At 37.8% G+C, this 72,089-nt stretch overlaps 1 protein-coding gene and 1 long non-coding RNA gene across 2 annotated transcripts; both read left to right on the top strand.

Annotated features, from left to right (window-relative positions):
* The first annotated feature begins 22,154 nt into the window (after positions 1 to 22,154).
* LOC135462712 (uncharacterized) lies at positions 22,155 to 44,713 on the top strand. The gene is made up of 3 exons (XR_010443482.1): positions 22,155 to 22,255; positions 23,177 to 23,275; positions 44,621 to 44,713. It is a non-coding gene; the product is annotated as an uncharacterized LOC135462712 (long non-coding RNA).
* Positions 44,714 to 45,426: 713 nt separating this feature from the next.
* LOC135462601 (ankyrin-3-like) lies at positions 45,427 to 62,641 on the top strand. The gene is made up of 11 exons (XM_064739825.1): positions 45,427 to 45,516; positions 48,713 to 48,811; positions 51,176 to 51,274; positions 52,254 to 52,352; positions 59,316 to 59,414; positions 59,721 to 59,819; positions 59,944 to 60,040; positions 60,409 to 60,759; positions 61,138 to 61,209; positions 61,691 to 61,784; positions 62,256 to 62,641. Exons 1-11 carry the CDS (start codon positions 45,427 to 45,429, stop codon positions 62,446 to 62,448), a joined length of 1,392 nt encoding a protein of 463 aa, XP_064595895.1. The 3' UTR covers positions 62,449 to 62,641.
* Positions 62,642 to 72,089: the final 9,448 nt, after the last annotated feature.

Here is a 72,089-nt window from a genome sequence, read left to right as displayed (position 1 = left end):
GAAGACCTACTTGCTAGAGAATAATGGGATTATATTTGTGTGTGTTACAATTTTACCATTTGATTAGACAAACACATTTAATCTGATGATGCTAATCTTATAACCAGGCTACAATCAGAACGAATCACCTGGTAAATGTACTAGCATTAATTCAAAGACAAGCAGGAAGTAAAAGGTGGAGGGGTGGGGGGGTAAGTGTGATCAAATTGTGCTTTAGTCTGTAATGTTAGACTTTCTACGCATTGGTTTAACGACGCGATTTTATACATGTAGTTTCACGGCTTGCGCCTTGCCGTCGTGGTAACATCTATTACGTCGTGCACATCTTATGCGAAAAAAAACATTTCCGATCTGACGACGGAACACAAATAACACTCAAACGAGATCCGCATCGCCTTTATTTTCACACTAAATATTTCATCTACGCAAAATTTGTGTTTGTTTAATCTCTAAACAGCATTTAAAAAATGCTAACCAGTTCTTTTTGAACAAAATAGAATGTAAGCCTATCTTGTCCTTTTTAAGACTTAACGGCGTGACATCATTCGGTCAAACTCTGCGGAGTTGAGTACTCAGAAGTGCTGTGAATTATCGGCTTCGGGACAGCTTGCTTAAATCATGCTGCTATCTACGTGTATCGTATGTACGTGCTATCTATGGACTTTGTAAGGCAACGATTATGCCCACTACTGGAAAAGAGATTATGTAGTGTTCCAAGAGCTTCATATGACGGTGATTTATCCAACATCTTGGGTAATATATAAATGTAGATATTACAGTCCACGTTGTAATATTAGCTAATTTAGATTTTTCATGTTTTGAAACAATGCAGATGTAAGTATGGAGGTATACATAGATATATAACTCCATGGTGTTAGCAATCTGAGTAATATCGCAGTAAGGTGTGTTGCTGTTTGAAACATGCAGTAACCCATTGTACCCCAGAAAGTGTCGTCACAGAGTAGATCCCCCCTATTTTCACAGACCAGCCACATCTAGAACACGAATTTATAACATTTAGCATATGGCATTCAGTTGTAGAAGTAGATAAAAGATACATATCTATCTGTGTTTTTGCTATTTGAATCTCCAATTACGTGATGGCTATACAGACGTTAACACTGTATGAACATCGTTTTTTTGTGCATGGCGTCAGTTTCTCAGCAGCGTAATGACTGGTGTTAGTACATCTTTTCTTATTCAGGTCTTCAGTCAAGTCAGCAGCTTTCTAGGGTCGACTATGGTGCAATCTTGTTGTTCTCCATTAGACTCTCCAATAAGGGGTGTACTCCACTAAGACGAATATGCCAATCGTGCGTTATTCGTTATTCGGTTCTCCACTGCAAACTGTACTTGAATATGGTTTAAGTGGGTTATTGTCTTTTCCACTCTCCAATATCAAATTTACTTGATCTCGAACGTTTAATTGAATGTGCAGCTAGCACGTTATGTGTTCTTCGCTTCTCCAGTAATAACTTTTATAGAACACGGATATTAGTTAAACATGGTCTCGGCACATTCTTCGCTGTTTGGCTCTCCAGTAACAAGTTTTCTCTAATAAGCATCAACTTGATTGCAGTGCTAGCACATTTTTGCTATTTACTCTAATATATACATCTACTTGAATGTGGTGCTGGCACTTTCTCCGCTACTTGACTCTCCAATATCAGAGCTATTTACTTGAATTTAGACATCTACTTGAATGTAGTGCCAGGATGTTCTTCGCTACCTGACCCTCCAATATCAAAGCTATTTACTCGAATACAGACATGTAATAAAATGTGCTGGTAGCACGTTATTTTTTGCTCTGTTTTTGATAAAGTCTCCTACATTCGATATATCTCACTATTCACATGTAGTACGTTGTATATACATGTAGACATAAAACTGAAACTAATAATCGATGCACATTTTCCACAATGCCAGACATCGCTAAATAGGTTCCTGGAATAAGCCTTCGAAGTCGTGTCATGTGGCTTTTGTCAAGGGGAGGAAACACAGCACTCAGCCAGGCGAGTTCTTTTACTGGAAACAAAAACAATTTACTGTAAACCATAAAAGTTAGCCGCTCTTTGTCATAACATGCATGCGACTCACACATGATATGCGTGATATGTTCAGGCTACAACGTGCATACGCCACATAACAAAGAGTGGCTTCACCTGCTCAGATGGCCAAGAGCATCTTACAAAAAGGTGAAAACATAACATCTTCACTTAACATTTAATCAATGTATTTTGGTCGTTACAATACAACCCCTTGTAATAGGCATATATAACAAATGAATGCTTTGAGTTTAACGTCGTACCTAAAGAAGACAACACAATACTGCATTTAGCTTAAGGTTAATACCCAAAGAAGTGAAAGTTGCTCATGGGTAATCAACTGACGCATGTAGGCCCTGCACCTTGCATATCTACAAGACTTTTCATTTAACTCTAAGTTCCCTAAGTTTTAGTATATAGACAATATTGTTGCCACTTCCTTTTAGTCGAAAACATCTCAAAGCTCGAGAAGAAGGAAGCTTTCTTCATGTTTGTATTTCACATGCTTTTTCCTTCAATAAAAGCTGTTGTTAGCGCTGAAGAGTATCGTGTCATCGCTTTACTGCATCGTTCTGTCGATTCGCGCTGTCACTCCATCGCTGCTTTTCATCCTTTCATGTTTTTTTTTTGTTTTTTTTTTAACACTGAATTCGGTAAATTCTGTTATTAACGGGGGGATCGGTAAATTCTGGAGAAGAGCATACATGTATTCTGGAAGTAGTTTACTCTGTGCCAGGCTAAATTGTATGACATCAAATACTCAATACATTACCCTTTGTAATGATGTAGGTTGTAGCCTGGCACAGGATAACACTGAATTCCTGTGAATTCTGTTATTGACGGGGAGATCAGTAATTTCTAGAGAAGAGCATACATGTATTCTGGAAGTAGTTTACTCTGTGCCAGGCTAAATTGTATGACATCAAATACTCAATGCATGTATTCTAATGATGTAGGTTGTAGCCTGGCATAACATGACACTGAAGTCATATGTGATTTTTTCAGTTTTATTGTCACCAAGGAGATTGTTATATTTATGGGAATAGTATAAACAGGCAGTAATTAAATTTGGGCAATGCTGTGTGAAATGGAATATCGTGTTTAGTACATGTTCACTGTCCTTTGTAATGATGTAGACTGTTTGCTGGCGCAGGATTAAACTGAATGTTTGTGAATTTAAAATAAAAGAGTATTTTTTAAATGCAGATTGGTATTTTGAAAAGAAGTCTACACATGAAATAAATGATTCTGTGGCATTCTATATGATATGGGATTTAATGCTTTGATTTTAATGATTTTAATTTAATGATTTAAAGTGGGAAAAAGGACCTAGGGACTGAGAATAGGGACAGATAACTGTTTTCTGCTTACGAAGATGGTTCTCAGAGGAAGACCTCAAAGAAATCACTGGAATATCGGTGGCGACGGAACAAGATCGTAGCGTTTATGCCTACGTTTGTAAGCGTACAGGAAAAGAATATTCAAAAACTTCGACGGCAACATCGGTCTTACATGCAAATTGGAGATGAGACTGATAAGGGAGTTTCCAAAGTATCTAAGTCGTAGCAAAACAGAGCAGTTCGACACGTGTGTTGTGATAGGCTTATTTATATCAGCCCAGTCAGTTAGATCTCAACATTATTGGCAAAAGATGAGATCGATATTTATCGCACCGCCTTTGGCCCATGTTCAACGTTACATTTATGGGATACCAGAAAGTACTAACCAGTTGAACAATTGTCGAAGTCTTGTCAGCTAGAAATAATGTACTAAAAGAAATGAATGCTCTCTCAAACGATGATGGATACGATTTTTCCCTAACCTTATAGCCTTTAAAGCTTTATGAACAAAAACGATAAAATCCTCATCTAAACCATACATTAAAAGTCAGTTAGTGGTCTAATTACTTCGTAAACAACCTGGATAAGCGACAGGTTTTCTATTCATTTCATCATGGGTTAGTCAGTAAGACTATTCTCTAAACTGTGGACAGTCAGTAAGACTAATATCTCAACTGTGGACAGTCAGGAAGACTAGTATCTAAACTGTGGACAGTCAGGAAGACCGATATTCCAGTGATTTCTTTGATCTAAACTGTGGACATTCAGTTAGACTAGTATCTAGACTGTGGACAGTCAGTGAGACTATTATCTAAACTGTGGACAGTCAGTAAGACTAATATCTTAACTGTGGACATTCAGTTAGACCAGTATCTAAACTGTGGACAGTCAGGAAGACTAGTATCTGAACTGCGGACAGTCAGGAAGACTATTATCTTAAATGTGGACAGCCAGTTAGACTAGTATCTAAACTGTGGACAGTCAGGAAGACTAGTATCTAAACTGTGGACAGTCAGTAAGACTATTATCTCAAATGTGGACAGTCAGTTAGACTAGTATCTAAACTATGGTCAGTCAGCGAGACTATTATCTAAACTGTAAACAGTCAATAAGACTTTTATCTAAACTGTGGACAGTCTATTATCCAAACTGTAAACAGTAAGGCTATTATATGAACTGGGGACAGTCAGTAGGACTATTATCTAAACTCTGGACAGTCAGTAAGACTAGTATCTAAAATACAAACAGTCAGCAAAACTATTACCTAAACTGTAAACAGTCATTAAGGCTCTAATCTACATTGTAGAGAGTCATTTTTCTTAACTGTGAACAGTAAGGCTATTATTTTAACTGTGGACAGTCAGTAAGACTTTTGTCTAAACTGTAAACAGTGAGTAAGACTTTCATCTAAACTGTGCACAGTAAGTAGAACTATTACCCGAAGTGTAAATAGTCAGTAGGACTATTATATGAAGTGTAAATCGTCAGTAGGACTATTACAGTAGGACTATTACATAAAGTGTAAATAGTCAGGAGGACTATTACCTGCAGTGTAAATATTTAGACAGACTATCATGTTTTTCACAAACAGACAATGCTTACCTGAAACATAGATAAACAGTCTTAGTAAATAGTTCAAAAGTTACTTGTGAAGATATGCAGCGCGTTATCTATATTTACATGCAGGACAATACCCACAGCAGATCAGACGTACAAACCGGTTATTACAGGTAGATACATTCTGCATTGATGTAGACACTGGTCCAGTGTTAGTTCCGTGGCCTGTATGCATACATTGTATAGAACAGGGGCAGTCACTTCAGATCTCATGTGTGATTTTTTACTTCTTACATCTTCGTCTGTACTTTTGTTCAACTCCCAACACTTCGTGCTTTTATTTCTTAACCTCAAATGAACTTTGAAAACAAACTCAGTGCTCTGAATTATTAGCATCACTTAAATCATAATTTAACACGCCGTCTTACATGGATGCCAATCATCAGGTAGATGAACTAGCATTAATTCAATGACAAGCAGGAGGTAAGGGGCGAGAGGGGGGGGGGGGTGTTATCAAATTGTGCTTTAGCCTGTAGTGTTACACTTTTTATGCACTGGTTTAACTACCTTATTTTGTACATGTAGTTTCACTGCTTGCTCTTTGCTGTCGTGGTAACATCTATTACGTCGCTCAGGTCTTATGCAAAATAGAACATGTCCGATTTTAAGACCGAACACAAAAAACACTCAAGCGAGATCCACGACGCCATTATTTTCACACTAAATATTTCCTCTACAGAAAATTTATGTTTGTTTATCTCTAAACAACATTTAAAAAAAGCTAACCAGTTCGTATTGAACAAAATAGAATGCCGGTCTATCTTGTATTTTTTGAGACATAACCGCGTAACACCATTCGGTCAAACTCTGCGGGGTTGAGTAATTAGACCTGCTGTCAATCATGGGCTTCGGGACAGCCTGCTTAAATCATGCTGGGGGCCTCCGTGGCTCAGTTGGTTAGCGCGCTAGCGCAGCGTAATGACCCAGGAGTCTCTCACCAATGCGGTAGCTGTGAGTTCAAGTCCAGCTCATGCTGGCTTCCTCTCCGGCCGTATCTTCAGCAGCCTGCGGATGGTCGTGGGTTTCCCCCGGGCCCTGCCCGGTTTCCGCCCACCATAATGCTGGCCGCCGTTGTATAGGTGAAATATTCTTGAGTACGGCGTAAAACACCAATCAAAATAAATAAATAAATAAATCATGCTGCTACCTACGTGTATCGTATGTACGTGCTATCTATGGACTTTGTAAGGCAACGATTATACCCACTACTGGAAATGAGATGATGTACTGTGCCAAGAGCTTAATACCCAAAGAAGTGAAAGTTGCACATGGGTAATCAACTGACGCATGTAGGCGTTTTCATTTAACTCTTAGATGCTTTAGATTTAGTATATAGACAGTATTGTTGGCACTTCCCTTTAGTCGAAAACATCTCAAAGCTCGAGAAGAAGGAAAATTCCTTCATGTTTGTATTTCACATGCTTTTTCCTTCAATAAAAGCTGTTGTTAGCGCTGAAGAGTATCGTGTCATCGCTTTACTCCATCGTTCTGTCGATTCGCGCTGTCACTCCATCGCTGCCTTTCATCCTTTCATGTTTTTGTTTTTTTTTCCTACCGTTCTACCATTTGGTAATGAAACGATAGCACGATGATGGCTTTAACTGGCTTACATAAGAATGTAATTTCATGAGTGCTCGCAGTCTCTATCGTCAGGCTTATCTTCTCGGCGAATGTTGTTGTATGTTCAGATAACGAAATTTATCAGCATATGCCTTTTTGGAAACTGTATTCATTATGTTTCTGAATTTTGTTTATCATTACGTAGGTTGGAACGTTGGGTTCGGTAACGGTCATCGACAGGGACTTTGTAGATACCCGCATTTTCTCTCTTTGTGGAGCATTGGTGACAACAAACGGTTGTCCTCGCATAGTCCGTTGTCTGTCTAACGTTTGAAGACCACTTGTCTTCCACAAATGTGTTAAATTTGTTGAGTCAATTCACTGAGATCTCTCTGCGGACAGAAAAGGAGGGAGCTGGTTGGTTTACAAACAAGGTTATTTTTGTATAATATCCTCATTGGATGTGAGCTATTGGACGATGACGTTCAGTTGTAGGGATTTCGTGCGGCAATTAGTCCAGTTGGGTGCAAGCGTCAACGCCCAGAATAAGGTAAAGAATGTATGGTTCAGGCTTACAGACTGGTTATGTAACCGTTGCTACAATTGACCAATGATGTAGGCCTACCCTAAGATAAATAGGTCGCTGTCCGAGCTTACTGACCAATCACTATCTCACATCTGTAAGTTTTCCCCGCAGAGCAACGTGTTTTACCACTGGTAATTTATTTCGGACAGAATTTTCCCCGCTTGATCCTGTGTTTTTTTTTCTTAACAACTCACCCTAAAAAATCAAATAAATAAATATTACATTGTGATATTATACAGTAAAGAAAAGCGTTTTTCTGTTTGGCAGCTGTAGAAAATAACGCCTATGTGTATGAGTGAATGTGATATACAGACACATACACATAGTTGTTTCAAAAGGTAAACTGGAAAATCAGTACATTGAGAAGTTAAAAAAAACATACTCTACCCATTTCCAGCCGCATATAGACGTCAAAAATCCGTTACACACTCAAGTCTTTATTTAAATTCATAAAATATGACCATTGCCCTGACAATATACAGTAAGGATGGATAGCTTTTCACTTATCTCGTTTGACAAAAATGAGCGATGCAACAGTAGGTCTACACAACATGTCAAATTTTATAAAACAAAATATATAAAACAGAAGACTGATATGCAGAAAGGAGAACTGAGCTAAATTAAATTTCCTTTGCCTTTAAAACCAGACGTTTCAAACTTTCAATTCCACATCATCATCTCAGCTACCATGTTTATATCTGGTTGTGTAAAACGGAAAATAGTCGCAAAGAAGTGATCAAAAATTCACAGATTATCTCGTAAAAAAAGATCTTAAAATGTAAAAATGGTTCATAAAGATATAATTACTTAAATGGAGTGCCAGAAACGCGCAGATATTTAGCGGTGGTTTCAGGAGCAGACGTGTTGACGTGATCCTTGCTGCGAGATTAAACTAGAATATGTTTGCGCCCTCTTTTTCAAAATATTGAACAAATACCTCATACGAAGGGTCAATGGGGTCTTTTAGGTAGCATAAGCTCCACTTTGCCATCTGAAGATGTAATCGGCTGTATTCTAGTGACGTCACGCTATCTATACCACGCTCTGGGTTGATCGGCCGGCAAATGCAAATTTAGCCCAAATAGTATGCCAGGTACTCCACCAAAACAGCCCACAATAGCATTACTTTTACATTCCTCGTATGATTAATGTAGCTAGACTCATTATCAGATGATCTGTCATTAACAACATTTTTACTGAAGAATCATTTCAAGTATTAAATGATATTTACTTTGCACATGACCGGAGAACAACTTTGTACTGTGTAGCTCATTAAGACCAGTGTGGTTGTTGCTCGTTTGCTGCTGGAGATATGTGTTAATGCCATTATACACAAAACGTGCCTGATGTGTGGCTTTGACGCTGGCCACAATACTTGACGAGAAATGGTGCTCTGTTATGTAGTTTACAATTGAACGCTGTATATCAAGACCTGTGCTAGGCAAAAAAAAAAAAAAACAAGAAAAAAAAAAAAAAAACCTAAGAAATCACTGGCTGCAACCAAATAAATTTGCTCCACATAGGATAAAATAAGTGCGAGTATTTTAAACTTCCATCTTTATAAAGACAGCGCATATTTTATACTCTTATATTTGTAGACGGGATATAGTGCTTTGTTAGTGTGTATGTGCGTGTGTGTGTGATATTCAGAAACATAGACACAGTTTCATTAAAAGGCGTAATGGAAAGTCAGTACATTGAGATGTGAAATGAACACGTTTCTGCCCATTTTTAGCCGCAAATAAATGTTAACAACGCCTTACACGTTGAGGTCTTTATTCAAACTCATAAAATATGAACATGTTTACAGGATCAGTAGAAGTAAGTTAAGACGTAATAGCCTTTCTGCAATGGTACCTTTTGGGCATATTTTCATTTAATGAATAATCACCTTTCAACATGTATAAGGCTTTGCGCAAATTACAAAAAGCAAGAGAAAAGTCAGTACATCGTGAACCCCCAGTTAGTAATTTAATAAGATCATTTTAAAAGGATGATTTGTGTTTTTGATCAAGCAAAAAAAAATACAGCAGTCCACATTTTGTCTCCATTTCGTGTACACTCATATGTGAATATTATATATATTACCTGTACATTTACTTTTAAAATTTTCAAGATTTTCGGCTCAGTTGGCAACAGTGCATCAATAGTTTAATTACTCTGGTGTGTACTTATTTATTCACACTCATTATTGCAGCGAGTTAAGGTAGATTAGCTGAGGTAGGTAAGCGTTCGTGTCATTTCCTTACCTGAGATCTATATGCCTGAAAACTACGTCATTGCAAACTTTTGATCATATTCTTGACTTTCATGCAAGAAGACTGGTAATTGAAAGGACCCGCCAAACACCAAGATTATAGACCAAATTAGTCCATAATACTCTTAGCAGAGTGTAAATGTCTATTGTAATGTTAAAGAAAACAAGAATCACCCCCACTATGAAGATTATGTCGGACAAAACAATTTTTTTTAAAATTTTCATTATCTCTTCTACGGCTTTTAAAACACTGGTTGTCTTAATGGTCCTTTCTGACGATATTGTAAACGATGACATCACATAGGGTTCTTGCCACTTGATAATTGGAGACTGCTAAACGACTACATTAAAATGCACTTGTTCCATCAATACATTAACTGAATGGAAGCTAAAGCAAATTATCTCCTAATGGATGTAGCATTCTTTGATAAAGACGATCCTATGCTATGGAGAAGACAGAACTCATTCATTGTTTTCATGATGACTCTGGATCCTTGATGTTGGGAGAACATACTGTTCGTGGAACATTCTAAGGCGAGCGGTGGACATCAGGTAACATCAGGCAACATCAGGCAGTAGGACTCGGAACATGGACAAATTAGAAAAATCTTACATGAGTGCTAGTTCAGTGGCATTTTCATAGGACTTGACAAAGACTTGACTCTACTGTCCAAAGGTCCTTGTGATTAACACGTAACTGTCACTTTTAGAAGATTGTCTAGGGATACACCAAAAACTTCCAGAGAATTCCACCTAAAGTGGTTTAATAGATTTCAGGATATTCGCTCTGAAGCGGTAAAACTTGTGAGTGCACACTATCCCAACAGTAAATTAGGCAAGATGTCTCGAGGATTATTATGCAGATGCAGTTGTTCACTACAGGACTAAAGAGAAATCAAACGGCCCCCTATCCCGTTTGCTCAGCTTGGTGTAGTTGGCACCATACTTAGTACTTAGAGGGGTTTTAAAACCTTAATACAAGTCTTTTCGATACGAAGTGCTGAGCATTTTGTTTTGTATAACTCATTAAACTAATGGAGTCAAAACATATCCATAAATAAAAAAACAGCCGCTTGACACAGGTTTATTTTAATCTACTGTTCAATAAATCCTGACTTAAATGAATACAAATGTTACATTGTGACATTATTTAGCGAAGAAAAGTGGTTTTCCTTTTGACGACTGTAGAAAATAACACCATGCAGTGTGTATGAGTGCCTGTGATATACAAACACATAGACATAGTGATTTCAAAAGGTAAAGTCGCACATTGCAACTCTTGTAAACAATGTAGATGTTGTTCGTTTCCTGCTGGAGATGGGTGCTGATGTTAATGTACAGAATATGGTACGTGATATGCTGATGTGAGGCTGTCCACAAAACTTGACGAGAGATGGTGCTTTGCCATACAGTTTACTTCAGTGACAGCTCCACCAGGACCTAAACCCACTTGTTCCATTTAAGAAAAGTGCTCTACAAAGGATATATTAAGTATGAATATGCCGAACTTCCATTTTGAGAAGTACGACGCATATTTTATAACCAGTTTTTGTAGAACGACGATGTAGGTTACGTTAAGTAATGATCTTTTACGGCGTTAGTTCTTAGGCAATAAAATAAAATCAAGGAAAAGCCACGTACGGATTTAAAACCATAAAATATCAGTGTTTTGGATAAGAAAATGAGCAGGCTCTTTACTTACACCAGACCAACAAGTGTAAATCGCATTTCCAATGCATTATACGCCACCAAAATAGCTCACATTCGTATTGTTCTTACATTCCCCGTATTAACACATGTATCTACATTAATTTGCAATGCATTTGTTCTTAAGAGCATTTTTACTAAAGTAGCATTTCAATTTTTACATTATTTTTACTTTCCACAGGATGGTTGTACCCCTTTGCACATTGCAGCCGGGCAAAACAGTGTAGATCTTGTTCGTTTTCTGCTGGAGATGGGTGCTGATGTCAGTGTTCAGGATACGGTACGTGATATACTAATGTTAGGTCACCCACAAAACTTGACGAGAGATTGTCCTCAGGACAACTGCACGATGTATTTTAAGACCTGTACTAAGCACCAAATCCAATGGCCCAAACTGAGAAAAATGTTACACAGAATATAATAAGTGTAAATATTTCAAACGTCCATCATAAGAAGGACGACGCATATTTTATAACCAGTTCTTGTAGTACGGCGATGTAAACTACGTTACTTAATGACCTTTTACGGCGTTAGTTCTTAGACAGGCAATGCATTATGCTTAGAGCTCTGGCATATTTTAATGACTTTCACTTCTTGAAAACCCCTGGAAATATTTCAGCCATCTGCGAACGAAAAAAAACAGCATAAATTTACGTAGGGTTTTAAAACAAAAATATGAGTCTTTTCAATAAGAAATCTGAGTATTTGGTTGTGTATAAAGTTATTAAGCTATTAAAGCCAAAACATATCCATGAATATAAAACATCCGCTTGACATGAGTTTTTTTTTTTATTAATCTACTGTTCAATAAATCCAACTTTTGACTTGGATGAATATTATATGGTGACATTATACAGCGAAGAAAAGTGTTTTTGCGTTTGACGACTGCAGAAAACAACGCCAGTGTGTATGAGTGCCTGTGATATACAGACACATTGACATAGTGAATATAAAAGGCGAACTGGAAAATCAGTACATTGAGAAGTGAAATGAACACGCTTCTGACCAATTCTAGCCGCATATAAATGTCAACAACCCTTACAAGCTTGGGTGTTTACTCAAACTCATAAAATATGAACATGTTTGTAGGGTCAGTGGAAGTAGATTAAGATGTGATAGTCCTTCTGCAATTTTAGCTTTCTAACACATTTTCATAAAATGAATAACATGTATAAGGCTCTGCGCAAATTACAAAAAGCAAGAGAAGAGTCAGTATATCGTGAAACCCCAGTTAATACTTTAATAAAACCAATTTAAAAGGATGGTTTGTATTTTAGATGAAACAAAAAAAAAATAATACAGCAGTCCACTTTTCTTGTGCTCTATTAGGAGAAAATTTGCTTGACCTGTACGTTTACATGCAAGACTTTTAAGGTTTTTACCTGCGTTGATCACAGTTAATCAAGGGTTTAAATGCTCAGTTGTTTCCGTTTTTTTTTTACACCCCTTATTACATTGAGTTAAGGTAGATTAGCTAACGTAAGTAAGCGTTCGTGTCATTTCCTTACCTGAGATCTACATGTCTGAACACTACGTCATAGCAAACCTTTAATCATGGTTTTGACTTTCATTCAAGAATACTGGAAGTTGAAAGTCCCCGCAAAACACAAAGATTATCGAACAAATTAGTTTGTAATACACTTTGCAATGTAAATGTCTACTGTAAAGTTATAGAAAACAAGAACACACACTATGAAGTGTTTATTCCAAAGAAATCATTTTCTATTCAAATTTGTATCATCTACTAAAGGGCTTTTAAAACACTGGCTGTTTTAGTGGCCCTTTCTGACCATATTGTAAAGGTTGACATCACCTAGGGGTTTTGCCACTTGATAATTGGTAACTGCTAAACTACTACATTAAAACTCGCTTGTACCATAAACACATTAACAGAATGGAACCTGAAGCAAATTCTACATTAATGGATGTAGAATTCTTTGATGAAGACGATCCTACGCTATGGAGAATCCAAATCTCAATTATTGTTTTGATGATGACTCTGGATCCTTGATATCGTGAGAGCATAAGGATCGTAAAACATTCTAGGGCGAGCGGTAGACATCAGGGAACATCAGGCAGTAGGACTTCGAACATGGATAAATTAGAAAAATCTTACATGAGTGCTAGTTCAGTGGCATTTTCATAGAACTTGACAAAGACTTGACTGTACTGTCCAAAGGTCCTTGTGATTAACAAGTAACTGTCACTTGTAGTAGATTGTCCAGGGATACACCAACTACTTCCAGAGCGTGCCACCCAAAACGTTGTTTAATAGATCTCAAGATATTTGCTCTTAAGAGGTAAAATTGTGAGTGCACATTTTCCGAACAATAAATTAGGCAAGATTTCTCAAGGATTATTATGCAGATGTAGTTTTTCACTAATGGACGAAAAAAAGAAGAAAAAAAACCGCGCCTCCTATCCAGTTTGCTCAGCTTGGTGTAGTTGGCACAATACTTAGTATGTAGAACCGTTTCAAAACCATAGTATGAGTCTTTTCGATAAGAATTGCTGAGCATTTTGTTTTGTATAACTTCATTAAGCTAATGGAGACAAAACATATCCATCAATATAAAACAGCCGCTTGACATAGGTTTATTTTAATCTTCTGTTCAATAAATCCAACTTTTGACTTGGATAAATGTTACATTGTGACATAATGGAGCGAATAAAAGTGGTTTTCCGTTTGACGACTGAAGAAAATCACACCATGCAGTGTGTATGAGTGCCTGTGATATACAGACACATAGACATTGTGATTTCAAAAGGTAAAGTGGAAAATCAGTACACTGAGTGCTCTGTAGTTTACTTACGCCAAGCCACCAAGTACAAAGCACACCTGAAATGTTTTATACGCCACCACAATGGCCCACAGTTCTATTGTTTTTACCTTCCCTGTATTAACAGGTGTAGCTACATTAATTATTAGTCAATTTGTCATTCCTAGCATTTTTACTGAAGTTGTAGTTCAAGTGAAAACGTTGTACATGTTGTTTGTTTCCTGCTGGAGAAGGGTGCTGATGTCAATGACCAGAATAAAGTACGTGACATACTGATGTGATTTTGGCCACAAAACTTTACGATAGATGGCGTTTTGTCACGCAGTTTACTGACGTGACAGCTGCACGTTGTATTTCAACACCTGTATTAAGCACCAAACCCACTGGCCCAAACTAAGAAAAATGCTCTACAAAGAATAGAATAAGTGTGAATATTTCAAAATCCATCTTTAGAAGATCGACGCATATTTTATAACCAGTTCTTATAGAACGGCGATGTAAGTTACTTTACTTAATGGCTTTTTACCGCCTTAGTTCTAGGGCAGGCACAGTATTTTAGTTAGAGTTCGGGTACATTTTAATGACTTTCACTTCTTAAAATCCCCTGGAAATATTGCACCCTTCTGCAAATTTAGAAAATAGAGCGATAAACCACGTACGGTTTTAAAACCATAATATGAGTCTTTTCGATAAGAATTGCTGAGAATTTTGTAAGAAGTACATTGAGAAGTAAAATGAACACGCTTCTGTCCACTCTAATCCGCATATAAATGTCAACAACGCCTTACACGCTCAGGTCTTTATTTAAATTCATAAAATATAAAAATGTTTCTAGGATCAGCAGAAGTAAATTAAGACGTGATAGCCTTTCTGCAATTATAGATTTCTCACACATTATTATAAAATGAAAATCAGCTTACAACATGTATAAAGTTTTGCGCAAAATTGAAAGACCAAGAGAAACTTCAGTATATTGTAAACTACCAGTTAATAATTTAATAAGATAAATTTAGGATGTTGAAAGGATGTTTTGCATTGCTGATGAAGCAAGGAAAATTCCGCAGTCCACCTTTTGTCTTCATTTCTTTTACACTATTAGTTGAATATTCCTTGGAGGTACACATATATAAGAGTTAATCAATAGTTTAATTCCTTAGGTTTGTACTTTTTTTATTTACACCCACTAGTATAGAGAGTTAAGGTAGATTACCTGAGGTAGGTAAACGTTCATGTCATTTCTTTACCTCAAATTTACATGTCTGAAAACTGCGCCAAAGCAAATCTTGCACTACTTTCATTTTACTTGTCTTTGCCTTTAAGAGCATTTTACTAAAGCAGCATTTTTAGTATTTCGTTATTTTTACTTTGCATCGAACCGATGGACCCCTTTGCACTATGCAGCTCAGGAAAACAATGTAGATGTTGTTCATGTGCTGCTGGAGAATTGTGCTGATATCAATGTACAGGATAAGTTACGTTGTATACTGAAAGGAGGACGGCCACATAACTTGACGCGAGATGGTGCTTTGTCATGCAGTTCACTTACGTGACAACTGCACTTTGTATTTCAAGACGTGTACTAGAAACCAAACCCAATGGCCCCAACTAAGAAAAATGCTCTACACAGGATATAATAAGTGTGAATATTTCTAACTTATATCTTTAGAATGACGACGCATACTTGATGATCTGTTTTTTGTAGAACGGCGATGTAAGTTACGTTACTTAATGAAATTTTACCGTGTTATTTCTTGGGCAGACACAGTATTTTAGTTAGAGCTCGGGCACATTTCAATGCCTTTGATTTCTTCAAAACCCCTGGAAATATTTCACCCTTCTGAGAACTTAAAAAAAAAAAAAAAAAAAAAACAGCTTAAATTTACGTACGGTTTTAAAACTTTAATATGAGTCTTTTTGATAAGAATTGCCGAGTATTTTGTTGTGTATAAGGTTATTAAGCTATTAAAGCCAAAACATATCCATGAATATAAAACATATGCTTCACATAAGTTTCTTATTAATCTACTGTTCATTAAATCTAACTTTTGACTTGGATAAATATTATATGGTGACATTATACAGCGAAGAAAAGTGTTTTTGCGTTTGACAAACAAAGCCAGTGTGTATGAGTGCCTGTGATATACAGACACATTGACATAGTGAATATAAAAGGCGAACTGGAAAATCAGTACATTGAGCAATGAAATGAACACGCTTCTGCCCGTTTCCAGCCGCATACAAATGTCAACAACTCTTACACGCTTAGGTCTTTATTCAAACTCATAAAATATCAACATGTTTACAGGATCAGTAGAAGTAAATTAAGACGTGACAGCCTTCCTACAATGGTAGCTTTCTTAGACATTTTCATGTAATGAATAATCACCTTTTAACATGTATAAGGCTTTGCACAAATTACAAAAAGCAAGAGAAAAGTCAATATATCGTGACCCCCCAGATTATACTGTAAAAAGACCAATTTAAAAGGATGGTTTATATAAAACGATGAAGGCAAAAAAAAAAATAATACAGCAGTCCACATTTCTTGTGCTCTAATAGGTGAATATTCGCTTGACGTGTCCGTTTACATGCAAGATTTTTAAGGTTTTTTTCTGGGTTGATCACAGTTAATCAAGGGTTTAAATGCTCTGTGTGTACTTTTTAATTTACACCCCTTATTGCATTGAGTTAAGATAGATTAGCTGATGTAGGTAAGCGTTCGTGTCATTTCCTTACCTGAGATCTACATGTCTGAACACTACGTCATAGCAAACCTTTGATCATGGTTTTGACTTTCATTCAAGAATACTGGAAGTTGGAAGTCCCCGCCAAACACCAAGATTATCGAACAAATTAGTTTATAATACACTTTGCACAGTGTAAATGTCTACTGTAAAGTTATAGAAAACAAGAATAACACACACTATGAAGTGTTTATTCAAAAGAAATCATTTTCTGTTCAAATTTGTATCATCTACTAAAGGGCTTTTAAAACACTGACTGTTTTAGTGGCCCTTTCTGACCATATTGTAAAAATTGACATCACCTAGGGGTTTTGCCACTTGATAATTGCTAACTGCTAAACTGCTACATTAAAACTCACTTGTACCATAAATACATTAACAGAATGGAAGCTCATACAAACTATTTCTTAATGGAGACGACGATCCTATGCTATGGAGAAACCAGAGGTCATTCATTGTTTTGATGATGACTCTGGATCCTTGATATCGTGAGATAATAAGGTTCGTAAAACATTCTAGGGCGAGCGGTGGACATCAGGGAACACCAGGCAACAGAACTTGGCACATGGATAAATTAGAAAAATCTTACATAAGTGCTAGTTCAGTGGCATTTTCATAGGACTTGACAAAGACTTGACTGTACTATCCAAAGGTCCTTGTGATTAACAAGTAACCGTCACTTGTAGAAGATTGTCTAGGGATACACCAACTGCTTCCAGAGCGTGCCACCCAAAACGTTGTTCAAGAAATCTGAAGATATTCGTTCTTAAGAGGTAAACTTGTGAGTGAACACTATCCAAACAGTAAATTAGGCAAGATTTCTCAAAGATTCTTATGCAGATGCAGGTTTTTACTAATGGAAGAAGAAAAAAACGCGCCTCCTGTCCAGTTTGCTCAGCTTGGTGAAGTTGGCACCATACTTAGTATGTAGGACGGTTTTAAAACCATAGTATGAGTCTTTTCGATAAGAATTGCTGAGCATTTTGTTATGTATGAAATCATTAAGCTAATGGAGACAAAACATATCCATAAATATAAAACAGCCGCTGACATAGGTTTAATTTAATTTACTGTTCACTAATTTCAACTTTTGACTGAGATAAATGTTACATTGTGACATTATTGAGCGAATAAAAGTGGTTTTCCCTTTGACGACTGAAGAAAATAACACCATGCAGTGTGTATAAGTGCCTGTGATATACAGACACATAGATATAGTGATTTCAAAAGGTGAATTGGAAAATCAGTACACTGACAATAGAAATGAACAGGTTCTGTGGTTTACTTTCTCCAAGCCACCAAGTACAAAGCACACTTCAAATGTTTTTTACGCCACCACAATGGCCCACAGTTCTGTTGTTTTTACCTTCCCTGTATTAACAGGTGCAGCTATATTAATTATTAGTAAAGTTGTCATTCATAGCATTTTTACTGAAGTTGCAGTTCAAGTATTACATTTTTATTTACTTTGCACAGGATGGGTGGACCCCTTTGGACATTGCAGCCCGGGAAAACAATGTAGATGTTGTTCGTTTCATGCTGGAGAAGGGTGCTGATGTCAATGACCAGAATAAAGTACGTGACATACTGATGTGAGGTCGGCCACAAAACTTTACGACAGATGGCGCTTTGTCATGCAGTTTACTGACGTAACAGTTGCACGTTGTATTTCAAGACCAGAACTAAGCACCAATCCCACCGGCCCAAACTAAGAAAAATGCTCTACAAAGAATAAAATAAGTGTGAATATTTCAAAATCCATCTTTAGAAGATCGACGCATATTTTATAACCAGTTCATCTGCAATGGCGATGTAAGTTACGTTAATTAATGGCTTTTTACCGCCTTAATTCTTGGGCAGGCACAGTATTTTAGTTACAACTCGGGTACATTTTGAAGACTGTCACTTTTTAAAATCCCCTGGAAATATTTCATCCTTCTGCAAAATTAGAAAAAAGAGTGATAAAGCAGGTACGGTTTTAAAACCATAACATGAGTCTTTTCGATAAGAATTGCTGAGAATTTTGTTGAGTGAAAGGTTATTAAGCTAATAAAGCCAAAACATACTCATGAATAAAAATCATCCACGTGAGTTTTTTCTTTAAACCTACTGTTCATTTAATCAAAGTTTTGACTTGGATAAATGTCATATGATGAAATTTTACAGCGTAGAAAAGTGTTTTTCCGTTTGACGAATATGGAAAATGAGGGCAGTGTGTATGAGCGCCCTTGACATACAGACACATAGACATAGTGAATACAAACGGAGAACTGGAAAATCTGTACCATGGCAACAAAAATGAACAGGCCTTCTAGTTTACTTATTTCAGGCCAGCAAATACAAAGCGCATTTCCAATGCATTATACGCCACCAAAATAGCTCACATTCGATTTGTTTTTATATTCCCCGTATTAACAGGTGTAGCTATATTTTTTTTAGTCAATTTGTCATTCATAGCAGTTTTACTGAAGTAGCCGTTCAAGTATTACATTATTTTAACTTTGCACAGGATGGGTCGACCCCTTTGCACATTGCAGCCGGGAACAACAGTGTAGATGTTGTTCGTTTCCTGCTGGAGAAGGGTGCTGATGTCAGTGTACAGGATAAGGTACGTTTTATACTAATGTTAGGCCACCCACAAAACTTGACCAGAGATGGTCCTCTGGACAACTGCACGTTGTATTTTAAGACTTATGCTAAGCACCAAACCTACTTGCCCAAACTAAGAAAAATGCTCTACACAGAACATAATAAGTGTAAATATTTCAAACGTCCATCTTTAGACGGACGACGCATATTTTATAACCAGTTCTTATAGAACGGCGATGTAAGTTACGTTACTTAATGACCTTTTACGGCGTTAGTTCTTAGGCAGGCAATGAATTACACTTAGAGCTCTGGTATATTTTAATGAATATTACTTCTTGAAAACCCCTGGAAATATTTCAGCCACTGCGAACTTAGAAAAAAAAGAACAGGTTAAGTTTAAGTACGGTTTTAAAACCATAATATGAGTCTTTTCGACAAGAATTGCCGAGCATTTTGTTATGTATAAGGTTATTAAGCTATTAAAGCCAAAATATATGAATGAATATAAAACATCCGCTTGACATAAGTTTCTTATTAATCTACTGTTCATTAAATCTAACTTTTGACCTGGATGAATATTATATGGTGACAATATACAGCGAAGAAAAGTGTTTCTGCGTTTGACGACTGTGGGAAATAACGCCAGTGTGTACGAGTGCCTGTGATATACAGACACATTGACATAGTGAATATAAAAGGCGAACTGGAAAATCAGTACATTGAGCAATAAAATGATCACGCTTCTGCCCATTTCCAGCCGCATACAAATGTCAACAACTCTTACACGCTTAGGTCTTTATTCAAACTCATAAAATATCAACATGTTTACAGGATCAGTAGAAGTAAATTAAGACGTGACAGCCTTCCTACAATGGTAGCAAACTAACACATTTTCATAAAATGAATAATCACCTTTTAACATGTATAAGGCTTTGCACAAATTACAAAAAAGCAAGAGAAAAGTCAGTATATCGTGAACCCTCAGTTAATACTTTAATAAGACCAATTTAAAAGGATGGTTTATATAAAACGATGAAGCCTCTAGTAGGTGAATATTCGTTTGACCTGTCCGTTTACATGCAAGATTTTTAAGGTTATTTTCTGGGTTGATCACAGTTAATCAAGGGTTTAAATGCTCTGTGTGTACTTTTTTATTTACACCCCTTATTGCATTGAGTTAAGATAGATTAGCTGATGTAGGTAAGCGTTCGTGTCATTTCTTTACCTGAGATCTACATGTCTGAAAACTACGTCATAGCAAACCTTTAATCATGGTTTTGACTTTCATTCAAGAATACTGGAAGTTGGAAGTCCCCGCCAAACACCAAGATTGTCGAACAAACTAGTTTGTAATACACTTTGCAAAGTGTAAATGTCTACTGTAAAGTTATAGAAAACAAGACGAACACACACTATGAAATTTTTATTCTAAAGAAACAATTTAGGTTTTCAAATTTTTAAAATTTATTTAACGCCTTTTAAAACACTGTCTGTTTTATTTATTTTAATTAATTGATTGGTGCTTTACGCCGTACTCAAGAATATTTCACTTATACGACGGCGGCCAGCATTATGGTGGGAGGAAACCAGGCAGAGCCCGGGGAAAACCCACGACCATCCGCAGGTTGCTGGAAGACATTCCCACTTACGGCCGGAGAGGAAGTCAGCATGAACTGGACTTGAACTCACAGCGACCGCATTGGTGAGAGGCTCCTGGGTCATTATGCTGCTCTAGCGCGCTAACCAACTGAGCCACGGAGGCCCCCTCTGGCTGTTTTAGTGGCCCTTTCTGGCTATATTGTAAACAATGACATCACATAAGGTTTATGCCACTGAATAATTGGAGACTGCTAAACTACTTCATTCAAATGTACTTGTTCCATGAATACATTAACTGAATGGAACCTGAAGCAAATTATTTCCTACTGGATGTAGCATTTTTCGATAAAGACGATTCTATGCTATGAAGAACTCAGAGCTAATCCATTGTTTTGATGATGACTCTGGACCCTTGGTATCGTGAGAACATAAGGTTCGTGGAACATTCTAGGGCGAGCGGTGGGCATCAGGTAACATGACTTGTAACATGGATAAATTAGAAAAATCTTACATGAGTGCTAGTTTAGTGGCATTTTCATTGAACTTGACAAAGGCTTGACTGTACTGTCCAAAGGTCCTTGAAATGACCACGTAACTGTCATTTGTAGAAGACTGTCTAGGGATACACCAACTACTTCCAGAGCGTTCCACCCAAAACGTTGTTTAATAGATCTCAAGATATTCTCTCTTAAGAGAGTAAATTAGGCAAGATGTCTCAAGGGTTATTATGCAGATGGAGTTGTTTTCTGATGGACGAAAGGAAAAACTGGGCCTCCTATCCAGTTTGCTTAGCTTTGCGCAGTTGGCAGCATACTTAGTACTTAGAAAGGTTTTAAAACCATAACATGAGTCTTTTCGATAAGAATTGCTGATAATTTTGTTTTGTAAAAGTTCATGAAGCTAATGGAGCTAAAACATGTCCATAAATATATAACAGCCGCTTGATATGAGTTTGTTTTAATTCACTGTTTACTAAATCAATCTTTTGACTTGGATAAATGTTACATTGTGACATTATACAGCGAAGAAAAGTGGTTTTCCGTTTGACAACTATAGAAAATAACACCATGCAGTGTGTATGAGTGCCTGTGATATATAAACATACAGACATAGTCATTTCAAACGACGAATTCGAAAATTACACTTTATTTACACCAAGCCAGCAGATGCAAAGCGCACTTCAAATGTCTTATACGCCACCACAATAGCTCACATTTGTATTATGTTTACATTCCCTGTATTACCAGGTGTAGCTACATTAAATATTAGTGAATTCATAGCAGTTTTACTGAAGTTGCAGTTCAAGTATTACATTTTTTTTACTTTGCACAGGATGGGTGTACCCCTTTGCAGTATGCAGCTCAGGAAAACAATGTAGATGTTGTTCGTTTCCTGCTGGAGGAGGGTGCTGATGTCAATGCACAGGATAAGGTACGTGAAGTACTGATGTGAGGCCGGCCACAAAACTTGACGACAGATGGTGCTCTGTCATGCAGTTTACTTTTGTGACAACTGCACGATGTATTTTAAGACCTGTACTAGACACCAAACCCAATGGCCCAAACTAAGAAAAATGCTCTACACAGAATATAATAAGTGTAAATGTTTTAAACGTCCATCTTTAGACGGACGACGCATATTTTATGACCAGTTCTTATAGACCGGCGATGTAAGTTACGTTACTTAATTTTGTATTATACTTAGAGCTCTGGCATATTTAAATGACTTTTACTTCTTGAAAACCCCTGGAAATATTTCAGCCATCTGCAAACTTAGAAAAAAAAAAAATAAAAAACATCGTAAATTTACGTACGGTTTTAAAACCATAATATGAGTCTTTTCGATAAGAATTGCCGAGCATTTTGTTTTGTACAAGGTTATTAAGCTAATATAGCCAAAACATATCCATGAATATAAAACATCCGCTTGACATTAGTTTCTTATTAATCTACTGTTTGTTTAATCTAACTTTTGACCTGGATGAATATTGTATGGCGACAATATACAGCGAAGAAATGTGTTTTTTGGTTTGGCGACTGTGGAAAATGAGACCAGTGTGTATGAGCGCCCTTGACATACAGACACATAGACATAGTGAATACAAACAGCGAACTGGAAAATCAGTAGCATGGCAACAGAAATAAACAGGCCCTGTAGTTTACTTATTTCAGGCCAGCATGTACAAAGCGCATTTCCAATGCCTTATACGCCACCAAAATAGCTCACATTCGCATTGTTTTTATATTCCCCGTATTAACAGGTGTAGTTACATTAATTATTGGTCAATTTGTCATTAAGAGCATTTTTACTGAAGTAGCATTTCAAATATTACATTATTTTAACTTTGCACAGGATGGGTGGACCCCTTTGCACATTGCAGCTGAGCAAAACAATGAAGATGTTGTTCGTTTCCTGCTGGAGAAGGGTGCTGATGTCAAAGTACAGAATAAGGTACGTGATTTACTGATGTGAGGCCGGCGACAAAACTTGACGAGATGGTGTTCTGCACAACTGCACTTTGTATTTTAACACCTATACTAAGCACCAAATCCAGTGGCCCCCAACTGAGAAAAATGCTCTACACAGCATATAATAAATGTGAATATTTCAAATTACCATCTTTAGAAGGTAGACGCATATTTTATTGCCAGTTCTTGTAGAACGACGAAGTAAGCCACGTTACTTAATGACCTTTTACCGCCTTAGTTCTTGGGCAGACACAGTATTTTAGTTAGCTCTCGGGCACATTTTAATGACTTTCACTTCTTAAAGTCCTCTGAATATATTTCACCCATCTGCAAAATTAAAAAAAACAACCGAGAAAAACCACGTACGGTTTTAAAACCATCATATGGATCTTTTCGATAAGAATTTGCTGAGTATTTTGTTGAGTGTAAAGTTATTAAGTTATTAAAGCCAAAGCATATCCATGAATATATAATATCCACGTGACATGAGTTTATTTTAATCTACTGTTCACCTACTTAAACTTTTGACTTGGATAAATGCTATATTGTGACATTATACAGCAAAGAAAAATGCTTTTGCGTTTGACGACTGTGGAAAACAACGCCAGTGTGTATGAGTGCCTGTGATATACAGACACATTGACAGAGTGAATATAAAAGGCGAACTTGAAAATCAGAACATTGAGAAGTGAAATGAACACGCTTCTGCCCATTTCCAGCCGCATATAAATGTCAACAACGACTTACACGCTTAGGTCTTTATTCGAACTCATAAAATGTGAATATGTTTGTAGGATCAGTAGAAGTAAATTAAGATGTTATAGCCTTTCTGCAATGGTCGCTTTCTAACACATTTTCATAAAATGAATAATCATCTTATAACATGTATAAGGTTTTTCGCAACCTACGAACAGCAAGAGAACGGTCAGTATATCGTGAACTCCCCAGTGTTTAACTTAAGGAGGCCAATTTAAAAGGGCGGTTTGTATTTTTAATGAAGCAAAGAAAATTCAGCAATCCGCATTTTGTCTTCATTTCTTGTATTAGGTGAATAGTCGGTTGACCTGTACATTCACTTGAAAGATCTTCAAGATTTTCGGCTCTGTTGATAACAGTGCATGAATAGTTTAATTGCTAGGGTTTGTACGTTTTCATTTTACACCCATTTTTACAGCGAGTTAAGGTAGATTAGCTGAGGTAAGTATACGTTGGTGTCATTTGCTTACCTGAGATCTACATGTCTCAAAACTACGTCATAGCAATCTTTTGATCATCTTTTTGACTTGAATTCAAAAATACTGTTAATTGAAAGTACCAGCCAATCACAAAGTTTACAGACCAAATTAGTCCATGATACTCTTTGCAGAGTGTAAATGTCTACTGAAAAGTTAAAGAAAACAAAAAGAACGCACACTTTGAAGTGTATGTCAGACAAAATCATTTTTTTTTTTTCAAATTTTCTTAATCTATTAAACGCCTTTTAAAACTGTGGCTGTTTTAGTGGCCCTTTCTGACCATATTCTAAACAGTGACATCACATAGGGTTTTTCCACTTGACAATTGAAGACTGCTAAACTACTACATTAAAATGCACTCGTTCCATGAATACTTGAATGGAACCTGAAGCAAATTATTTCTTAATGGATGTAGCATTCTTTGATGAAGACGATCCTATGCTATGGAGAAGCCAGACCTCATCCATTGTTTTCATGATGACTCTGCATCCTTGATATCGCGAGAAGAATGTAAAGTGGAACATTCTACTATGAGCGGTGGACATTAGGTAACATCAGGCAACAGGACTTGGAACATGGATAAATTAGAAAAATCTTACATGACTGCTAGTTCAGTGGCATTTTCATAGGACTTGACAAAGACTTGACTCTCTGTCCAAAGGTCCTTGTGATTAGCACGTAACTGTCACTTGTAGAAGGTTGTCTAGGGATAACCAGCTACTTTCAGAGCGTTCCACCCAAAAGATTGTTTAATAGATCTCAAGATATTCGGACTTAACAGGTAAAATTGTTCGCTCACTCTATCCCAACAGTAAATCAGATAAGATGTCTCAAGGATTATTATGCAGATGCAGTTGTTCAGTAATGGACGAAAGAAACAATAACGCGCCTCCTATGCTGTTTACTTAGCTTGGTGTAGTTGGCACCATACTTAGTACTTAGAGGGGTTTTAAAACCATAATATTAGTCATTTTGATAAGAATTGCTGAGCATTTTTTGATACAAGTTCATTAAACTACTATAGCCAAAACATATCCATCAATATAAAACAGCCGCTTGGCATGAGTTTATTTAAATCTAATGTTTACTAAATTAAACTTTTAACTTGGATAAATTTTTACAGTGTGACATTATACAGCGAAGAAAAGTGGTTTTCCTTTTGACCACTGTAGAAAATAACATCATGGAGTGTGTATGTGTGCCTGTGATATACAAACATACAGACATAGTCATTTCAAAAGGAGAACTCGAAAATCAGTACACTGGGAACAGAAATGAACAGGCTCTGTATATTACTTTACGCCAAGCCAGTAAGTACAAAGCACACCCCAAATGTCTTATACGCCACCACATTAGCTTATATTTGTATTATTTTTACATTCCTCGTGTTAACAGGTGTAGCTACATTAATTATTAGTGAATTTGTCATTCATTGCATTTTTACTGAAGTAGCATTTCAGGTATTACATTATGTTTACTTTGCAAAGGATGGGCGGACTCCTTTGCAGTATGCAGCTCAGGAAAACAATTTAAAGATTGTTCCTTTCTTGCTGGAGAAGGGTGCTAATGTCAATGTAGAGAATGTATTACGTGATGTACTGATGTGAGGCCGGTGATGTGATGTGAGGTTTAGGGCAGATTGTGCAATGTTAACTTCTTTTACTCACGTGTAAATTGAGCCTTGAATTTCAAGACCTGTTCTGTGCGCCAAATCTGAAAGTAAATAAGTTTGCTCCACGTAGGATATAAGTGTATATAATTCAAACTTCCATCTTTAGAAAAACGATGCATATTTTATAACGTCTTTCTGTAGTCCGCAGATGTAACTTACGTAATTTAATGATATTTTAGAGTGTTAGTTCTTGAGCAGGCAGAGTATTTATTTAGAGCTCGGGCAGATTTTAATGACTTCATTTTCTCGAAAACCCCTGACAAAATTTCATCGACCTACAAAATTTAAAAAAAATAGTGAAAATCTATCTACTGATTTAAAACTTATAATGTGAGTCTTTTCAATATTAATTGCTGACTATTTTTCGTCTATATTCCTATTCGGCTATCAAAGCCAAAAGCTATCAATGTCAAATCGTACCCATGAATATAAAACAGCCGCTTGACCTAAGTTTATCTTTAACTTCAGCTCATTAAATCAAACTGTAGATTAACATAAGTGTTACACTCTCACGTTATACATTTGAGAAAAGCGTTTTTCCGCTTGACAGCTGTAGAAAAAAGCATAGTGTGTATGTGTGCCTGTGAAATACAGATACATCGACATAGAGAATACACAAGGTGAACTGGAAAGCCAAGTACATTGAGAAGTGAAATGAACACGCTTCTGCCCATTTCCAGCCGCATACAAATGTCAACAACGCCTTACACGCTCAGGTCTTTGTTCCAACTCATAAAATATGAACATTTTTTTATAGATTAGTAGAAGAAAATTAAGACGTGATAGCCTTTCTGCAAATAAAGCTTTCTCACTCATCTTTATAAAATGAAAATCAGCTCATAACATGTATAGGGATTTGCGCAAAATTGAAAAACCAAGAAACACGTCAGTATATCGTGAGCTCCCAATTAATAATTTAAGTAAGATCAATTTAAAAGGATGGTTTGCATTGCTCGTGAAGGAAAGAAAATTCAAAAGTCCACATTTTAGACGCTATTAGGTGAATATTCGGTTGACCTGTACGTTTACATGTAAGATCTTCAAGATTTTCGGCTTAGTTGATAAGAGTTAATGAATAGTTTAATTGCTCTTGTGTGTAGTTTTTTTATTTACACCCATTAATATAGCGAGTTAAGGTAGATTAGCTGAGGTAGGTAAACTTTCGTGTCATTCCCTTTTCTGAGATCTACATGCTTAAAAACAACGTCATAGCAAACCTTTGATCAGATTCATTATACGTGACTTTGGCAATAAGAACATTTCTACTAAAGTAGCTTTTCAAGTATTACATTATGTTAACTTTGCACAGGATGGGTGGACCCCTTTGCTCTATGCAGCTTGGAAAAACAATGTAGATGTTGTTTGTTTGCTGCTGGAGAAGGGTGCTGATGTCAATGTACAGGATGAGGTACGTTATATACTGACAGGAGGACGGCCACATAACTTGACGGGAGATGGTGCTTTGTCATGCAGTTTACTTTTGTGACAACTACAATTTGTATTTCAAGGCCTATACTAGGCCAAAAACCCAATGGTCCCAACTAAGAAAAATGCTCCACACAGGATATAATAAGTGTGAATATTTCAAACTTCCATCTTTGGAATGACGAGGCATACTTTATCTGTTTTTTGTAGAAAGGCGATGTAAGTTAAGTTACTTATTAATATTTTACCGTGTTAGTTCTTGGGCAGGCACAGTTAGAGCTCGGGCACATTTTAATGCCTTTGACTTCTTCAAAAAAGCTGGAAATATTTCACCCATCTGCGAACTTGTTGAGTATTTTGTTGTGTACAAGGTTATTAAGCTATTAAAGCCAAAACATATCCATGAATATAAAACATCATTTTTTTTTTTATTATAAATATTATATGGTGACATTATACAGCGAAGGAAAGTGTTTTTCCGTATGACGACTGTAGGAAATGAGGCCAGTGTGTATGTGTGACTGTGATATACAGATAAATAGACATAGTGAATACAAAAAGCGAACTGGAAAATCAGTAGCATGGCAACAGAAATGAACAGGCCCTGTAGTTTACATATTCCAGCCCAGCAAGTACAAAGCGCATTTCCAATGCTTTATAGGAATGTCGGACTTAACGCTTATATTTTTATGCCACCAAAAAAGCTTACATTCGTATTGTTTTTATATTCCCCGTGTAACAGGTGTAGTTACATTAATTATTAGTCAATTTGTAATTAATAGCATTTTTCCTGAAGCAGCCGTTCAAGTATTACATTATTTTTACATTGCACAGTATGGGAAGACCCCTTTGCACACTGCAGCCAGGGAAAACAATGTAGATGTTGTTTGTTTCCTGCTGGAGAAGGGTGCTGATGTCAGTGTACAGGATAAAGAACGTGATATACTAATGTTAGGCCACCCACAAAACTTGACCAGAGATGGTCCTCTGGACAACTGCACATTGTATTTTAAAACCTATACTAAGCACCAAACCCACTGGCCCAAACTAAGAAAAATGCTCTACACAGAATATAATAATTGCTGAGTATTTTGTTGTGTATAGTGTTATTAAGCTATTAAAGCCATAATATATTAATGAATATAAAACATTCGCTTGACATAAGTTTTTTTTAAAATCTACTGTTCCCTAAATCAAGTTTTTGACTTGGATAAATATTATATGGTGACATTATACAGCGAAGAAAAGTGTTTTTTCCGTTTGACGACTGTAGGAAATGAGGCCAGTGTGTATGTGTGTCCGTAATATACAAATAAATGGACATAGTGAATACAAAAAGCGAACTGGAAAATCAGTAGCATGGCAACAGAAATGAACAGGCCCTGTAGTTTACATATTCCAGCCCAGCAAGTACAAAGCGCATTTCCAATGCCTTATAGGAATGTCGGACTTAACGCTTATATTTATACGCCACCTAAAAAGCTTACATTCGTATTGTTTTTATATTCCCCGTATTAACAGGTGTAGTTACATTAATTATTAGTCAATTTGTCATTAATAGCATTTCTACTGAAGAAGCCGTTCAAGTATTACATTATTTTTACTTTGCACAGGATGGGTGGACCCCTTTGCACATTGCAACTGTGAAAAACAATAAAGATTTTGTTCGTTCCCTGCTGGAGAAGGGTGCTGATGTCAGTGTACAGGATAAAGAACGTGATATACTAATGTTAGGCCACCCACAAAACTTGACCAGAGATGGTCCTCAAGACAACTGCATGTTGTATTTTAAAACCTATACTAAGCACCAAACCCACTGGCCCAAACTAAGAAAAATGCTTTACACAGAATATAATAATTGCTGAGTATTTTGTTGTGTATAGTGTTATTAAGCTATTAAAGCCATAATATATTAATAAATATAAAACATTCGCTTGACATAAGTTTTTTTTTTAAATCTACTGTTCACTAAATCAAGTTTTTGACTTGGATAAATATTATATGGTGACATTATACAGCGAAGAAAAGTGTTTTTCCGTTTGACGACTGTAGGAAATGAGGCCAGTGTGTATGTGTGACTGTGATATACAAATAAATGGACATAGTGAATACAAAAAGCGAACTGGAAAATCAGTAGCATGGCAACAGAAATGAACAGGCCCTGTAGTTTACATATTCCAGCCCAGCAAGTACAAAGCGCATTTCCAATGCCTTATAGGAATGTCGGACTTAACGCTTATATTTATACGCCACCTAAAAAGCTTACATTCGTATTGTTTTTATATTCCCCGTATTAACAGGTGTAGTTACATTAATTATTAGTCAATTTGTCATTAATAGCATTTCTATTGAAGTAGCCGTTCAAGTATTACATTATTTTTACTTTGCACAGGATGGGTGGACCCCTTTGCACATTGCAACTGTGAAAAACAATAAAGATTTTGTTCGTTTCCTACTGGAGAAGGGTGCTGATGTCAGTGTACAGGAACAGGTACGTGATATACTAATGTTAGGACACCCACAAAATTTGATGAGAGATGGTCCTCTGGACAACTGCACGTTGTATTTTAAAACCTATACTAAGCACCAAACCCACTAGCCCAAACTAAGAAAAATGCTCTACCCAGAATATAATAATTGCTGAGTATTTTGTAGTGTATAGTGTTATTAAGCTATTAAAGCCAAAACCTATCAATGAATATAAAACATTCGCTTGAAATAAGTTTTCTTTTAAATCTACTGTTTACTAAATCAAACTTTTGACTTGGATAAATATTATATGGTGACATTATACAGCGAGGAAAAGTGTTTTTCCGTTTGACGACTGTAGGAAATGAGGCCAGTGTGTATGTGTGCCTGTGATATACAGATAAATAGACATAGTGATAACAAAAAGCGAACTGGAAAATCAGTAGCATGGCAACAGAAATGAACAGGCCCTGTAGTTTACATATTCCAGCCCAGCAAGTACAAAGCGCATTTCCAATGCCTTATAGGAATGTCGGACTGAACGCTTATATTTTTACGCCACCAAAATAGCTTACATTTGTATTGTTTTTATATTCCCCGTATTAACACGTGTAGTTACATTAATTATTAGTCAACTTGTCATTAATAGCATTTCTATTGAAGTAGCCGTTCAAGTATTACATTATTTTTACTTTGCACAGTATGGGTGGACCCCTTTGCACTTTGCAGTCAGGGAAAACAATGTAGATGTTGTTTGTTTCCTGCTGGAGAAGGGTGTTGATGTCAGTGTACAGGATAAGGTACGTGATATACTAATGTTAGGCCACCCACAAAACTTGACCAGAGATGGTCCTCTAGACAACTGCACGTTGTATTTTAAAACCTATACTAAGCACCAAACCCACTGGCCCAAACTAAGAAAAATGCTCTACACAGAATATAATAATTGCTGAGTATTTTGTTGTGGATAGTGTTATTAAGCTATTAAAGCCAAAACATATTAATAAAAATAAAACATTCGCTTGACATACGTTTTTTTTTAAATCTACTGTTCACTAAATCAAACTTTTGACTTGGATAAATATTATATGGTGACATTATACAGCGAAGAAAAGTGTTTTTCCGTTTGACGACTGTGGGAAATGAGGCCAGTGTGTATGTGTGCCTGTGATATACAGATAAATAGACATAGTGATAACAAAAAGCGAACTGGAAAATCAGTAGCATGGCAACAGAAATGAACAGGCCCTGTAGTTTACATATTCCAGCCCAGCAAGTACAAAGCACATTTCCAATGCCTTATAGGAATTTCGGACTTAACGCTTATATTTATACGCCACCTAAAAAGCCTACATTTGTATTGTTTTTATATTCCCCGTATTAACACGTGTAGTTACATTAATTATTAGTCAATTTGTCATTAATAGCATTTCTATTGAAGTAGCCGTTCAAGTATTACATTATTTTTACTTTGCACAGGATGGGTTGACCCCTTTGCACGTTGCAACTGTGAGAAACAAAAAAGATGTTGTTTGTTTCCTGCTGGAGAAGGGTGCTGATGTCAGTGTACAGGAACAGGTACGTGATATACTAATGTTAGGCCACCCACAAAATTTGATGAGAGATGGTCCTCTGGACAACTGCACGTTGTATTTTAAAACCTATACTAAGCACAAAACCCACTGGCCCAAACTAAGAAAAATGCTCTACACAGAATATAATAATTGCTGAGTATTTTGTAGTGTATAGTGTTATTAAGCTATTAAAGCCAAAACGTATCAATAAATATAAAACATTCGCTCGACATAAGTTTTTTTTTAAATCTACTGTTCACTAAATCAAACTTTTGTCTTGAATAAATATTATATGGTGACATTATACAGCGAAGAAAAGTGTTTTTCCGTTTGACGACTGTAGGAAATGAGGCCAGTGTGTATGTGTGCCTGTGATATACAGATAAATAGACATAGTGATAACAAAAAGCGAACTGGAAAATCAGAAGCATGGCAACAGAAATGAACAGGCCCTATAGTTTTCATATTCCAACCCAGAAAGTACAAAGCGCATTTCCAATGCCTTATAGGAATGTCGGACTTAACGCTTATATTTATACGCCACCTAAAAAGCTTACATTCGTATTGTTTTTATATTCCCCGTATTACCTGGTGTAGTTACATTAATTATTAGTCAATTTGTCATTAATAGCATTTCTATTGAAGTAGCCGTTCAAGTAATACATTATTTTTACTTTGCACAGTTGTATGGGAAGACCCCTTTGCACATTGCAGCCAGGGAAAACAATGTAGATGTTGTTTGTTTCCTGCTGGAGAAGGGTGCTGATGTCAGTGTACAGGATAAGGTACGTGATATACTAATGTTAGGCCAACCACAAAACTTGACCAGAGATGGTCCTCTGGACAACTGCACGTTGTATTTTAAAACCTATACTAAGCACCAAACCCACTGGCCCAAACTAAGAAAAATGCTCTACACAGAATATAATAATTGCTGAGTATTTTGTAGTATATAGTGTTATTAAGCTATTAAAGCCAAAACCTATCAATGAATATAAAACATTCGCTTGACATAAGTTTTTTTTTAAATCTACTGTTCACTAAATTAAACTTTTGACTTGGATAAATATTATATGGTGACATTATACAGCGAAGAAAAGTGTTTTTCCGTTTGACGACTGTAGGAAATGAGGCCAGTGTGTATGTGTGACTGCGATATACAGATAAATAGACATAGTGAATACAAAAAGCGAACTGGAAAATCAGTAGCATGGCAACAGAAATGAACAGGCCCTGTAGTTTACATATTCCAGCCCAGCAAGTACAAAGCGCATTTCCAATGCCTTATAGGAATGTCGGACTTAACGCTTATATTTATACGCCACCTAAAAAGCTTACATTCGTATTGTTTTTATATTCCCCGTATTAACACGTGTAGTTACATTAATTATAAGTCAATTTGTCATTAATAGCATTTCTATTGAAGTAGCCGTTCAAGTATTACATTATTTTTACTTTGCACAGGATAGGTGGACCCCTTTGCACATTTCAGCTGGGGAAAACAATGTAGATGTTGTTCGTCTCCTGCTGGAGAAGGGTGCTGATGTCAGTGTACAGGATAAGGTATGTGATACATTAATGTTAGGCCACCCACAAAACTTGACCAGAGATGGTCCTCTGGACAACAGCACGTTGTATTTTAAAATCTATTCTAAGCACCAAACCCACTGGCCCAAACTAAGAAAAATGCTCTACACAGAATATAATAATTGCTGAGTATTTTGTTGTGTATAGTGTTATTAAGCTAATAAAGCCAAAACATATCAATGAATAAAAAACATTCGCTTGACATAAGTTTTTTTTTAACATCTACTCTTCACTAAATCAAACTTTTGACTTGGATAAATATTATACGGTGACATTATACAGCGAAGAAAAGTGTTTTTCCATTTGACGACCGTGGAAAATGAGGCCATTGTGTATGAGTGCCTGTGATATACAAACACATAAACATAGTCATTTCAAAAGGTGAATTGGAAATTCAGTACAATGGGAACAGAAATGAGCAGGCTCTAGTTTACTTACTCCAAACCAGCAAGTACAAAGCACACTTCAAATGTCTTAAACGCCACCACAATGGCCCACATTTTTATTATTTTTACATTCCTGTATTACCTGTATTAACAGGTGTAGCTCCATTAATTATTAGTCAATATGTCATTCCTAGCATTTTTACTGAAGTTGCAGTTCAAGTATTACATTATTTTTACTTTGTACAGAATGGGTGGACCCCTTTGCACGATGCAGCTCAGGAAAACAATGTAGATATTGTTCGTTTCCTGCTGGAGAAGGATGCTGATGTCAGTTTACAGAATAAGGTACGTGATTTACTGATGTGAAGCCGGCGACAAAACTTGACGAGATGGTGTTCTGCACAACTGCACTTTGTATTTTAACACCTGTACTAAGCACCAAATCCAGTGGCCCCCAACTGAGAAAAATGCTCTACACAGCAAATAATAAGTGTGAATATTTCAAATTACCATCTTTAGAAGGTAGACGCATATTTTATTACCAGTTCTTGTAGAAGGACGATGTAAGCCACGTTACCTCATGACCTTTTACCGCCTTAGTTCTTGGGCAGACACAGTATTTTAGTTAGTGCTCGGGCTTACTCTAATGACTTTCACTTCTTAATGTCCTCTGAATATATTTCACCCATCTGCAAAATTAAAAAAAAAACCGAGAAAAACCACGTACGGTTTTAAAACCATAATATGGGTCTTTTCGATAAGAATTGCTGAGTATTTTGTTGAGTGTAAAGTTATTAAGTTATTAAAGCCAAAGCATGTCCATGAATATAGAACATCCACGCGACATGAGTTTATTTTAATCTACTGTTCACCTACTTAAACTTTTGACTTGGATAAATGCTATATTGTGACATTATACAGCGAAGAAAAGTGCTTTTCAGTTTGACGACTGTGAAAAAAAACGCCATTGTGTATGAGTGCCCGTGATATACAGACACATTGACATAGTGAATATAAAAGGCGAACTTGAAAATCAGTACATTGAGAAGTGAAATGAACACACTTCTCCCCATTTCCATCCGCATATAAATGTCAACCACGACTTACACGCTTAGGTCTTTATTCGAACTCATAAAATGTGAACATGTTTGTAGGATCAGTAGAAGTAAATTAAGATGTTATAGCCTTTCTGCAATGGTCCCTTTCTAACACATTTTCATAAAATGAATAATCATCTCATAACATGTATAAGGTTTTTCGCAACCTACAAACAGCAAGAAAAAAGTCAGTATATCGTGAACTGCCCAGTGTTTAATTTAAGGAGACCAATTTAAAAGGACTGTTTGTATTTTTAATGAAACAAAGAAAATTCAGCAATCCGCAATTTGTCTTCATTTCTTGTATTAGGTGAATAGTCGGTTGACCTGTACATTCACTTGTAAGATCTTCAAGATTTTCGGCTCTGTTGATAACAGTGCATGAATAGTTTAATTGCTAGGGTTTGTACGTTTTTATTTTACACCCATTTTTACAGCGAGTTAAGGTAGATTAGCTGAGGTAAGTATACGTTGGTGTCATTTGCTTACCTGAGATCTACATGTCTCAAAATTACGTCATAGCAAACTTTTGATCATCTTTTTGACTTAAATTCAAAAATACTGTTAATTGAAAGTACCAGCCAATCACAAAGTTTACAGACCAAATTAGTCCATAATACTCTTTGCAGAGTGTAAATGTCTACTAAAAAGTTAAAGAAAACAAAAAGAACGCACACTTTGAAGTGCCTGTCAGACACAATCATTTTTTTTTTTCAAATTTTCTTCATCTATTAAACGCCTTTTAAAACTGTGGCTGTTTTAGTGGCCCTTTCTGACCATATTCTAAACAGTGACATCACATAGGGTTTTTGCCACTTGATAATTGAAGACTGCTAAACTACTACATTAAAATGCACTCGTTCCATGAATACTTGAATGGAACCTGAAGCAAATTATTTCTTAATGGATGTAGCATTCTTTGATGAAGATGATCCTATGCTATGGAGAAGCCAGACCTCATCCATTGTTTTCATGATGACTCTGGATCCTTGATATCGCGAGAAGAATGTCGAGTGGAACATTCTACTATGAGCGGTGGACATTAGGTAACATCAGGCAACAGGACTTGGAACATAGATAAATTAGAAAAATCTTACATGACTGCTAGTTCAGTGGCACTTTCATAGGACTTGACAAAGACTTGACTGTACTGTCCAAAGGTCCTTGTGATTAGCACGTAACTGTCACTTGTAGAAGGTTGTCTAGGGATAACCAGCTACTTTCAGAGCGTTCCACCCAAAAGGTTGTTTAATAGATCTCAAGATATTCGGCCTTAACAGGTAAAATTGTTCGCTCACACTATCCCAACAGTAAATCAGATAAGATGTCTCAAGGATTATTATGCAGATGCAGTTGTTCAGTGATGGACGAAAGAAACAATAAAGCGCCTCCTATGCAGTTTACTTAGCTTGGTGTAGTTGGCACCATACTTAGTACTTAGAGGGGTTTTAAAACCATAATATTAGTCATTTTGATAAGAATTGCTGAGCATTTTTTTATATAAGTTCATTAAATTACTATAGCCAAAACATATCCATGAATATAAAACAGCCGCTTGGCATGAGTTTATTTAAATCTAATGTTTACTAAATCAAACTTTTAACTTGGATAAATTTTACAGTGTGACATTATACAGCCAAGAAAAGTGGTTTTCCGTTTGACGACTGTAGAAAATAACATCATGGAGTGTGTATGAGTGCCAGTGATATACAAACATACAGACATGGTCATTTCGAAAGGAGAACTGGAAAATCAGTACACTGGGAACAGAAATGAACAGGCTCTGTATATTACTTACGCCAAGCCAGCAAGTACAAAGCACACCCCAAATGTCTTATACGCCACCACATTAGCTTACATTTGCATTATTTTTACATTCCTCGTGTTAACAGGTGTAGCTACATTAATTATTAGTGAATTTGTCATTCATTGCATTTTTACTGAAGTAGCATTTCAGGTATTACATTATGTTTACTTTGCAAAGGATGGGCGGACTCCTTTGCAGTATGCAGCTCAGGAAAACAATGTAGAGATTGTTCTTTTCTTGCTGGAGAAGGGTGCTGATGTCAATGTAGAGAATGTAGTACATGATGTACTGATGTGAGGCCGGTGATGTGATGTGAGGTTTAGGGCAGATTGTGCAATGTTAACTTCTTTTACTCACGTGTAAATTGAGCCTTGAATTTCAAGACCTGTTCTGTGCGCCAAATCTGAAAGTAAATAAGTTTCCTCCACGTAGGATATAAGTGTATATATTTCAAACTTCCATCTTTAGAAAAACAATGCATATTTTATAACGTCTTTCTGTAGTCCGCAGATGTAACTTGCGTAATTTAATGATATTTTAGAGTGTTAGTTCTTGAGCAGGCGGAGTATTTATTTAGAGCTCGGGCAGATTATAATGACTTCATTTTCTCGAAAACCCCTGACAAAATTTCATCGTCCTACAAAATTTAAAAAAAATAGTGAAAATCTATCTACTGATTTAAAACTTATAATGTGAGTCTTTTCAATATTAATTGCTGACTATTTTTCGTCTATATTCCTATTCGGCTATAAAAGCCAAAAGCTATCAATGTCAAATCGTACCCATGCATATAAAACAGCCGCTTGACCTAAGTTTATCTTTAACTTCAGTTCATTAAATCAAACTGTAGATTAACATAAGTGTTACACTCTTACGTTATACATTTGAGAAAAGCGTTTTTCCGCTTGACAGCTGTAGAAAAAAGCATAGTGTGTATGTGTGCCTGTGAAATACAGATACATCGACATAGAGAATACAAAAGGTGAACTGGAAAGCCAAGTACATTGAGAAGTGAAATGAACACGCTTCTGCCCATTTCCAGCCGCATACAAATGTCAACAACGCCTTACACGATCAGGTCTTTGTTCCAACTCATAAAATATGAACATTTTTTTTTATAGATTAGTAGAAGAAAATTAAGACGTGATAGCCTGTCTGCAATTATAGCTTTCTCACTCATCTTTATAAAATGAAAATCAGCTCATAACATGTATAAGGATTTGCGCAAAATTGAAAAACCAAGAAAAACGTCAGTATATCGTGAGCTCCCAGTTAATAATTTAAGTAAGATCAATTTAAAAGGATAGTTTGCATTGCTCATGAAGGAAAGAAAATTCAAAAGTCCACATTTTGTCTCCATTTCTTGTACGCTATTAGGTGAATATTCGGTGGACCTGTACGTTTACATGTAAGATCTTCAAGATTTTCGGCTTAGTTGATAAGAGTTAATGAATAGTTTAATTGCTCTTGTGTGTACTTTTTTTATTTACACCCATTAATATAGCGAGTTAAGGTAGATTAGCTGAGAAACGTAAAGTTTCGTGTCATTCCCTTGTCTGAGATCTACATGCTTGAAAACAACGTCATAGCAAACCTTTGATCAGATTCATTATACTTCATTGACTTTGGCAATAAGAACATTTCTACTAAAGTAGCTTTTCAAGTATTACATTATGTTAACTTTGCACAGGATGGGTGGACCCCTTTGCTCTATGCAGCTTGGAAAAACAATGTAGATGTTGTTTGTTTGCTGCTGGAGGAGGGTGCTGATGTCAATGTACAGGATAAGTTACGTTATATACTGACAGGAGGACGGCCACATAACTTGACGGGAGATGGTGCTTTGTCATGCAGTTTACTTTTGTGACAACTGCACTTTGTATTTCAAGGCTTATACTAGGCCAAAAACCCAATGGCCCCAACTAAGAAAACTGCTCCACACAGGATATAATAACTGTGAATATTTCAAACTTCCATCTTTGGAATGACGAGGCATACTTTATCTGTTTTTTGTAGAACGGCGATGTAAGTTACGTTACTTATTAATATTTTACCGTGTTAGTTCTTGGGCAGGCACAGTTAGAGCTCGGGCACATTTTAATGCCTTTGACTTCTTCAAAAGATCTGGAAATATTTCACCCATCTGCGAACTTGTTGAGTATTTTGTTGTGTATAAGGTTATTAAGCTATTAAAACCAAAACATATCCATGAATATAAAACATCCGATTGACATGAGTTTATTTTAATCTACTGTTCGCTTAATCAAACTTTTGACTTGGATAAATATTATATGCTGACATTATACAGCGAAGAAAAGTGTTTTTCCGTTTGACGACTGTAGGAAATGAGGCCAGTGTGTATGTGTGCCAGTGATATACAGATAAATAGACATAGTGAATACAAAGGGCGAACTGGAAAATCAGTAGCATGGCAACAGAAATGAACAGGCCCTGTAGTTTACATATTCCAGCCCAGCAAGTACAAAGCTTATTTCCAATGCCTTATAGGAATGTCGGACTTAACGCTTATATTTATACGCCACCAAAATAGCTCACATTCGTATTGTTTTTATATTCCCCGTATTAACAGGTGTAGTTACATTAATTATTAGTCAATTTGTCATTAATAGCATTTTTACTGAAGTAGCCGCTCAAGTATTACATTATTTTTACTTTGCACAGTATGGGAAGACCCCTTTGCACATTGCAGCCAGGGAAAACAATGTAGATGTTGTTTGTTTCCTGCTGGAGAAGGGTGCTGATGTCAGTGTACAGGATAAGGTATGTGATATACTAATGTTAGGCCACCCACAAAACTTGACCAGAGATGGTCCTCTGGACAACTGCACGTTGTATTTTAAAACCTATACTAAGCACCAAACCCACTGGCCCAAACTAAGAAAAATGCTCTACACAGAATATAATAATTGCTGAGTATTTTGTTGTGTATAGTGTTATTAAGCTATTAAAGCCAAAACATATTAATGAATATAAAACATTCGCTTGACATAAGTTTTTTTTTAAATCTACTGTTCACTAAATCAAACTTTTGACTTGGATAAATATTATATGGTGACATTATACAGCGAAGAAAAGTGTTTTTCCGTTTGGCGACTGTAGGAAATGAGGCCAGTGTGTATGTGTGCCTGTGATATACAGATAAATAGACATAGTGAATACAAATAGCGAACTGGAAAATCAGTAGCATGGCAACAGAAATGAACAGGCCCTGTAGTTTACATATTCCAGCCCAGCAAGTACAAAGCTTATTTCCAATGCCTTATAGGAATGTCGGACTTAACGCTTATATTTATACGCCACCTAAAAAGCTTACATTCGTTTTGTTTTTATATTCCCCGTATTAACAGGTGTAGTTACATTAATTTTTAGTCAATTTGTCATTAATAGCATTTTTACTGAAGTAGCCGCTCAAGTATTACATTATTTTAAATTTGCACAGGATGGGTGGACCCCTTTGCACATTGCCGCTGGGAAAAACAATTAAGATGTTGTTCGTTTCCTGCTGGAGAAGGGTGCTGATGTCAGTGTACAGGATAAGGTACGTGATATACTAATGTTAGACCACCCACAAAACTTGACCAGAGATGGTCCTCTGGACAACTGCACGTTGTGTTTTAAAATCTATACTAAGCATCAAACCCACTGGCCCAAACTAAGAAAAATGCTCTACACAGAATATAATAATTGCTGAGTATTTTGTTGTGTATAGTGTTATTAAGCTATTAAAGCCAAGACATATCCATGAATATAAAATAGCCGCTTGACATGAGTTTATTTTAATTTACTGTTCACTAAATCAAACTTTAGACTTGGATAAATGCTGTATGGTGACATTATACAGCGAAGAAAGGTGTTTTTCCGCTTGACGACTGTAGAAAATAAGGCCAGTGTTTATGAGTGCCTGTGCTATACAGACACATAGACATTGTAAATACAAGAGGCGAACTGGAAAATCAGTACACTGAGCAATGAAATGAACACGCCTCTGCCCATTTCCAGCCGCCTATATATGTCAGCAACGCCAGGTCTGTATTCGAACTCACAAAATATGAACATGTTTATAGGATCAGTAGAAGTAAATTAAGACGTGATAGCCTTTCTGCAATGGTAGCTTCCTAACACGTTTTCATCAAATGAATAATCACCTTTTAACATGTATAAAGCCTTGTTTACAAAAAGCAAGAGAAAACTCAGCATATCGTGTTTAATTTACGGAGACCAATTTAAAACGATGGTTTATATTACTGATGAAGCAAAGAAAATTTAGCAATCCACATTTTGTCTCCATTTCTTGTACACATTTAGGTCATTATTCGGTTGGCCTGTACATTTACTTGTAAGATCTTCAAGGTTTTCACCTCAGTTGATAACCGTGCATTAATAGTTTAATTTCTCTGGTGTGTAATTTTTTATTCACGCCCATTATTTCAGCGAGTTAGATAGATTATCTGAGGTAAGTAAAGTTTCGTGTCATTTCCTTACCTGAGATCTACATGCCCGAAAACTACGTCATAGCAAACCTTTGATCAGATTCATTATACGTGACTTTGCCATTGAGAGAATTTTTACTGAAGTAGCATTTCAAGTATAACATTATTTTTCCTTTGCACAGGAAAGAATACTCATACATAAGTAGCCGCAAAACACAAATATTATAGACCAAATTAATCCTTAATACTCTTTGCAGAGTGTAACTGTCTACTGTAATGTAAAAAAACAAGAAATTTCAAATTTTTATAATATATTGAACGGTTTTATAAACTCTGGCTCTTTCAGTGGCCCTTTCTGACCATATTGTAAACAATGACATCAGATATGGTTTTTGCCACTTGATAATTGGAGACTGCTAAACTACTACATTAAAATGCACTTCTTCGATAAATACATTAACAGAATGGAACCTGAAGAAAATGCTTTCTTAATGGATGTAGCTTTCTTTGATGAAGACGATCCTATGCTATGGAGAAGCCAGAGCTCATTCATTGTTTTGATGATGACTCTGGATCCTTGATATCGCGAGAAGAATGTCGAGTGGAACATTCTACTATGAGCGGTCTACATTAGGTAACAGGACTTGAGCATGGACAAATTAGAGAAGTGTCACATGACTGCCAGTTCAGTGGTAGTATGAAGCGTTGACTGTGCTGTCCAAAGGTCCTTGTGATTAACAAGTAACTGTCACTTATAGTAGATTGTCCAGGGATACACCAACCACTTCCAGAGCGTTCCACACAAAACGTTGTTTAATAGATCTCAAGATAATCTCTGTTAGGAGGTAAAATTGTGAGTGCACACTATCCCAACAGTAAATTAGGCAAGACGTCTCAAGGGTTATTATGCAGATGCAGTTGTTTTCTGATGGACGAAAGGAAAAACTTGGCCTCCTAACAAATTTGCTTAGCTTGGTGTAGATGGCACCATGCTTAGAACACCAATCCAAAAATTTGACCAAAGAATCTTTGCCCTACACAAAGGAGACCTTCTTTCTACAGTTTGCTTTAGAAATTCTAAATTCTACACAAAGAGCGGATTTCCTCCAGAAAAGGCGGCGTTAAGCCAAAAGTAATGCAGGGCAGAATCAAAAATAAACTGCAGCAGGTAATGAAAAGGAACAATGAAAAACGCTGCAATTAAGACATCAAATTAAGAAGAAAAATGCTAATTAAACATCCATGACACCCTCTGACAGATAAATGGAAGTGTAAAACAAAAAATTCAAAAATCTCCCAGTTTCCTTTGGTGTTCGGGGTCATGGAAAACCCCTACTGTGTGGCATTTTGAATAGACCTTTAAACTTGATTTCAACAGTTAATTGTTAACACAACCACCATAGAATGCCCTAAAATGTTACAAAACATAAAATTTATGTCTTTGGTTATTTTCTGGCTGCAAAGAAATTTGCTGATGCAGTCCTTCTCGCCACTTTTGACACCCCTCTCCCAAGTCACATGGGGCTAAAATGTCATCTTTCATCAACAGATCTGCCAATATGTTTGCGAAGAATATCTAAAATTAGTTAAGGAAGTATTCCTAAAGGTAAACAATCTGTTCCTGGGTTGATTTTGTGGATTCAAATAGCGCTGTTACTGTGTGACTATTGACAATATGAGTTAGTACATTCAATAATAGGTACGTGTATTAAAGGGGCATAACCCATACATACTCGTGTGATGTTTACATTCCCCGTATGAATAAGCGTAGTTACGCTGATTATTAGTGAATTTGATATTAATAGCATTTTTACTGAAGTAGCATTTTAAGTATGTTTTCATCTGGCATCTGTGTTTGTACTATTATATTAATATTTTGTAAAGTACAAAATCTCCGCCAAATCACTGTCTTCGTTTTATTCCAACGTTATGATTTTAGAGTTCAGTTTTCTATTTGGAGATTGAAGTTCAGTTTATTCAGAGACAGAGATTGGCTGCAACAACAATAAAAGTGCAATCATTACTTACTTTAAGCGATCGGTATTTAAATTACAAAACGTGCAAATTATTGCTTACGTTTTACAAATCGTCTTACACATCATTTCCTAATAAATGAGATCGATATCAATGTGTATCGGTTATATGCTGTCACAACTCGCAGTAACATTCAACATTTACACATATCAAAACATGTGTCGTTGTTGTACATTGACCTTGACATTTTCGCACTTAAGGGAATCAACTTTCAAAGAGCATTTGACTTTTAATCTTATAACAGTGTACACGACTTAAAGAAATGTGACCTTATAAAACAGGTGTAAAAAAACGGACTAATGAAAGTATTAAAAATTAGTATAAAAAAATCAATATAAACGAACTCATGGTCCAAGACAAAAATGTGCGCCTCTTTCACAAAACTTCTGTAGCTGTTGAAAGTCTGTTTGTCGGCTAAGGGTCATTTAGCCGACTATCGTAAACAGGCTACGAAAAAATTGACTAGACTTTTCACTAAATTAAATCTGTCTATAGCTTAGCCGGCTTACCATAGAAATTTGAATCTATGATGATAATACAAGGAATGATCGTTAACATTTCTTATACAACTATTGTTCACGTAAGCCATCAATGTTCGAGTAAAAATACATTCTGTAAATGGTTTTAACATCACAGAATAATAGGTATTTTATCATTATTAAAATCTGAATTCCAAGCTATATGAATACAGCTAACACCCAGTAACAATGTTGATGCAAAAGGTTTGCCGTGCGGATGTACATTTCTGATTGTATCTACGAGCTCGTGTATACGCCTCAACCTAGCACTTCACACAGCCAAAAAGTCAGGAATTTTCTTTTCAAAATTAAACTCCGTCTTACTTAGGACATGAACAGTTAATTATGCTTTATAAGATTGTTCCCATATGGCAACTGTACGCAAAATGTATCCATTGGCGGAGGACAGAAATTTAACCATGCCATATACCTATGTACTGTAAAGTTTTAGATAATTGATGTCCTGTAATCTCCTTATGAAATGGACCGAATTTGAGTCGTCTTCATACTGCTTATCATTACCTTCAGCCTTCCTAAGTGCACTTCGATTAAGTCACTTTGACATATTCTTTGAATAAAGGGATTTTTTAAATACATTTGTATTTACCTGTTTATTCTATTTATCCTCTGCAGCATATGCTTCTTTGTCATGTTCGTTTGAAGCCTTGTACAAATAGTTGAAACTTTCATCTTCTGAAAACCCAAACATGTTAATCAAACTGTAAAAATAGAGACAATGTTTGGTTTAATAAGATCATTACGCTGCTCTAGCGCGCTAACCAACTGAGCCATGGAGTCCTCTATTTTTAATGAACTAAAATCCTGTTCAAACACCAAGCTCTACATCAGTTATATTCTGTATATGAGCACATGTGTATCTTATAGTGATGTGTTACAGAGCGCTTTGACCTATTCTGTTTATTCCGAAGGCTTTGTTTTTTGCCATTATTATGTTATATTGAATTTTTTGCTCTAATAGTTTTTGCAAAATCGGCTGTAATTCTGAGTCTTATTGACCTTTGGAGTCTTAATGTAAACTACACTAATTTTTAACTGTCTTGGTCATTATTCAGGACGGGAGGACGGCTTTGCGCGTCGCGTCAACATTAAACCATGCGCACGTTGTTTCTTTGCTGAAGGGTGAGGACGCCTGTATACAGGATAAGGTATGTTATAATACGTCTATACATGTTTTATGAAATTAACTACGGTGTGTGACGGCGAATGGTACAGAATTATCTAGCTTAAATACGTCGAAAGACAACATTAATTTGAACCGTGGCACATGGCCTGGTCACGTGTTCATGTGCTATATGGAGAAACATACCTGGACCATTCTAGGCTATATCATGTAGCACTAAGGGTGAGCGTTCCCTTCCAAGTTGAGCTTTCACGGTCCATTAAGTCTATCCAGGACTTCGGGTCGTTCATTTAGTCATTAATTTGATGTAAATAACGTTTGCATATCATTTTATAATTTACATGAAGCCTGGTGTCGGGGCATTTTGTTACAAACTGAATACACACTGACACATGGAGCCAGAGTAATATTTAGTGTCAAAATGTCGCTGGCTAAAATGCTGGGTATGTCGAACTGTCGTGTGCGTAAATGTCGCTGTCCATAATGTCGTGCATACATACTGAAATGTGCTAGTTGGATATGGAGTTTTAGCTGACATTAAATGTTTGCAGTATCTTCGATAGGAGACTGTGAGTAAATGTGTAAACAGCGAGCAGGATAAATATGTAACGGTGAAGTTAAGCTATCTACTGTATACCGGAGATATGTGCAGAGGAGTTAAATATTGTAAACTGATGTGGTAATTACAAATTTATGTCGTAACTGACACATAGTCATGACAATCCACAGAGAGGCCAGATGTCTTTGCGCAAGGCAGTAATGAACGGTGATATTGAGAGCGTTCATCTACTCGTGAAGAAAGTAGTGAGTCTCACAACAGAGGATCAGGTATGTCAGATAGAACCAACTACAATTAATAGATCTTATCGAAGGCCAAAGATTCATAACTACATGTAAATGTATATGGTCCAAGTAAGGAATAATTCAGAAGACACGTGGATCAAACAGCTGTATTACACACTCCTCTCTCATTCAGCTGTACCATGCAAGTAAATTATATTCATACGATTGTGTGTAGGAAGAGCATGTTGTTTGTTGCATCACACTATTTGAACTTTGTGATGATTTCTGAGTAGTTTGATTTTCGCCAATTCAAGATGAAAATATAGCTGCCGTGGACCGAGATTCCAGGATCGGCTTTTGTACGTTTTATATATATTATCTTGGTAATAGTAATGATAACTACGGTAAAAAGGAGAAAAACGTAAAAAACATTAATACAGTGTGTTGGATTTGAATTTTAGACAGCCAGATATCACGTACAATAATAGTACCACTATGGGCCAGCACGCAGTTTATGCGGCTTTGATCTGCTTATAGCGGAGAACAAAAGACACAAAGAATACACTGTTGCAAGCTTGATTCCCGCGATAAATTACAGTGGCAAAGAAATTTCATGTAGTCTTACACAAACTCGTCTGTTAAGTAGATAAGAAGCTTTCAAACAGATTGAACGCTTTAGTTGTTAATTTCATAAAAAAAAACTACCCAGCACGAGGGAAAACTGAGAGCAGAGTGGAAATCAGCAGCCTGAAATACATCAGAATAAATGGCCTACAAAAGAAGTGACAAACTGTGCCCGGTATTTACACGACGCTGTTCTTAGCCCTATCCCGCCTCGCTTGGCGCTGAACACTGGAAGGCTGGAGGAAGGAAACAGGACTGGAATGTGACTGGGTGGGGTGTCATATGTAGTGTCCTTGGCATAATACTTCAGTGGCGGAAGAACTTCTTCAGCATGGACTCACTCTGCAGCAACAAGACACAGTATATGTAAGGGTGCCACTATTGGAGAGTAAAGATGAGAAACAACTGGCTTGTTTAACTCTCAGATCAGCGATATGTCTAACACAAGATAAATCAAAGAATTGCGAAGATGCTGGAATTAGTTTAAATACACATATTTGAACAAAATAAACAAATAATACATCTAACAATAATATATAAAACTATACAAATAATTACAAAAATATATAGTTTCTTACTGATGACAGCGTCTAAATCCGGTTGGAATATTCCGGGTTCGAAAGGCGAGCCAGTCCACGTAAAAATAAAATCTCTAGTAAAGAAGAATATTCCAATGGAAGGATGACAGTCCTACAAGTCCTACAAGCAGATCTCCAACTGTCTGTGAAGGTGTAAGTTTTCAGGGCGGACGGGTTGTCAGCAACGTCCGTGATGCCGAGCTGGCGATGCATGTTTCACTAGACGGAAATATACACAAAGTCACATTCCGGGTAAAAAGTACGTAATCGCACAATGAGAGAATGAGCGATTCATAGGTCTATCCTAAAACATGCATACGTTTCATTAAAATCCAATGGAATTTACTATCACCTTTAGCAGTAACAAAATTTGCGTAAATGTCATGTATGTTCAAACAAATGCATTAAAAATTTTAACTCTAAAGTTTTAAAAGTATTTTGGCGATCACATGAAAGCCACAGCTTGAACGGGATTGCGAATGCCATAATCCTGAGGTCAATTAGGCTTTTGTTTGATCCGATTGTGCAGATTTTACAGTTGACCTAAGTTTGCGATATATTTACATATGGAATCATTTATATGAAAAAAGGTTGAATTGCCACCAACCACACACACACACACACACACACACACACACACACACATATATATATATATATATATATATATATATATATATATATATATATATATATATATATAGTCACGTGTGTCAAGTTTGAGATCAATCGATTAAGTTGTTCTGGAGAATAAGAATAAGAAGGGTTTTCTTATAAATCCAGATGTTACCAAACCAAACCTGTCCTCGCAGTGTCAGCTTGGTTCTGCTCAGTCGCAGCTTAGTGCAGATTGGTGAATAACTACTCCTTCATCGTGCATTCATAATGTAGAACGTACTACAATATCGAGTGTAACGCCAGATCAGCGACGACAGTGACACAAATGATACAGAACACACCTAAGCGGTAAATTCCTGACTCTTGTCAGCCTCCCTGGCTTAGCTGTACATTCAAATTGTTCAATTAATGCTTCACTACGAGCATCCTACACACTCTGCTTAGCGGCATGGCTCAAGCGAGACTAACATGCAAAGCGATATACACCATGAAAAGATGGACAATTGTGTAAAAATGTGTAATGTTTTAAATAGTAATTTCTGGTCTGGGATTGCCAACGCGTTTTCTGGTAATCACATAATTCCTAAAGTTGTAGAAATTATTCTAATGCATCAATTTTTAAGACTTGTATCAAAGATTTTAATCGGTCAGAGTTCCTGTTTTCTTCGCCCTAATGTCTTACACTTATTATATTAGTCTGACGTCCCGAAGAAAGGAAAGATACATGTAGCCGTTCAGCGTGAAGTACTTACAAATGATACATTTCTTTTATTTACGGATTCTTCACTTTTACGATGAGTGACAAAACTTGAGTGCCACAATGTCCAGCAGAATTATAAAAATCCGCCCGGTTGTCACACAATATAATGTGGTTGATGCACCGATTTGCGTGGCACACAGCTGCACACTACTGATTACATTACGCCAATACCTCAGAGCCTGTGGTGCTGTGTGTGACAGTGTGGTACAGTATAATTGCGGCACTACGGTTCATCGCTACGGTGTTGCAGTGCAGTGTATGTCCGCGACACTGTGGTACAGTGCGATTGCGGTACTGTGGTTCAGTGTCATTGGGGCACTGTGGTACAGTGTAATTGCGGCACTGTGGTAAAGTGTGATTGCGGCACTGTGGTACTGTGTGATTGCTGCACTGTGGTACGTGTGAGTGCGGCACTGTGGTACAATGTCGTTGCGGCACTGTGGTACATCGCTAAGGTGACGTGCTGCAGTGTATGACCGCGGCACTGTAGTACATCGCTCCGGGCCTGTGTTGTTATGTGTGACCGCGGCAATGTGGGACAGTGTGATTGCGGCACTGCGGACTATCACAACACATCTTTGGTCACTAACAATCGGGAGATACATCTATACCACTGATGTCAATGAACCTGCTACGTGTATGTTATTGTGACATTCAACAGGAAGGAGAGACGGCTGTTCACTGGGCAGTGCGTAAAAATAATGTGGATATTGTCCGTCAGATTGTGGATCTGGGCGGGGACATCAACATTCAGAATAAGGTGAGTTGTTGTTGTTGACATACGTGACGATCTACATGTAACATTGTGAAATCCCTGTGGTCTTAAAAAAACGCATTTATACAATTTATACCTTAAATAACAGAGCTATACAAATTGTAGGCCTATGGAATTCTCTTTTTTTAAGTTTTCGTCTGAAAGAAAAGCGGTATAAACATCGTTATTTTCTACAAAATCCACCGACTAGAGAAAGATTGAACGTCCCGGCATGCTTTAGGCTTATCCAATGAAAGCCCCATTTCATCCTCCTGAATGCTAATTGTGACGTCATTGTGCTGAAGGTTTTACTCCTGATGAATAAATAACGTGCATTTCCAGTATTAGCTAAATACGTAAGTATATCGTGATAATCGTGGATATTAATGTGTTTAGATAAAGGAAGAAGCTGGACCGCACTAAAAGGCACACCATGCCTACATTCGTGGCTGTAGGCTGCCAAATTGTGTCTGGAATGCCATGCCCTGAAGAGCTACTGGGTAAAGCTAAGGTCCATGACGTATGTAATCTGTTGAAATGGTAGCCTAAAAAGACTTCTAAGCCTCCGATGTTTAACTGTTACCTACTCAGACAACAAAACTGCTGGCAGAAAAGTGAGATATTTTATTTAGCCTTAGGTATAGCTCTTTGTTATAAGTTGTATAAATGTGTTCTTTTCTTTTAAATGAAATTAATGTTACAAAGCTGTTTGTATAATACACTCTTTTTCTAAAACAGAATTTTGACTAGGTTTAGTTTAGTAGACATAGCGGAACTCCTGAATACACAATCCTGAGCCCCCAAGTACTTTGTGCAGTTATCTTCGTGTTAACCAAATTTTAATCCACTACAAATGAAAGCCTACATGTCATACATGTCCCTGTTCAAAGCTGTTTTTTTGCTTACGTTCCATTGTGGAGGTGGTTTTTATTCGATTAAAACGTTATCATATAAATATGAAAGCCTGAGGTAGCCTAATTGTACTCCTGGTGCAGCTGGACTCTGTGTATTGTTTATAAAAGACGTATACTGTATTCTGGTTTGTACTCCAGAAACCTTTTCGTCATAAATTGTTTTGTTCCGGCGCAAGTAAACCCGACAAAAGAAGTTAACTACATCGGGTATCACCACATTATATTGTCATTTATGTATTGATCTGTCTATTCATGTAAATGCATAAATAGCAGGAAATTACACCGTCGCTAACATCCGGCCTCAGGCTGAATTAAGTAAACAAAAGGTAAGGTTACTTGCAATTACTTTGACGTCACTGGCCTAGAAGGACTCAACATGCTGTGCTGTCATCACCTTTAACACAAGGCACCATTGAAAGAATGCAAAGTAACCAGGCCTTTTCAATGATTAGTCCACCAGCAGAATCCTGGTAATTTATATAAGAATACAGTATAATAAATCACACAGCAAAGAGTAACAGCAGTGTGATGGTTGGCAATGTATCACCTGTGAAACAAACTGTTCGTGTAAATGCTTAAATGGTACCAAATTGCGTTCCCCTTGGCATAGTGGTTTAAGGAGAATTAGGTAAAAGTGTAGGGTGATGTTAGTTGCACTTCGTTTTTTATTGCAATATATTTGAACTTAAAACTTTGGCAAAAATGAAGTTTTGCGTGGTAGGTGTGAATCGGCGGACGTCCTGCTTGTCGGGAGATAAGGTCGTGGTTTGTATAGTATTGTTACAGTACACAGGAGGGTAAGACACCATTATTCCTGGTCCATCGGAGGCAAATAATCTGGATCGCCTTCGTCTCCTATTCAGGAATGGAGCTGATGTCAAAATTCAGGATCTAGAACGTTATCCACAGATCAAAGACCACGCTAGTTATGACAATATAAACAAAGGATTTATGTTTCAATTATCCTCAAACACGGTTTTTAATGTTAACTGGGTAAACAATGTTTAAAAGGTTTCAAAACTAATTGTAGACTCGAGGAAATCTGAGCTGAATTTGTAAACATATATTGAGGAAGCCTTGAATATGTAGAGCAAAATTGCTACCATTGCTAAATACTTTTACGGTGTATACCACAGCTTGGTTCATTTGACGAGAATACATTCCTGATGTCATCTTAAATGAGGCAGATATGACGTCAATTAGGGTAATTTACCAGAAAAAATCCAAGATATATGTACAGAAATACAGTTACCACGTGCGTCATGCTCTTGTATCAAACTTTGGTTTTACATACATGTCCGTGCCCTGGAGAGAAAAGGAAATCATGCTTGGAGTTTAACGTCGTACTTAACAATTTTGCACTCATATGACGACGAATTATGTGACTGGTAACACTGTCATGGAATGTACAATTCGTTAGCGACATGACAAAAAATACCATTTTTAACTTTTACAGGATGGGAAGACGCCATTGCTTTTAGCCCTAAGGGCAAGTAATCTGGATCTTGTTCGTCTCTTGGTAGAGAGAGGCGCTGGTGTCAATGTACAGAATGAGGTATGTGGTGTACAGTACGATGATTTTCACATTTTCTCTGATTCTAGACTAAATAAGACCAGCACTAAAATACATGTTTCATTTTAGGTTTATTTCCAGGCATACAGTCTAAATTGTGTAAACATAGGGGGTACAAAATACAAACAAAAATAGATTCACTCTAAAAACCCTGTGGAAAACGTTGTTAACATAATAGTATACAATACCTGCATATGTATCTTCATTAGGTAGTTATGGCCAATGGTCGCTCAGTAGTTTTTATACGCATCGCCACTATGGGGGCGTATTATGTTATAGCGATTGTGTCCGTCTGTCCGTGTGACCGTCCGTATTCGTGTCCGGGCTATAACTCCAAAAGTTGTCTGCGTAGAGTTTTGATTTTGGTGGATACATACACAGATGAGTGTATGTATGATGTGTCGCGACTCACACTTGTCTATTTCCAGATAACCACTCTTCTTAAATGTGCTATACACATAGATATAATTTTCAAATCCGAGTTGTTCCTCCCACAGTATTCTACATAGAGTTTTATTTTTTGGTGGATACATAGATACGCAGGTGACAATGTTTTTACGACACACATTTATCTATTTTCGCAGTTGTCATGGTAATGAGATTTGTCTTATATATACTATATACATAGATTTGATTTTCGAGCCCGGGCTACAATTCCAACATTCGCATAATGTTTGGGTTTCAGGTGAACACATTTGCCAGCTTGCGATAAAAATCCCCCCCCCCCTCCCCCAAGGGTTATACACACCACAATGCTGCTGGTATTCTTTTATACATTTCAAACAAATGCATTTGTTGGGGCGTTTGTGTGTTCACATGAACTCTTGTTTAATCTACCCTCAACCAGTATAACATCCTGGTGATCCATATAAAGGAGATACTGTTTTGTGGACTAGTAGTAATTAAAAAACAAAAGCGTGTTACAAGTATATAAATGACATATTATTGTGACATCCCACAGGAGGCTGAGACGGCATTGTTTTGGGCGTTGAGGGCAGATGATATGGACCTTGTTCGTCTGTTGATAAAGCACGGAGCCAATGTCAACGTACAGAACAAGGTACGTACTGTATGGTTATTTAAAACGAGAGCATGTTGGAGGAAGAATCATTTTAATAAGTTAGCTTTACCTTTAAACACATTTAGTAACAAAAGTCAAAGATGGAAACTTGTTGACCTCAGGCGTGAATAGTTTATATTTTGCTACCCCTGGCGTAAACACAATATTAGGTATGGTACTAACAAAAATTATATTATTTTTTTTGCTATGACCTGAAATACATCAGAATGCATCAGGTTATATCAACATTCAAAACCTTTTCAGTTTTCACCTCATGTTTTGGACCAATGGCGAGTTTTAAAAGTTGTGAGTGAATTTTGACGCCTTTTTTAACTATATATATGCACTTAAGTTCAGTGTACAACAAGATAACATTTTACAACATTCGCTTTATCAGTTGTTCTAATTTTAAAAAATATAAATGTCACAAAACCCATATGGCCGAAAAACCACGTAACCACATTTGCCCCACATTTTCAAGACACTGCTGCGCAATATACGGCATCGCCTAGTTTGGTAACAACCTGTGAAATTCTGCCCGTCTAGGAAAGATGCTAGGAGTGTCCAGGTGTGACATGCTCTTTATGTCATGGAGCAATATTTAGGGCATACACCCTCCGGGCGATACCCTATATTATTGTTGTCCGGACTATCAACCAAATTTTGTGTGCCGACTGCAGAGAAAACCACTGAGGCGGAACTATCATACATCGCGACGACGCCACTGGGGTGGAACTGTCATACATCGCAGCGGCGCTACTGGGGCGGAACTGTCATGCATCGGGACGGCGCGACTGAGGTGGAACCGTCCTACATCACGACTGCGCCCCTCGGGCAGAACGGTCATACATCGTAACGGCGCCACTGGAGTTGAACTGTCATACATCGCAGCGGCGCGACTGGGGCTTAACGGTCACACATCACAATGGCGCTACTGGGGCGTAATTTTCACACATCGCTATGGCCCCACTGGGGCTTAACACATCGCGATGGCGCCAGTGATGCGAAATTGTCGTACATCGCGACGGCGATGGTGCCAGTGGGCCGCAACTGTTATCCAACATGACGGCGCCACTGGAACAGAACTGTCATCCACTATCAGGGAGAGCCCCACTGGGCCGGTCCAGTCCGCGAAGGTGCCACTGGAGCCGCCCAGTCTGCAATGGCGCAACTGGGGCTAGACTGTTATAAATTTTGACAGCGTCACTGGGGCGAAACTTAGTTCCGCAGGCTTAGTCGATGTGTCGATTGGCCTAGCTAGTTCTATAGGTTATCGTACTCACGTTGATGTTGTTTCGCTTAGTCATTTCTCATGTCCAGCTTAATGATAGTTTCCAATAGTTTGATTGACTTGTACATGCTAACTCTATGATATTCAGGTTTCCCCATCAACCTCTCAAATAAACAGAAAGTAGATATACATACAGTGTTCGGTTTGTCATGTTTCATCAACCCATGGGAATGCTGAAAGCAAACTATAAAACCAGCGCTGTACAACACTAATCTTGTGACATCACTGGATGCATTTTTTCCTATATGTAGAGTGTATCTATGTAGCGTGCAAAGGAATATCAGACTTCCTTTGCTTTTACTGATGAAAGTAACCTGCCGGATAGGCATAATTAAACAATTACAATTAAACAGTTACAATGAAGTAGCAGGTCTTCACCTCGTCATTGTTCATTTAATGGTAATGTGTAACAGCTGAAACAACATAATGCTGTGAAGGTTACAGTGAAACAAGGGCAGTTTCGTTGGTATGGACACATCAAATAGTTAATGTGTGGTTACCCACACGGTTGAGCACCCTAAAATGGCGCTCAGTTAATACTTCTTTCCAGGACAGGTGCACCTAGTCGTTGTTCTAGAACACAAATCGAGAAGTTCAAGCTGACCATCTCCCGGAAAGGTCCAATCGACATTCCACAAGATCATCTTCCCCAGACAAATGAATATCATATTTGGGCCTCTGCTCTGGGTCACAAAAGGCTTTAACCTGTTAGTCTAGACAAGAAAATTTTTGCTCTGTTTCTTTCCTTCAGGGTAAACAACTTCAAAATTCACCATCGAAATCGTCTGGGCAATCCTATATGGCTTCGTCCACGGATGAAGAAAGTTCTTGCATAGTCCCGGAGAGGGTTTGCCATTATGCACTCACACTTCATCGCCTTCCTGGAACAGAGATCCACGAGAATGGACATCATGGTGGGTCTTCTACTTCGGCTGAGCCAGGTCTATGTTGGCTTTGGCCAGTTCAAGGGTTTCTTGTATAGGAACTGTGACTTCAACTTTGTAATCAGCTCCATCCTCAAGGCTGGAATCCTCAAAAGGAGTGTGGTGTCCACTGATAACAGGAGTTCTCTACCACAGAGTAAATAGAAAGGCGTTTCCTGAATGCTCTCTTTCATGCTTGTTCTGTAGGGAAACAGTGCGAATGGTATCATACAATCCCAATCACGGTAATGGTTAATATCATACATGGACAGCAATTTTGCCAACGTATTTTTAAACCTTTCTTCGAGCCCACTGGTCTGAAATATTTACTTTGGTAGTGTTCCTGATTTCGCAAATTTCCTTTAACAACTTGGATAAGAGGTTTGTTCCTCTGTCTCATAGGGGGACTTTAGGACTTCCATGACGAGCAGATATTTCCTTCACAAATAACTTGGCACATGTACATGCATCCTGGGATTTTATTCCTAATGCTTCTGGTCATTTTGTGAGGTAGTCGCTTAACACGTCAATATACCAATTACCCTCATCCATCGGCGGGAACGGACCTAACACATGCACAGTGATACCATCAAATGGTCTTTCCACTGGAATTCGTACAAGAGGCGCTGGTCTCCGAATTTTCTTAGTAGGACAGGAGATCCAAGACTTCACCCAGTGGCCTGTGCCCGAATACATCCCTTTAAAGGAATATTGGTTCTCTTTTTTTTTTTTTTTTCGTAGGTTTATTAAAGCCAAGGTGACCAGCTATTTGACCATCGTGGCACATAAACAAAACATCGTCGATAAGTGACTGCGGAACCACTAGCTGTTTCCGGGTATATTTTCTGCGTCTCCGTGAGCCTGCACTTTAGGGGTGATACAAGGCACCATCCTCCAGTAAACCGTCTCCCAACTCTGCGACAAATTTTCTAGCCTTTGTAGACGTTGCTAATAGGATACCATCTTCTAGATACCCCATCATAGTAGATGTGAAAAGGTCACATCTTTTCATGCTTTGGGATGACCAAAATGGCATCTTTCGAAAGCCAACAACATCATCAGATTGTTGCACTTGAGCAGCAACATACGGTCAACGCGACAGGCTGTCAGCATTGCCATGCTTTGCACCTGACCTGTGCTCGATCTTAAGGTCATATTCCTGGAGTTGCAGTGACCATCTGACAAGTTTTCCAACGTGGTTTACCGAATCATCATCCATCTGAGTGGGGTGTGGTTCGTCACGATGGCGACCGTAAAGAGAATAGCGGAACCTCTTTATACACCAAACAATGGTGAGAGATACCTTCTTAATGGTCGCTTAATTCTGTTCTGCTTTCTTCAGCTGCCGACTTGCATAGGCAATTGTTTACTCTTCTTCACCATCAAGCTGAGCCAATACAACACCTAGTCCGTGCTTGCTGATGTCTGTGGCAGAGAAAAATTTGGAAAGTGTAAAATAGCAGTAGAACAAAGAGCGTCTCTCATTTGGTTTTATGCGTTTTCGCACCCCTAACACTATGGAAATTTTAGATCTTTCTTCAAGAGATTATGCAAAGGGGATGATATGTACACAAACTTACGTATATACTTTTGATAATACGACACAACGCCAAGAAAGCTGCAGAGATCAGTCACATTGGATTGGTAGGGGAAAGTTTCTAATGACACTTACTTTCTCCGCATCAGGTCGTATACCATCAGCACCAACAGTGTGACGTAGAATCTTAACACTTGGCCGACAGAATACACACTTCTCAAGTTTGTCTTCAGATTTGCTTCACGGATACGCTGAAGCACTTCACATTAAATTCGTATTGACAACAAAATTTTGAGAAAGCTTGTTCCCTATCTCCACCTGCCAGTATCCCGAGAGTAGGTTATGGTGGTGAATTAATGGGCACCTTCAAAAGCCTGGGTCATATCATCCACTAACGGTATTGGGTACACATAGTTCTTAGTGATTGAGTTTATGGCTCGATAGTCGACACAAAAGCGCCATGACTGATCTGGCCTTTGAACCAACACAACAGGAGCTGACCAGGGACTAGTAGATGGGGACATAACCCCGTTATACAGCATTTTATCTACTTCCCTTTCAACCATATCTCTCTGGCTTGCTGGTACCTGATATGGTCGCAGCTTTATTGGATCGTTCCCTTTGGTGTTTATTTCATGTTGTGTCAAATTGGTTCTGCCTAGAATCCATCCTTATGAACAGAATGTCACTGTATTCATTCAACAGATTTTCCCACCCAACTTTCCCTTTTAACTCCAAATTAGATTCTGTGAGATCAACCTGATCACCAACTGCATATTTTCATTTCCTTATCCCGTAAGCTAGCACTAATGTGAATCGAGACTTCGAGCCACCTCAGGCCAGTAAGTCATGCAGCAAGGTGTTTCCTGTGTCTCTGTTAGATGCAAGTTTCACGATATGCAGTTTCTGCCAATGAGCCTAAAATTAGACTTGTTTATTTCGCGTAGAGCTCGGAAGTGGGCCTGTGGTGTGCAATATACTTCCTTAGGACAGTTAAATGAACACAATGAAGTGGTCATTTTTAATTCCATATTAGAAAATGGCGAGAGAAAAAAAACTTCTGTTTATTTGTTTGTAAACATTGTGATTTTGGGGTTGTCTCATTATTAAATACACTGTAGGTGCAGATGGAAGGATAGATGGGACACAGACACATAGTCATGGATGGATAGATATTACATAGATATTGGAGGATATAGGAAGATGCTGGAAAAACACTACACGAAGAGGGGAATCAGTGCTTACCATCCGCAGGTTGCTGGTTTGTCTGCCCACGTACATACAACGAAGTTTTGTCCATTTCATGAGTGTAGTGCAACGTTTAAAAATGTCCCAAGCACATGTCTTTCAGCGGACTTCGCTCCAGATAGCTAACATTGATCTATTCACGTGGTTGCAAACGGTGACCGTCCTCGTCCTGTCGCCCCGCGGCCCGAGGACGGTTCCGATCGCGCCGGATTTGTTACGTCGTCGTGCCGCGAGACGACGGGACGAGGACGGTCACCATTTGTGCGAGTCGCGAGCCGCGACACGAGAACGGTACCATTCGCGCGCAATTTGCACCGCCCCGGTGCCGCGGACCGCGAGCGGCTGGGCGAGATGTCCTCATCCGGCTTCCATATGTATGTCTTGAATCAAATGGTCCATTGCCAGTTTATCAACATATTCTCTCGGTAAATCAGAATGTATTCACCATGACAGTGTCAGTATTGCATGACAGTAATCATGAACACATAAATCAGGTAACAGATGCCTTTGAAACAAATCTGAGTAGTAGGCCTTTTGTGACAGTTTTGGTCAAAAATTGTCAGGGTGTGGCTGACAGACGTAATTTTACTGCTACTCTGTCTCTTAGGTACGCAGGTAGCAATTCTTCCTTTCTATCGAAGCCCCATCTGTTTGATTTTGCACCCTTTCCAATTCTCTTAGGCCAGGACTCTCTTTTTTCCACCTACTCCACGTGAAATTTAGACGGATGCACAAAAGGCCACTCTAACCTAATGGGATTTTCTTATCAGATTATATCGTCAATTGACAGTCTTTTTCAGAATTGCATTTATTCACGTAAACACAGATGAAAGTCCGCTTACCATCATTCTGATGCATTTCGTAGCATGCAAGTAAGGGTATGATTGTTCGGTGTACGTTGAACGCTGTTAGCATACGCTTTCAGATGGTCATTTTCGGGTCTGTTCAACAGCTGTGTCCAAGCGGTTCAATTTAAATTGAACGCAAAAACTGGACCCTTCATCACCCTAAGACCACTCTACTCCCCGTAGCCTTTTGACACTGGTTTTAAGGTTTTAGTGCTGTACAGGTCTCTCCTGTACGTTTGATCGATGTCACTTCAACCTTGATTCGATTTCTGATACCACTTGTAATGGTCAAGTAATTCACATCAAGTTGAGCAAATTAACTTATAGTTTTTCAAACTTTGTATTCGACAACAACCCGTGTTTACATCTTGCCACTGACTACCGTAAACCTTTTACATACAAGTTACATGTCGTTAAAACAACAGGAGGATCTAAACGAAGGAGGTTCTAGACGGAGACTGCTCGCCGTCACACTATCATTTGCTGGCGACCACTCGCCTTTCGCCAAATTGAGATACAATATCTCAGACATGGTAGAATAACTCGAAAGTAACACAATAAACATCGATGGTTTACTCCAGAGAATTCACCTTGATTCGTCAACAGAACTACATGTAACTCTCCAAACATATGAATAAGTACTAATGAATGATACACGGATTTTGCCAGAAAAAAACATGTGTCATATGGTCAACAATGGCAGTTTTACAAGTTACATGATAATAGCGCAGTTTTGAGACAAATGTAGATACGAGGCCAAAACGCAGTTAGACAATGATTTTCATTTACAAGTGTACATTACCGTTTGTTTAACTCTCTGTTCCTGCTTCTCTCTTTCCAGAAGCAAATTAAAAGAGTGTCAATTCCTAACTTTTCATTATCTATGATTTTTAAGGCCGTATTTTCTTTGCTGGAATCAAGTTTTCTGCATATATGAGTTCGGCGACCAGCAGTACACATGTGGTATACATGTAGTATATAGCACTTATAGTGTTTAGCACTTTTCAATAAATTCCACTGAACTACGAGTATTTGTATAGATTCACTTAATCTTTGACAACCTTCACAGAACGATGAAAAGAATTGTTGAGGACATTGAATTTTGATGTCTCACAGGAAGGAGAGGCTCCTTTGTATTTGGCGGTACGGAGAGGCAATAAGGACCTTGTAAACCTGCTTGTAATGTCCGGGGCTAGTGTCAACGTGCAGAATAAGGTACGTGGTGCACAAATATAATTAAGGGCGAAGCTGAGGGCGTCGGGTGATTAACAATGTCATTAACGGCCTTTATTCGAAGAGCAAATTATTTTTCCGTCATTTAATGTATAATATCGTTAAAAAGTAAAATTTACTTGGTTCATAATAAACGTAGAAGTAAAGGGTGACAATATAATAAAGCATGTGCTGCAAATTATACTTTGTACCATTGTGACTGACCTCTCGTGACACCGGACATCCACAATGCCAAAAATGTACTTCCCACAAACTCTCGTCATGTTTGATTCAATTCCGTTCCCACAGGATGGAGTTGCGCCCTTAGATCTGGCACTGAAGAACTATGATGTGGAACTCGTTCGTCTATTGGTGAAGAATGGGGCCACGGGCAATGCTCAGAATGAGGTACGTTCTAAATGTTATGGGGAAAAGATAACGTTCAGACTGGCTATCTGATCATTTTTCTAAGTATACATGTGGAAGTGACTGTTTTCTAAAGCTGAAAGAATTTCGTTGTTGTTTCCTTCAGATTGATATCACCTCAACGGAAATGTCATACTCAAAGTATGGAGCTCTAGCAGTTGGTCTGGTCTGTGTTTGGGTGTTCCTTGTGTGTCTTGTACACAGTAAGTACTGGTCTTTTATACGCCATGCATGTATCCAGTAAAGCAGCCAGTTAGCATGCCACTCAGTGTGTAGTGCCTTACTAAATAATATCACACATGGGGCGGGCATAAAGGTAATAAATAAATGTATAATGCATAAATGTACACAAACACCTGTAAAAACCTGAAGAATAAGCTTACATTCAGTGCAAGGTTGCATATATCAGTACAATACCAGATCATTCATTTTGTTTACTTGTGCATCATGAAGTCATCAGTTCACCTCGATAACATTTGATAATTTTATCCCAGGTTAAGCCTTGTCTGAAAGGTTGAAGTGTTCCACATTCAATATAAGCTGTGTTTTTGTTTTGTCTTTTGTTATTCAGACATTAGTCCCTTGACAGTTTTGGTAAACCCCAGAGTTGACATTCAGCTTCCTAGGCCTAACGTTACTTTGCCATGCAACATTACAACACAAAACCCCAATGCCACATATGCTGTGTTATGGCGCTCCCAGAAGACGAACAGCAAAAGATTGCTCAACAGACTTTTAACCGGGAAAACATTCATAGCCTCTGAGTTTAATAACACGGCTTCCCTGGGAGACGACTGCTCCTTGGTTCTCCTTGACCCTAAACCAGAATATAGCGACAACTACTCCGTTACTGTTGTTGTACCCGAGGAACAAGCCGTGGTTGAGGCTCAAGTTTGCCTGAATGTTTGGCCCCCACCGTCGGGTGAGTATATCACCGATAAACACGTCAGTGTGCTATTTTTCACTCGAAAGTACCAATTGCTCGTGAAAGCTGCGGTAAGTAAAAATACAGCTAGAGTTTGATACCTGGGAGATTTCATGTGTCTGAGGCGCCGCATGCTTCTTTCCCCACAGTCAGCAGCCATTTGTTTATGGGTGTTCTGTTCTAAATGAAAACATAATGGACTTTTTAAAACAGTCTACGCTTGGAAAACTACACATAGCATTTTTGTAACGTTACCGTATTTCTCACGCAAAGCAAACAGCAGTGTCCACGGTAAAAACTGTTGGATTATTCTACATTGCAGAAAATTGTGACTTTTATTTTCCTGTTCATGTTTATTTCAATTTCATTGACTAGTGACTCCTCAAATGAAAACAGTGAACCACACCGATAATGACAAAGCGACAAGCCCATATCCTTCATATAGGGGTGAGTTATAAACAGAAAAAGAATGATACTAAAAATAAAAATATTTATATGATCATTTGATTGAAGTTTATTTCCCATTGAAATAAACACGGAAAACTGGCATTTTATTTTGATTGGTTTGCCAGCAGCACATGACTTTCCTTGGATGGCCATTGATTCCTATAAACAACATAATATGTTGTAGGCTTCGACCAGAGATCTCGGGACCATAAACTGGCGCTTGCAGCAGATGTTTCCATAGCAGATAACTAGACGTTGTTTAGTGCTAAGCAGATAAAAGCCCAGTGCTTTGTGTCAAATATTTTAGAGTGCTAATTGTGATGTGGTGGAAATCTTGCTTTTGTAAGGAATTTGTGTTCTTTGACGGACATAAACTGGTTGTAGATTAACAAGATTCAGGCAATCTTACTTCCAGACGTAAGTTCAGCTACATATATATCATCCTTACTAATAGCTCCTTGCCTATTAAATTTACCTCCAGACTCAGAAGAGTTCAAGCCATGGTGGGTCATTGTTCCAGTGGTCAGTGTGCTCTTGGTGGTTTGTACTGGCCTTGTTTACTGTAGGATCAAAAGGTAAATTGATCGTCTTAGTCATACTTCACGGGTGTGTAAGCCATTTTCAAAAGGTTTATCGATCAAAGGCGTTTTTTGACTGGACAGATACAATGCTAACCTTTCCTCATCACCGACGTGACTGTGACGTCATCTTTTCACACCGTTTGTGCCAGGTGAATACAGAATGTAACGTCTTGCTTGTGTGAGGAGAATCAGAAGGTTTGTAATGTAAAATTGAGGGAAAGTATCTGCCATTACTTTGCTATTTTCATTGCGATTTACGAAAAAACATTTGTTTTCACAAACATTGAAGGTTTATCAAAATCATAGCAGCGTAATAGTAATAATTGCAATAATACCCGAAAGTGTTTTTTAAAAGCTATATTGTCATAAGCAGTTAAACCCAAATAATCTCGGTAACCAAATTTGTTTTGCATATATTATACTGCAATTTAGGAATGAGGGATTTTTTTTCCAAATAAATTTCAGAAGACGCCCAAATCGCAATAACGTACACAGTGTTGATGAAATGCCTGAAACCGTAAGTAAATTTGTAATATATATGGATATGTTTGCTCTTATGCACAAATGTTTCAGGTGGTTAGTTGATATAAAACGGAAAGCAGTTGCTTTAGTTGTTGGCAGGGATGAATCTACAAAACATTTGATTAATTTTAAATGAAAAATAAGAACAAAAATAAAGTCTACATGATCGCCGTAGTCATGGGGACATGGTTTAGTATAGTGCTCAAGAGCCCATTTTCTATAGGCTTCAAAACTGTTCTTAAAATTTGACTATATATGCAAAGGTGTAAACCAGTATACACGTTACTTGCACCCTTATTCTGTACAGTAAGCCAATTTTCTGGAATGTGTAAAACTGTTATCTCAGTACCCAACCTCCCAAAGTTTACCAACATCTAGGCCACCTTGTTCAAATGTCATGGAAACCCAATCGTTACATGTTGATACACATAGCTGACAGAAAATATGGAGGTTTTGGCCAAAGTTTGATGAGGAATATTTGTAATGTTGCTGGAAAATACAGCTGACTGGCTAAAATCAGTCTCTTGATAGTCATTCCGTATATGTGTAAATGTGTATGTTGCAAGCAGGTTTATTCATTAAGAACAGCAGGTGCATAGATGCAGGCTAACCCTCTGTGTGGAACACATACATGCTTGTAGTTTGCTGAAATACAATGTATAGAAAGTACCCAAATATTGAGACCTTGCATATGAGCATACTTTTAAGTGGTCTCTTTCCCCTATCTTGGTGTACATGTTTATAGTGGTGGTTTATGAGACTGATAATGTCAGTTTTATTTTATATATAATATGTGCAACCATCAACAGATTTGTGTGATTGAGTGAAGGGATATTTGTGTTTTACATTACAGCTTGTTCCAATGTGTGAAAACCCATTGCCACACTTCGGCCCTGTGGTACAGAAACCAGCGACAATTCCCAGTTGTAACAACGTGTGATGTGTCAGGACTAAAACAGTCTTTATGGAGGATATAATGTATCAACTAAATATGCATGTATTCTGAAACAACGGGTAGACATGTTCTCGGAACGGGACACCTATTGTAATCGTTCTGTTTATTATTATCATTACCATTATCATTATTATTATTATTATTATTATTTATAAGCAAGGTTCACGACGTAGCTTGACGTCCTGATCATGAATATGTTCTGATTCCTTTCCGGAGGCGTATAGTTTTTTCGCAAATTGCGATCAAAATGCGAAAAAGCGTATTTTCCACCATATTTGGAGGTCTGGTGAGAGAAAACCGTCCTAACTGTAAAGGTGAAATTCATTGAGTGCAAAACGCTACAAATGTACTCTATGTGTGCTGAAAATCGTTGATCTGTGTCACGTTTTCAAATAATGCCCAAAGGCAGATTTACCACATTTGGCACATTTACATATACAAGCTATGTAGTGTAATACAATGGCTGCGAACAGTGGGTCTCATATATATGTTCTCCGAATTATTTGGTTTGCACTGCAGTACCGATTGGCTCAACCAGTTTTTCTTGTGTATGTATTTCCAAAAGTTAGCTTTTTTTGCGCAGACCTTGTCTTCTTTACTATACGCTAACCAGGCCAGGGTGATTGACAGATATCCACATGTGTCGTGGTCCAGGTGTTGGCTTTTTGACAACGGCCAAGCTATCAGTAGAGCAATCAGTCTGTGCATGGCAGGTCGTGGATTGAGATGTGGAAGTATAAACTTGCTGTTATACTGACCGTGTACTTGGATCTGGGATCCCGGCCTAGGATCTGCTGTTCGCGAATCCATTCTAGTTGTATATTAACCCACTTTGATAGAAGTGTAGATGGAATACCCAATCGGTACAGTTTGACAGACTAAGCCATATTAATCGTCTGCGGAGTCGGTCATGTTTATGCTTTTCTAAACTGGACATTTTACCGTACATATGGATTTTACCACGTAATTTTATCTTTTATTTCCGTTATTGTGTATGATGAAAATAAAGTCCGTGATAGGAATTTTGTGTCCGACAATCCTGGTATAATTTACACAATTCTTACGCGTCTAACTGTTTAACTATGTCTTAACATGTAAATCTTTTGACTTCAAGTTTTGTATCGCAAACGAAAACTGTTGTTTCTTCGTTCAGCTAGCTTCATGATGGCAGCTCTACAGACTGAGCCCAGAAAGCGGTAGTGGTACAAACGTCATGCTGACACCGGGTCCAACCAATCATGTTTTCTTGCTCTCACCTGACAGTGCTGAGAGCCAAGAGAGGCAGTAACATGTGCCATTTTTAAAGCATTTGGTATGACCCAACCAGCCCTATATCCCAGTTATAACTCACAAAAACCAATGCCGGTTCTTACTTCTTACGAAACTGTTAAACATGAAAAAAAGGAAGAAAATTCACGAAGTGCAGTCCTTACATGGCTTCGACCGAAAAACTCAGAGTTAAGTTCTTCGCACCTTTAATGACCTTAAACTTCATTTCATAGTTTAACTACGATTTCTGGCTCCAGTATTTTCAAGTCAGACGGAGGCTGGTCTGGCCACCAGGTGTCGCCTCTGACATAGCTTAGGGGGAATCCCGATATTGCCATCGGTCACATTAAAGCAAAAAATACAGTTAAACATGTTAAATTGTAAGTAAATCTTTATTCTGTAATGATCGCACTTACCAATTTGACTAACCCAACAGCAGTTTGCCACCACAGCCCCAGAAATATTACATAAGCGTACGTCACTCATCACGATCGTCATTTCATTGAAACAACAACAACATAGGCCCTACACATTTTACGACAATGTATATTAGACTACAAGAATGCAGAATATCGGATTGAATGGATTTGTTCGATTAGTTTTCGTGGATAGAACACATAGTGACTTCATACATCGTACATATATGTAAGTTAGGCACAAGTACATGACTTAGCAGCCCTTTAACGAAGTGTGGTTTAAACATGAAATGATCAGTCGATAATGAGAATAATCAAGGAGATAGTAACTATGAGTGAGTGAGAGCTGGGGGTTAAACGTCGTACTTAACAATTTTTTAGTCATATGACGACGAAGGAATCCTTAGAGTGCATGTAATGTGCCTCCTTGTTGCAGGACGGATTTCCACCGCTCTTTTATCAAGTGTTGCTTCACCAAAGGCAAGTAAGTCACCCCGCCCGAGCCATTTTACTGATACGGGTCAACCAGTCGGTGCACTATCCCCTTCTGAACGCCTAGTGAGGAAGGTACAACTTCCTCTTTTAAGGTCTTTGGTGTGACAAGACCAAGGATAATAACTATGGAAATAAGTATGGAAATTTTAAAACCACCGTTTTAAAAATTTTCTAAAATTTCTAATTTAATTAAATTTTTAAAATGGCAAACATGATTAAATTTCTGTCCAGAAATCAAACATAAAACTCACAGAAGTTATCTTCCCATTGGATGTATTGGATGTATCCCAAATGGCAATCGTGAATGTGAACAATGAGCGTTGGTCAGGTTTATCTCATATCATTACTGCAAAGTTATTAGGCAAGTTTTATGCACATTAGAGATGATCTTGTAAAATGGCCTATAGGCCCCTACGCCGGTCTTGAGCGCTGCCTTCTAACGAAGCCATTCCATCTATATTGAGCGGATGCCCACTGGGGACACCCATCTGCTACCCCCGCACGAAATTTCCGATCACCCATGGCGTGTCCAAGAAAGTTTCCTGGCTTTTTGTGTCGCCAACGACGACAACAAGTCTAGCGTTTCTTGTCGATAATCCTGAATTGTTCTTAGCCTGATGATGAGTGTCGGATCCCACCCACTTTCTATTCTCTTACTTCTCATCTCTTTTGCTTTGCCAGGAGGTGGGGTGGGAGAGGGGAAGGTCGATGTTTTTTCCGATAGTAGGCTAAGGAGTTTAGCAAGCGCTTCTTTATTTCCTCCAGAAGCAGCTCACCCCGGATGTTTAGTCACATCATGGAAGGTTGATTGGTTGTGTGGCATTTCGGCCAACATTTGGTCGATGCGTTCATCCGTAGTAGCTATGTTGTTGAAAGAGTATATAACTTACAGTGATTCTCTCATTGGGCGTTTGATATGCATTGGCCCTGTTTTTAGGGCACACTGAATTATTCTAAAATCATTTGAAATCGCTGCTTTACTCAATAGCTATATGCCTGGATCGAGTTTCATCTGTACCACACTCCCGACAAAGCTGTATGTCACTCTGAACACCCTTACGGCAAGAAAACTTACGGCCTTGACGCATCTTCAGCAGGTGGGCGTTGCAGTGTTTTCCGCGGAAGCTTTTTTTAACAGAGTGCTCTGTCATCGAGGATCGTGTGATAGCTGGCAAATGGTCACACGTAACACGTTATAGCTGTTTGAGACCCAGAGCTGGCCCTATGGCCTAGATTATTTGAACGTATACACACGGCTTTAAGTTGCAAGCTTAAATACGCAGCAAACAACTGACATCAAAGGGTAAATGACCACAGAAAAACAACATGATTGGGAAAACTTCAGTATTGAAATGATAAACATGATTTATCCTTTAGGATACTGTTTCCAATGTCGAACGAAAATCCGTGATCGGGAACTATTTTAGATGCTGGACCTTGGTTCAGTTTTACCTTATTGCCTGAATGACAGACCGGTCTCGGTTGCAGTCATTGTCAGGCGACCACATGAATCGTAGGCAATCACAATCCAGTTTTGGACCCATCGTCTTGTAAGAATGTCACCCGTCACATACTATAGCGGATTTTTATAACCTGTAGAGATCAAGAATATAAGCTATACTCTGTTTTCTGTTTATCACCAGTTAATCTGTACCGACCCTGAGGTAAAGTCTTTTGGTGGCGTAAGAGACCGATATTTACCTCGGGTATCTTGAGACTCCACTACATGTGGATTTACTCTCAATACTCCATCCAGTTGTTTGATGCTGTTATTCCATTTATAACACCACATTCATCATCAGTCTGCATTGTTCCAATATAGCTCTTGGAGAAAAACTCAGTCTTGGGACTTATATCAGTGATCCAGCAAGAACAGCATAATAGAAGATGCGAATATTTGTCTTTCAGTTCGAGCAGTAAACAGTGAAAACCATTTATTCACATATATACAATCAAATCATCAAATATTCCACCAGCATAATCCATACCGTTTGAGTGAGTTTCAGGGGGACTAACTCTGGCCGGCTTGCTGACAAGGCTGTACCCGGTAACCAGTCTTTCGCAATTTAAAAATATTTCGACAGGTATATGTGCTGAAATTTCTACCAATTTCGTTCGGAAATAAATATTTTAATGGCTTTTAATTGAGGTAAGATCATTAAAACTCCAGTAATTTATACCTGTTTTATAATCTATGAGTTGTAAACCAACAATGAGTACACTTTTATACCAGAATTCTGCGACAATCGGTCACTGATATTTGACTGTTGTTGTTGTAATCAGTCGTCAACAACACATGCCTGTATCAAAAATAACCCCGTGAAATTTTTCTTATTTTTCATTTTTGTAAACAATAAAATGTCAGACAGGCATTAAACGCTTACATTTTCTGTCTCAGTCCACTCAAATTTTTCTGTGAATAATCAGTTCTGTCAGGGTTTTAGAACTCGACATAGGCCTATGCAAATATTCCGCACAGTCCGGCAACCACAGCTTACATTTCCAGTGTACATTTAACACCAGTCAGTCAGATTACATGTACTTCCAAGTAACTTCAGTTAATCTGATATACATAACAGATTGTCCATGAATTGTCGTCACAATACCAAACCCTGCCGTAGTCCTTTACCAGCTCTCAATTTGGTACCAACTCGGCAAATCTCTTGCTGATGAGGTAGGCTATGGAGATTTTGTAGCACTCTATATTTTCTGGATTCTCTCCATTTTCGATCTTAGACCTCTCACTCATTGTTTGAGTTCCCAGTCATCTGGTGCCTTGGGACTGTCGGCCTTAATTGTTGCCCTTCTTTGGTCGGCTCAATATAACACGGATAAATTGGTTTAGCCGCACTACCTTAATGAAAGATGGCAGACCATCTTAATGCGTTGTATACAAGGAGTGGAATCCATGGAATGAAAACTACAATACGACAAGATAAATTGCGTGTTACCCAGGGGCAGATGGCCTCTAAATCTTACGTGAAAGACGAATAGACGGAAGAAAATCAGTTCAACCGCATTACTTATTTTAATGGAAGATGACGGAAGTTGTATACTAGGAGTGGAATCCTTGGAATGAAAACTACAATACGACAAGATAAATTGCGTGTTAGCCAGCGGCAGATGGCCTCTAAATCTTACCTGAAAGACGAATAGACAGAAGGAAATTAGTTCAGCGGCATTACTTATTTTAATGGAAGATGGCGGACGTTGTATACAAGGAATGGAATCCATGGAATGAAAACTTCAAAACGACCAGATAAATTGCGTGTTACCCAGGGGCAGAAGGCCTCTAAATCTTACCCGAAAGACCAATGGACGGAAGGAAATTAGTTCAACCGCATTACTTATTTTAATGGAAGATGGCGGAAGTTGTATACAAGGAGTGGAATCCATGGAATGAAAACTACAATACGACAAGATAAATTGCGTGTTAGCCAGCGGCAGATGGCCTCTAAATCTTACCCGAAAGACGAATAGACGGAAGGAAATTAGTTCAGCGGCATTACTTATTTTAATGGAAGATGGCCGACGTTGTATACAAGGAATGGAATCCATGGAATGAAAACTTCAAAACGACAAGATAAATTGCGTGTTACCCAGGGGCAGATGGCCTCTAAATCTTACCTGAAAGACCAATAGACGGGAGGAAATTAGTTCAGCGGCATTACTTATTTTAATGGAAGATGGCGAAAGTTGTATACAAGGAGTGGAATCCATGGAATGAAAAATACAATACGACAAGATAAATTGCGTGTTACCCAGGGGCAGATGGCCTCTAAAACTTACCGTAAAGACGAATAGACGGAAGGAAATTAGGTAAACCGCATTAGGCCTACTTATTTTAATGGAAGATGACGGACGTTGTATACAAGGAGTGGAATCCATGGAATGAAAACTTCAAAACGACAAGATAAATTGCGTGTTACCCAGGGGCAGATGGCCTCTAAATCTTACCTGAAAGACCAATGGACGGAAGGAAATTAGTTCAACCGCATTACTTATTTTAATGGAAGATGGCGGACGTTGTATACAAGGAATGGAATCCATGGAATGAAAACTACCATACCACGAGATAAATCGCGTGTTACCCAGGGGCAGATGGCCTCTAAATCTTACCGTAAAGACGAATAGACGGAAGGAAATTAGTATAGCCGCATTACTTATTTTAATGGAAGATGACGGACGTTGTATACAAGGACTGGAATCCACGGAATGAAAACTACAATACGACAAGATAAATTGCGTGTTACCCAGGGGCAGATGGCCTCTAAATCTTACCCGAAAGACGAATAGACGGAAGGAAATTAGTTCAACCGCATTATCTATTTTAATGGAAAATGAAGGACGTTGTATACAAGGACTGGAATCCACGGAATGAAAACTACAATACGACAAGATAAATTGCGTGTTACCCAGGGGCAGATGGCCTCTAGATCTTACCGTAAAGACGAATAGACGGAAGAAAATTAGTTCAACCGCATTATCTATTTTAATGGAAAATGAAGGACGTTATATACAAGGAGTGGAATCCATGGAATGAAAACTACAATACGACAAGATAAATTGCGTGTTACCCAGGGACAGATGTCCTCTAAATCTTACCCGAAAGACGAATAGATGGAAGGAAATTAGTTCAACCGCATTACTTATTTTAATGGAAGATGACGGACGTTGTATACAAGGAGTGGAATCCATGGAATGAAAACTACAATACGACAAGATAAATTGCGTGTTACCCAGGGGCAGATGGCCTCTAAATCTTACCTGAAAGACGAATAGACCGAAGGAAATTAGTTTAGCGGCATTTCTTATTCTAATGAAAGATGGCGGACGTTGTATACAAGGAATGGAATCCATGGAATGAAAACTACAATACAACAAGATAAATTTCGTGGTACCCAGCGGCAGATGGCCTCTAAATCTTACCCGAAAGACGAATAGACGGAAGGAAATTAGTTTAGCGGCCTTACTTGTCTTAATGGAAGATGGCGGACAACCAGCCTTACCCTTCAAATCAACTAGTGAGATCGATCAAGCACATGTTCGGATCCCCCGCCTGCATACTCTCTAAGAGTTATGTCCCTTAGTCCGAAACTTACACACTGATTTATTTATTTATTTTATTGGAGTTTTACGCCGTACTCAAGAATATTTCACTTTCACGACGTTACCACATTATGGTGGTAGGAAACCGGGCAGAGTCCTGGGGAAACCCTCGCTAACCAACTGAGCCACGGAGGCCCGCCTTACATACTCGAGATCGTTAAATTATCACCAGCCAAATAAATGCTTATTTTGTGAAGACAATAATCAGGACCACGTGGATGTCCAACTGTTCTTCCTGTAACCTCAGGATAAGGTTTTCCAGTTAAACTTGTTCTGTCTTCTTCATGGGGTCAATTCGTGCACCCAGCTTGGTACTTTTCTGGCCCTTTCCTACACAGCGTGAACAAATTAGATCGGCAGTTGGTGAAATTCGAAGATTTCTTTGACTTGGAAGTCGCGATGCACTGTCATTCGGTTGACTGTTTATCTTGCATTCACACAAACTTGTAACACTACGCTGGGGTTGCGTAAACCACTTTTCGGTAATAGAATTCATGGAAGCGAGTATGCTGTTATGATGTTGGAAATTATCAGTATTACTTTCTGTTCTGATTGTATGATCTTTACGTTTCAACGGCTACTCCCCGTAAACAGTTAACCATTTGAAATGGCTCGCACGCCCCACATTAGAGTCACGATGTCCTTCAGTATGAAGTTTTATTTCATTGTCCAGTCATTATCAGCCTTTGAACAAACTGTGTGTTCTGCAGCGCACACCTTAACTGGTTTTGTCAATTATCTGTGGTTATTACGTCTTCGGTGCCTATCATTTTCTTAAAAAAAGCTAGTGCAAAATATTGGTGGCGGAAATTGTTCGCCGTTTTATGAGGTCCATTCAACCCAGTGCACATCGCACATTGCAATTATGGCCTGAAACATACAGCCTGGTAAGACAACGTTACCCAATCTGTATTCGCAACATAATTTCAGCAAAAAAGTCAGCTATTAGCGGCTTACACTTACAACTTATTGACGCCGTTTATGAAACAAGATATTCGCAAAATTATCTGTAATATAAGTGATTACTTAACTCACCACATAACATACGTTTGCCCTTCGATTCCGTTTAGCTGAGCGAACGATGCGGTTACAAGTAGATGCAAACCATGTTACCAAGCGGCTGTCAACATGTTACGCAGTGATCTCCCTTTATATCAATGGCCTGAAAACAAATATGTATGTTTGGCCGATACAATATTCATGTTAAAGATATGTTAGTGTTTTTTTTCAAGATTCGTTGCCAGTGAATAAACATCAAGAAAACACCCGATTAAATTAGTCGGGTTAAAATTGATCTTAAAACAGAGGTATACATTGCACGTCTTTTATGTAAGCGCTTGGAGCGACATGCACACCGTTAAACCCATTGTTCCGTGGATAGAATCCCACACACAGAAAATACGGCATCATTGATAAAGTCCCCTTATATGTATACACATACACACACATGTGCATACATCCTTTCCTTCATAGTTTGATGCGCACCACATCACTAATCATTGACATAAAAGGACAAGGTCAGGTGCATTTCCA

This window comes from Liolophura sinensis, chromosome 2 (genome assembly GCF_032854445.1).
Source record: "Liolophura sinensis isolate JHLJ2023 chromosome 2, CUHK_Ljap_v2, whole genome shotgun sequence".
In the NCBI taxonomy this organism is placed as follows: domain Eukaryota; kingdom Metazoa; phylum Mollusca; class Polyplacophora; order Chitonida; family Chitonidae; genus Liolophura; species Liolophura sinensis.
The sequence above is the reverse complement of the archived record's forward strand: the minus strand, read 5'-3'. Positions and strand labels throughout refer to the sequence as shown.

Excerpts from the sequence above, each read along its gene's own strand:
- LOC135462601 (XM_064739825.1), top strand. The coding sequence starts at position 45,427 with ATGTCTTTGCGCAAGGCAGTAATGAACGGTGATATTGAGAGCGTTCAT. Across the intron at positions 52,353-59,315 it reads ATGTCAACGTACAGAACAAG|GAAGGAGAGGCTCCTTTGTA; the intron begins GTACGTACTGTA and ends GATGTCTCACAG. Across the intron at positions 59,820-59,943 it reads CGGGCAATGCTCAGAATGAG|ATTGATATCACCTCAACGGA; the intron begins GTACGTTCTAAA and ends TGTTTCCTTCAG.